At 41.3% G+C, this 72,089-nt stretch overlaps 2 protein-coding genes across 2 annotated transcripts in view; one reads left to right on the top strand and one right to left on the bottom strand.

Moving 5' to 3' along the window:
• Window positions 1-23,833, top strand: part of LOC146383277 (NACHT, LRR and PYD domains-containing protein 3-like) — a 25,734-nt gene extending 1,901 nt beyond the window's left edge. Inside the window, exons 2-6 of the mRNA XM_084932439.1 lie at window positions 14,135-15,673; window positions 16,761-16,767; window positions 16,843-17,016; window positions 20,657-22,374; window positions 22,640-23,833. Of these exons, the coding sequence (XP_084788565.1) occupies window positions 14,135-15,673; window positions 16,761-16,767; window positions 16,843-17,016; window positions 20,657-21,908 (2,972 nt within the window). The 3' untranslated portion in view covers window positions 21,909-22,374; window positions 22,640-23,833. The remainder of the gene's footprint in view (window positions 1-14,134; window positions 15,674-16,760; window positions 16,768-16,842; window positions 17,017-20,656; window positions 22,375-22,639) is intronic.
• A 2,759-nt stretch (window positions 23,834-26,592) lies between these two features.
• On the bottom strand, window positions 26,593-71,861 carry LOC146383276 (scavenger receptor cysteine-rich type 1 protein M130-like). The gene is made up of 15 exons (XM_084936786.1): window positions 71,805-71,861; window positions 58,906-58,935; window positions 58,517-58,807; window positions 57,577-57,882; window positions 57,212-57,499; window positions 56,030-56,335; window positions 55,662-55,952; window positions 40,882-41,157; window positions 40,403-40,729; window positions 39,514-39,798; window positions 33,890-34,195; window positions 33,527-33,814; window positions 32,984-33,310; window positions 26,893-26,993; window positions 26,593-26,813 (listed from the first exon to the last, which is right to left on the bottom strand). Exons 1-15 carry the CDS (start codon window positions 71,842-71,844, stop codon window positions 26,667-26,669), a joined length of 3,609 nt encoding a protein of 1,202 aa, XP_084792912.1. The 5' UTR covers window positions 71,845-71,861; the 3' UTR covers window positions 26,593-26,666.
• Between the last annotated feature and the right edge of the window lie 228 nt (window positions 71,862-72,089).

Here is a 72,089-nt window from a genome sequence, read left to right as displayed (position 1 = left end):
TTTGTCAAAATTGTGTAGGCGCTAAAGCTGCCAGGCCTGACAGTGATTGTAAATATAAGACGTCTTTGTAATGTAAAATAATAGAGCTGTGTGAGAGACTGTGAGTGAGACTGTGTGTGACGACAGCGCGCTGCAGCGCTGCGAGCTATTTTTAGACGGTGTGTGAACATGCAAATGAGGTGGCTGCTGTGAAGCGCACAGAGGACTTTTGCTTCCTGTTTAGCGTGTTTTTGAGTTTTATAATTAGGATTTGCAAACAATGATACATGACTGTAATTGAAATGCTGATTTTGCTGATTATAATATTACAAATAAGGTTTTGAATGACTAGGGTGAATGTTTAATGTTTGGCTGGGTTTTGATATAGAAGAGACAAATCGTGCATGATGTAGACCGGCACTTCAGTCGGCAGAGTGAGATTGAGTGATAAATACAGCTGTGATTTGTTTCAGTTTTGTGGTGTGAAGCAGGATTTATAAGATTTTTAAGTGACTCTTGGTTCAGTTCAATAATATAAGCGGTTACATCTGATTTACTGTTGGTTTGATCATAATATAGGGTGTGATCAAGCACGAATTTCAGCTGTGTGTGTGTGACAGGAACTTTGCATGCCCATAGAAGGCAACTGCCTGACTGTGTGAAGTATGCACCAAGAGAGAGAGAGAGTAAAATCTAGGCAGATGAAGCGAGTGGATGTTTTCAGAAAAGAAATACTAAGTGAATATTTTAGTGTGTTAATACAGGTGGATTTCTCTCAACCTGACAGACAGGCCAAGCTTTGGCTCAAAAGTTTACAGCTTGACCCCAGCTTTGTCCCCACCCGGAAAAGAAGCTTAAAGGACATCTTCTCCTCCAGTTATCGGTTACCATCACTGGAAATTTTCAGGCAAGTTTTTGGCTGAATTGTTATTGGCACCATGTGTCCCTGAATCTCACAAGCAAGCTCTAACTCCTGGCTGAAGACATGGAATGCTGTTATTTAAGGTGGGAAATCAAAATTTGGGAAACAAAATAAAAACACACACACAACCAAAGAAATATATGAGAAAGGCACGTGTTAGAGGAATGCCTCGTTTGAGAAAAAAGTTAAATTAACCCACCTACAAATGCACACACACGCAATGAAAAAACAGCTTTGGGTGCCTTGAAAAGCGCTATATAAATCCAATCCATTATTATTATTATTATAATTATTACATTCATGAACACGTGAAGATTTTCCAGCAAGGTTAAAGCAGCAAAACTTAACATACACCTGTTGTTGAATGATAAAGTTTATCCACTACTAACAAATAAACTCTCTGGGTTGCAGGACAACAACTTAACTTCAAAAAAAAAAGACACTGGTCTGACCAACCAGTGACGACACGACAAATTTAGTGGTTAAAAGATTCAAATTGTGACATGTTTTCTGCTGATTGATTAATACAAGTGATTACTGAATGAAAGAAAATTCCTTTTATGGGCTTTTAAACATGATCTTAACAATTTTAACATGTACCTGTGTTGTCCTGTCAGCTTGGTGGGTTATGAGTTGATTATATAGTGAGAAAAAACAAAAAAAAGGGGGAGAGAAGGCTGACACAGGGCCTGGCCCGGTGTTTCTCCCCTCTCTGAATAACACAGCCAAAACAACATCATTTTCCTGTTCGTCTGTTTTTGTTTTGTTTTGTTTTTGTTTTTTCTCTTTATGCTTGATTACAGGCTGCTTTGCCGAGGCTGACCTGGACTCCTGCTCTCCCCTCTACCATCTTTGCTCTCTCCTCTACCATCTTTGATGTGACCCTGACCAAATGCTACAGCAGCTGGACCCACAACAACAACCTGCAAATGTCAACAGTGCTGCAGGAAAGCGATCTCATGCAGCGGAGACGGAGAGCATTAAATCCAAGGCCCGTTTCACTACACGGGGGAGATTTCCAGACAGCTTCAGCTGACAGAGCTGTGACGAGACGCCCATTAAGCCCGGATGAAAAGTGAGGCCGAGCAAAAGAATGCTGACCTTAACAACTCTGCATTAAAACTGTGCAGGACAGTGACAGACCAACACGGATGATCGGGCAGCAAAAAGGGCGTGGCAGAGACAGGAGGAGTAACTGAGGTCAGGAGGCACCTCAGAATGGACAAAAGCACAAGAAGAAAATAAGCTGAAGGCACAGGTGTCGGGGCTCGGCCAGGAGCTGACCTCTGAGAAGAGCCGAACAGCAGAGCTACAGAAGGCCGTGGAGCAAAGCAAGGAAAACATCAATAAACTTCAATCTGACGTGTACGGAAAAGACTCTGAGGTTTCTGCCCTCAGTAAGAGCTCAAGGCATCAGAGCAGAAACTGAGCATGGCTCAGGAGGAGCTGGCTGCTAATTGAACCCATCAGTCAGGCTTGGAGTCCCAGACACAGGACTTGAAATCAGGCCAGAGCTTGCTGGAGCAGGAGGTCACCAGACGGGACAAGAAGCTCCAACAGCAGGAGCAAGCCCTGAAGGAGCTACAGAAGCAAAAGGGTCAAGTTAAGGAGGAGCTGGACAAGGAGAAGATGCAGGACACTGGAGAAAAGGACTGCCTCAATTGGGGCCAGAACCAGTATGGACAGAACTTTGAGCAGCAGCACCAATGGATGCAAACAGACTGAAATGGAGGAGGGCAGGACCCCAGGGCACGCTTCAGGCCGTGGTTTACCCAGAACACCAGAACAGGAAAGTGATGAACACAAACACACACAAACACACACATCTACATACACTGACTCAGAATGAAGAGAAACACACATATGAACACATATGCACTCGTTGATTGAGTGAGAACTGACACACACACACATGCGCCAAGTCAATTCACTGAGAAATGACACACACACGCACACAAATCGAAATGCTAGTTCAATTCACTGAGAAGTGATCCACACACACACACATGCACACGCTTGTGCAATGAAGAATGCTTTACTAACAAATGCTTATGCTGACACGCAAAATGCTGCACACAAACATCCAAATTCAGAATCTGTTACAACAACAAGAAGCCATTGATTGTTTATTGGTTAAATGCATTTCATGTCACCCAGAGGGCATTTGTGTAGATTTAGGGGACAAGGTCTAAAGCAGTTTGGTGATGAAAACAATGTCTGTGCGTGATGTCTGTTTATGGCTCAAGGCCTCAACTGAATTGTTTACTGTGCTTCACACAGCCTGATAAGGAGCAGTGGTACAGAGTGAAAATGATGAATTAATGGTGTGAGCCTTATTTCGGAGCGCCACATTTTTGTGATTGAGATTTAATTGAAGGAGGAACACACTGAAAAAAAAAGAAAAAAAAGGGGGCCAGCCCTTGGATTTACGTAAGCATCTCGCGTGTATTTAACACAATTGCCTCAGGCTTTAAAGATCTGTACGAAATTCAACAACTCAATTTGTTCTCATTGAGATGATACGATACAATCTAATAAGAGTGGTTAGTTGCTGAACTCACGGAATTCACAACAACGCATAAGATTTCAAACTACAGGAAAATCACTGGAGTTATAAGAGGCAGACAGCGACACACACACCACATGCATGCTATTGCTATTTATTGTGGATTAACCTGTCAAGGGCAAGAACAAAAGAATTCTACATCAAATACAGGAAATCATAGCTTTCCTGTATTTCCCACATTGTTGGCATGCTGGTTAGTGCTGTTGCTTGACAGTAAGAAGGTCCTGGGTGCAAATCCACAGTCTGGCTAGTTTGCAGTGGTTTCTCTCTGGGTATTCTGGTTTCCTGCCACAGTGAAAAGTCATGCAGTTATTAGAGCTAGGTTAATTGATGATTCCAAATTATCCATGAATGTAAGTGTAAATGGTTGTTTGTTTCTATCTGATAGACTGGTCAGCTGTCCGGGGTGTACCCTGCCTGGCAACCTATTACTTCAGGGTTATTTCTCAGCCCTGTTGCAACCAGGATAAAGATAGGAGGATGGTAGTTGTTGTAGACCCATTCAATTTTTATGGTAACCAGGATCTAGACTTTGTTGAACCGTATGTTATATGAAGACAACATGTAGTATTTCAGTGACCAAGTAGTATTTGGATAAAAGTTATTGAATAGTGTTGAAATAAAATGACAGAATGGTGAAGGATTAAAATATTCCAGGAGCTCAACTTACTCCATCCGAACATGTTTCAATCGTGTTTTATGAACACGAAATGCACAGGTTTACTGAATATGAAAAGGTTGTGTTGATTTAACTCAGTTGTTTAAGTTTCTGCCAAAGCAAAACATTTGTGTGCAACCAGTGTCCACTATTGAAGCAAGTAAATCCAACATTTTTTCAGGGCAAAAAGGAGTTACGGTCCCTGTATTCCTACACAATAATTGTCCCAGGAGGGAGAAAAACTTTCTGGTGAAGTTTTGGTTGATTTTTGGGTTTTGCTTAACACTAGGTTGATTTCATCAGTGAGGTTTGGATTGTTTTCTTTCTCTAAGAGAGAGAAAGATGGTTTTATGCTTGGACATGTTTGCAATGGGCCCCAGTATTTGTTATTATATGAGTATTTTATTGGTTACGTTTGTTTTTGCTTTTGTTACAGTGCACTGAAATAAGAACATCTGAGAGGTGTGATCCACCGGTGGTGATATTTTGGTATTTTGTGAGTTCCTGATTTAACAAATCAGCTCTTTAATCCAGGCCTGAGAGATTGAACTTTAAAGCGCTATAAAATATTCTTACTGGAAACAGTCGCAAAGTGTTTTTCTCCATGATTATAATGGGCTTGGGAGAAATTCACTTATATGGGACACTGATCACATGAGAAGTCCTGAGCCTAAAAGGATTGCAGCGAGTCAATCCAGTCAAAAAACAAGGAACGGTTTTCCTTTAAAATGATGACGTCATCTTGCTGGTGATGGAGGCTCGAATAGGTTGCGCGTGAGACTCCATTATCAGCAACTTATGGTATGAATGTGTGTGGATGTATGCATGTGACTGGACGGTGATGGACTGACGACTAAAAGTTTTAACTGACTTGATACTGAGACAAAAACGGTGCCGACTTTAGGATTAGTAAATGTCCACAAACAATTCACCCAGCCTATAAAAGAAGGGGTGGATGTTTTGTCTTGCTTTGTTTTGTTTTTGCAAGAACAGAAGGATGACAGAGACTAAAGGGGGAGGCTGTAGCTTCACATGAGTGTGAACTGCAGACTGAACCCTTTGGTTGCTAATTTTGAGTTACTGATGTTTGCATTAAGAAAATTGTGTTTTAGTAGCTCTGTTTCGATTAATGTATCACATTATATTGTTGGGAATGTTAAATGCTAAAGTGAAGAAAAGGTTTGATTTCACTCATGACTGAACATGTTATTATTAACCATAGCAGGCCACTGTAAAGAGTCAATTAACTTTTATAGAGGAAAACAGCCAAAAAAACCTCTATTAATGTCTATGGATAACAGGGAAATGGTAGACTTGTCACATTCAAAATGGAGATATGTAACAATAAACACTGGTCCCCGTCATTTAGGTCCTTTCATTGAAATAGTCAATAATATAGAAAAGTAGAGATATAACCGACAGGGGCATGTGCTGAGGGGTGGTGCTGCGCAAGAACAAGAGCAAAATAAAGAAAAATTGTGTTTAGCTTTGAGAAATTCAAATTAAAATGCACCATTACACTCAGAGGATCAATATGAAATTCATTATATGCTAATTTTGTGGGTAAGTACATGACTGATAACTGTTCTGTCCTGAGCTTTTGTTTTTACAGCACCCACTTGACCACACCAACAGTTTCTCGCCACCAAAAGGGGGTACTTGCAAAGAATAGGGAGGAATATCATCAAAACTGGGAAAGGTAAGCCCCGAAGGGGGTGATAACACCATAAATTTCACTTATGGTCAAATTCTTAAAATTTGACCCCAAACATGAAAAATTCTTCAAACATTTAGAGACAGAGTGGATAAACATAATATCGCAAACCACATAAGGATGGAGCATTGGAATCGATAAGATGGTGAAATAACATGCAGGAAAATATTGACCATGTTGATTATGTTTATTCCAGTGTGCAGAGATTGGCTAATCGGACCAGGGGATGTTATAAAATGGATTGTCGGAACAGTCAGCGTTAAAGTCACCTTTGACAGTCCAGACCAAGGTTATTATCGTTAACGAAAACGAAATAATGAAAACTAGAGGTGAAAAAACATTTTTGTTAATGGAAATAAAAATAAAGAAAAAACAAAAAAAGGAAAACTAACTAAAACTGTAATGAGCGTTCACAAAACTAACTAAAATTAACTGAATTGATAGCAAAAATGTGTTTAGTTTTCATTGATGTGTGCGTGTCCTATAATAGTCAAGGGTGAAAATGAAGTTTAGTTTCCAGATTTTTTCTTGCCGGCAGGTGGCAGTACGTTAGTCGAGTCGTCTGTGTTGCTGCTCCGTCCACGCGCAGAATCATGTCAGGAAAAGTCGGGAGAAAGCGCCAGAGTCCAATTTGGGATTACTTTGAATATGACTGTGTTTTGGATAAAGCAAGTGTCTTGTAGTGGAAAGAGACAAATTATGAGGGACAGTTCTAAAGGGAAAAATCCCACAAACCTTAAAGTGCACTTGAAAAGCTCACACAAGAAGGCTAACCTAGCTTACCTTGAAAAGGTAAGGGAGCACACTCCCCCCCCCACTCAACCCTCATCCCCAGAAAACAGAAGCTAACCCCAGGCAAGGCAGCGTGATGCATCCCGAGACAACAGGACGGGGATATCTACATAACTGTGTGAGTCAATTGCCTTCAAAAAGTTTATCCATCCAATTGAACGAAAATTACGAACACCTGTCACTGCAAGAGTTAATAGTCTCAATACCCAAGGATAAGCATAAGAGCATGACTGATATGATGAAACTGGGATTTTGTTACACTTAATTTTTGCAAACACAACTGAAGCTAATCAAAACTAAACTGAAACTAAGGATTTTCAAAAATAAATAAATAAAATAAGATCTAAACTAAACTAGCAAACAATTGGTAAAAACTAATTACAACTGATATAAAATTGAGAATCTGAAGTCAAAACTAAATCAAAATAAAAACTAATGAAAATTGCAAAACTATTAAAACCCTGGTCCAGACTAAGATGGCGTTGGACATCTTCAGGGCAGAAAAGGGTTGGTGTGACCAAGGTGTGGTTTGGCTGGTTGTATGTATATTTCAAGATGATATGGCTCTGGATGGACCAGTTACCAGAGCATGGAAGGAGGACGGACTCATTAAATGAGGAGAAGGAATTTTCTGGGATTGGAGATCCTCTGGGTGAGTGGTTGACTAAAAGCATGCATAAAATATAAGCTATTTTTGTTGTTGATTGGTAATAGATTGATAATTGGCCACATTTACAGCTGTATTGACTTGTTGTGGACGTAGTGTACTTCATGTTTGAGCACTCTAATTAACAGATTGAAAATAGTGACATTAAAGGAAGAATATGCAGCGCCACCCTGTCAGATGCCAGTGACGGTGGGGCTCAGTGATGAATCAGGTGAGCTGCATTCATGGCTGAATCAAAACAAAGTTTCCCCTGCTGTGGTCAGTGAGGGAAAAAAGGGGGAAATAAAATTTAAAAGAGGCATTTATAAACGTTTATGTGGGAAGTGTATAAACGGGATACAAGGGGGTGTTTTACTGTTATTTTAGCATCAGCATTATTGTTACATCAGAATCATATAACAAGCATTGTGTTAATCATTTATTGAAGCTATTGACATTACATTAACATTTGTATTACAGTGATTGTTATAATCTCAGGTTAATCTTTTATTTACAGGTGCCAGAATAATTGTATGATCTTTCATTGCAGGTGTAACCATGATCATATTTATACATATTGCAGTTTGTTGCTCATTATAGTGTTGTGCTCAAGTTAATAAGGGTTAAAAGCTACAGTCAACGCGATGTTTGGCTGATCTATGGACTGGAGTGACTTTGGGCATTGAAGGCCGCATGCGCTTACATAACACTGATATCATGCTATTCTTTGTGATCTTTTATTCAGTTATATCTTTTGCTAAGTTTTAAGTAGTGGCAGTTGATTAAACAACATCCATTTAATATTACATACCTGATTCAGAGCAATACACACAGATCAACTTAACAATCTGCAGAACCTTGTAGCTGCAATGTTGTGTCTCCATCAGGGACAGTTGGCTCCAGGAGATAAGTGGGAGTCAGTGCCTGTCCTTGAGAAGGAGAGAATCTTGCTTTGCTATGTCAAAAGTAGTCAACAAGTTCATATTCAAGTGAAGTTCATATTATTACAGGTTTTGTTTCTTGGCAATTCTGCGGACGCAGGCTCTGGGCGGAGCCAGGAGTTGAACAGATCTAACATGCCAATTAAATTGATTTCATTCCCTGGCACAGGATGACAAGACTGGAGCAACGACACTGGATAGGAGAAAGTCTGATACTTTCTGAGATATGAGGTCACTAACCTTTTCTTTTAATTTTCTAGCGCCGTTGATTTGACACATTGGAATGTGTCAAAAAAGGGGGGAAGTTGAGTTTTAACATCAAACAAGGGTTATATGAACATTTTTATGACTTCATTTGTGTTTTAATAACTTAGGTATGGTAAAGCTTAAGCTAATAGTGACCCAAGAGGTCTCCGGACTTTTTTAGAGAATCAGTGAGAAGCATAAATCAGTATTTGTTTTTAATTTGTTTTTGATGTCTTTTGTTAGAATGGGTGGTTTTAATAATTTTCAGACACACCTTGCAAATGTGCTTATAATGAGTTGGCACTTGGTCTTTTGAAGGTCATAAGCTTCGTTCGGCGTGATGGTCCGGACTGATATATTGCAGGTATTGACTTTGAGTGCAGAGGGCTAAATGCAAACACGCTTACACACACATAGGATATGATTAGAATAAGTCCCTGGGACATTCTGAATATTCTAAACCAATTCTGCATCACCAGAAGATCAGTAGATAACAACATTAGATTATTAGGGCTAGGCAGAGAGGTGTTTTGGTTTTCTGTCCCTTACAGAGAAAGGAACAGACACCAGACGAGGTCACAGATATACGAGGATCCTTCGCAGCAGAGACAGACACAGTGACTGCCAAGACACCAACTGGGTTCAAGTGTCATGGCGTTTGGGCTCCGATTAGTCACCTCAAAAGGATGGATCCCATAAACACAGCAATAACCACGAAGGGGTTGGCGGAAATCCAGGAACACCAGACCAACAAGGTTCGAAAGGCTCTTGGTCAAAAGGGGGACACGTTCCTGTTCCTTCTTCTGGAGGATACACAGGATACACAGGACCCGAGGATACACAGATCGTTGTTTGAAATCGGGGCAGAATAATCCCCTGATCTGTGCAACGACTGAAGGGTTGTCTAACCCCTGAGGTTGAAGAAAGAAGAGCACAGGATCACCCGACTGGAAGACACTGGTAGCTGCAGCAATAAAATAAAGGCTAAAAGCTCCTTGGACAGAGGTTCTAGTCTGAGTATGTCTGAAGGGTATAAGGTAGCACCAAATAAAGCTGTGGGAGACCTGGGGAGAACTGGGGAGTGTCATCTGTACCTGCTACTGTTGTAATAATAGTTTCTCTTGCATCTGGACTGCGCAAACTCAGAGGTCATATAACATATGGTTCGCCCAACAGGGGGACAAAGGGCCTGAGGGGTAAGGAGAAGTGAACCCGGCCACACTGGATTACAGGGTGTAGGTGAACTCTTTATTCTAAAGAGCACAACAGGGGGACTGTGAGATTATAATATTATTTTATGCCATGTTAGACCCTTAATTAAAGATTGTGAATTATTATGTAGTTTTAGTTTGCATTATTCTCCTGAATTAGAAGAAGGTGATAACTCTTGCATTTGTTAAACTGATTTGCATTACATTAGACTGCTGATTGATTGTGAATGAATGATATTGTTTTATGATGCATTATACTGCTGAGTTATAAGAAATAGTGTTCGCAGAAAGTCATCGCCTTATTTGTCTGATTAGAAGAGAACAGAACATACTGGAGAGGTTTTCTGCCCCATCTCAGCAGGAGCAGATAAACAGGGAGCCAAGGTTGTAGCTTAGGCGCCGTGTGAGAGAAAGAATGTGAATGTTTAGGCTTTTATGATTAGGTGGGGGCCACTAGAGGCTATAAGAGTTTGATCAATGCTCCACCATTTTGAGATCTGATGCTGTCTGCGTACGGTGTCCATCTCCCACGCGTGTGATCATTAAAATCATCGTTTGACTCAACCCGGCCGGACCAGTGTTGTTATTGTGGTTTTTCCTCTTGTATCCATCCCCAATATTTGAATCCGTAACAGTGTATATGTTAACTTTTTAATCGCCTTAAGACACTGTAGACCCTCAGTTTTTTAAAATGTTTTTTTATCTTTTGGTAGGCACATTGATTTACACATAATGAAATATGCTATGTTACTGAAACTGGCACTGACAGATTTATTTAAATAAAACACAACGATTTTTACTTATTAAGTCTGCGTGGAATGGAAGTTTAAAACTTTGTTCTTTACATGTTCATGTCATACTGATAAGAGATTTTTTAGTTTTGTGATTATTGTTTAGTTGTAGCTTCATTTAAGATAGGAGAGCTTGTGAGTTGGAACCACCACAGGAAAGGAAAGTGGAACCAGATGTGTAGAGGAATGCGGTGACATACATACTACATCCTGAGTTAACGGTCACCCCCCTCTCTCACTCTCCTTTTAAGGAAATGTTTAAGTTTCTATACATACCAAGCTATCTCCTATTTCAACAGACAAGCTAAAGGTTTCTCCTATTATGGAAACGTTTTTGTATACTGAACATACCACTCCCACTTCCTTGAAAGCTCACTTGGAGTATAAATAAAGAATGCGCTGAGAGCCCTGGGCGGTTTTTCTGTCACATCTGTTGTGCGCACTTTGACAGCAGAGCAGATCGGACTGACCGCCCATGCGCATGTAAAAATTAGATATCTGAGTGTGACTTCATTTGCCTTTCTAATAACTTTTCTCTTCACATTTTCTTGGTCCTCCGAGCCGGAGAGGAAGCATCGGCCGCTGTGTCCTGCCGTCGTGGAAAGCTGCACTGAAATCTGTCCTCTAGGTAGGAGTGAAAAAGTCCAGGGACGCTAAAATTCGATTCCTGGCCAGTGTTTTATCAAGTGGTCCACGACGCTGGGATCCAGTGGCTGACTTTCAACATAGCCAGAGAATCTTGGGAAGGTAAAGGAAGTCACTCATTTACACTCACGTAAAACGAACTTTGGTCTCACCCGCCGAAAGGGTGTAATTAGGCTAATCCACTGCACGGATTTGTAAAAGCGCTGGGGTGATCCACCGAACGGATTTTCAAAATAAACGCGTTGGGGTGATCCACCGAACGGATTTTCAAAATAAACGCGTTGGGGTGATCCACCGAACGGATTTTCAAAATAAAAGCGTTGGGGTAATCCACCGAACGGATTTTCAAAATAAAAGCGTTGGACTGATCCGCCGAAAGGATTTTCAAAATAAAAGCTTTAGGACTGGCCTTCCGAAAAGGTCTGCGCGATTGTGTGAAATGTCTGTTTAAATGTTTGTGTTTTCTGTGTGTTGAGAGTGAATTGATTTAAACAGCACAAATACGCTGCTGAATCACTCTCATTGTTATTGTCATTTTATTTCCTGTCAGTAGCTGAAGTACTGGTGACAAAAGAGAACGGTTGAGTTCCGCCTGATAAAACTGACACCGCTCCACTAATTAGAGTGGAGTAGAAGGGCGTAGTCAGTAACCACTCTTTAAGTCTAATACCAGAGAAGGCTCTGCAGTTCTGTTTTAATGGGTAATCAGCCCACTAAGTTTACTGTTGACGAACAGTGGTTAGGAAAAAAGTGTCCAGGCGCCGGACAAATTAGTGTGCAAAGATGGAGAAATTCTAAAAAGACTAAATGAGAATGTAGCCCATCTGCATTAATACAACTTAAAGAAGCATTACTGAAAGAAATAGGAGAGACAAAATAAAGAAAGAAGGAAAACGCACGTAAGAATTAGAATATTTCCAAGCATGGAAGAGAGAGGCAGATAGACGATGTGAGAATAAACAAAAGAAACAAGAAAAGAAGAAAGAAAAGGCAGAGGTATTAGACCCCCCACCATATGCTCCACTCGCTGCTGCGAGGCCGACCCCCACTTCTGCTGCTGTGAAACCAGCCCCCACTTCCGCTGCTGCGACCCCCCTTAAACAATCCTGTGATCCGTTCAGACCTCAACCTGGTCCTTATGCAGAGGCACAAAACATGTTAGATAAAATAGCACTAGGTGAAAATCCACAAAAAAAAAAAAAAAAAAAAAAAAAAAAAAAAATAATAATAATAATAATAGGAAAAGATCGCTACGGAGGAGATATGGGAGGTGATGTTGATCCACCTGGTCCTCCCGGCATTTTTCCCATGATAGCAGTACTAAACCCCAGATACGGCCATCCCGCAGGGGAAGGTGGAGAAGGTGGAGAGGTAACAGACAGGGACAGAGGAGGATTTAGAGGAAAGGGCCAGAGATATGTAAGACAGACAGACTTACGCGAAAGAAGTGAAGAAAGAGATAATACGTGCTGGAATTGTGGCAAGGAAGGGCATTTCGCCAGAGATTGCAGACATAAAACAGACAAACGGCAATATTCAAATGAATGACTAAATGAGAAAAAGCCAAATGAAAATGATAAAAGTGACGCAGAAGTATTTACTGTCTATCAATTAGTGTCTGAAGTAAAAGGCAAACCTACACTGACAGTATATGTTAATAGCAAACCAGTGCAGATGTTATGTGATACAGGAGTATGTAAAACCGTTTTGAACAGAAGACCACAGGAAGTACAATTCTCAGAAGATACATATATAATCGCAAAGAAGACAAAGATTGTTATATATGCTCACACATGCCTGCTACAACACAGCATGCTACATTATATGGCAGACTTATGAACATGATTCAAGTGACATGAGCAGCAAGCTTTGCCAGTTTAGGTTATCAATATTCAGGAATTGTCCTAAACCACAGCAACCTCCTGACTATTGGACTATAGTTTTGGACTGTTTTTAAATGCATCGACCAGCATCAACAAAGAGCAAAATCAGGAAATTGATGCCATAAGAATAACTGTTATGCAACACCGAGTTGCCCTGGACATGATCTTGGCAGAAAAGCGCGGACTGTGTTTTGTTTAATATAACTTGTTGTACATATATTCCAGACAATGTGCATTCTGATAATATGACAAATGCTCTACAATTACTTAGAAACGTTAAACAGGCACAGGTAACCGATTGGGCAAATTTACAAAGTAATTGGTGGAATTGGTTTATGAGCGGCTCATGGAGAACACTGATGTTTAAGGTTTTAATGTTTATTGGCCTAATACTTATTATGTTTTGTATCTTTACTACATGCATTATCCCCTGTGTAAGAGGAATGGTATCAAGAATGATATCTCAATCTCTTGTTGCATATGTTACTGTGCCAGACGAGGAAGAAGGAGAAGACGATGAGTATGAAACTAATGTGATGAATGATTATGTTTGAATGATACACATTTTATGACGACCAGACCGAAAGCACTCACAATGTAGGGTCTGTGTCTGAAACACATTGATGTATTTTCTTAAAATCGCTACAAACAGGAGGGAATGATAAGAGATTTTTTAGTTTTGTGATTATTGTTTAGTTGTAGCTTCATTTAAGATAGGAGAGCTTGTGAGTTGGAACCACCACAGGAAAGGAAAGTGGAACCAGATGTGTAGAGGAATGCGGTGACATACATACTACATCCTGAGTTAACGGTCACCCCCCTCTCTCACTCTCCTTTTAAGGAAATGTTTAAGTTTCTATACATACCAAGCTATCTCCTATTTCAACAGACAAGCTAAAGGTTTCTCCTATTATGGAAACGTTTTTGTATACTGAACATACCACTCCTACTTCCTTGAAAGCTCACTTGGAGTATAAATAAAGAATGCGCTGAGAGCCCTGGGCGGTTTTTCTGTCACATCTGTTGTGCACACTTTGACAGCAGAGCAGATCGGACTGACCGCCCATGCGCATGTAAAAATTAGATATCTGAGCGTGACTTCATTTGCCTTTCTAATAACTTTTCTCTTCACACATACAGATGTGAAGTCTCCACGGCCCATAACACGTTACAAAGAACAGCTTCAGTCAAACCTTCAGGTCAGGTTTATGTGCAAACAAGAAGGATGGACATCAAAGAAAGATGAAAAGAACCTGGATGACATCTACACTGATCTGTACATCACAGCTGGAGGAGAAACACACACCACCAGTCACTTCAGGCAGATTGAAATGGCCTCTGGAAGGCCTGCAGGAACTGAAATTAGCAACATCTTCACACACCCTTCTGGCATTAAAAAGAATATAAGAACTGTGCTGACTGCTGGGGAAGCAGGAAGTGGTAAAACCTTCCTGGTGCACAAGTTTGTTTTGGATTGGGCTGAAAAAAGAACCAATCAGGATGTAGATCTGTTATTTCCCTTCATGTTTAATGAGTTGAATTTGCAAAAGGACAAAGAGTACAGCTTTGCCAAACTCATCCACATGTGTATCCCTGAAAGTGTGCACATCAAAGAGGAGGAGCTTAACAGCATCTTCACAACACTGCAGACATCAGGAAACTCAGACTTTGAAAAGAGTGAATACAAACTTCTGTTTGTGTTGGATGGACTGAATGAGAGTTGCCTTCAGCTGAACTTCACTGCCACAGAAAAAATACCTGTCGATGTGACCAAGTCCACCTCAGTGGATGTGCTGCTGACAAACCTCATCACAGGTTGCCTGCTTCCCTCCGCTCGTATCTGGATGACCACATGGCCTGGAGAAGCAATCTCTGCTGATTTTATTGATATGGTAACTGAGGTCAGAGGGTTTACGGAGCTACAGAGGGAGGAGTACTTCAGGAAGAGATTCAGAGATGAGGAGAAGGTCAGCAGGATCATCTCCCACATCAAGTCATCACCAAGCCTCCACTTCATGTGCCACATCCCGGTCTACTGCTGGAGCACTGCTACAGTTTTGCAGGAGGTATTGAAGAGCAAAGAGAGAGGAGATCTGCTGGAGACCCTGACTGAGGTTTACACAGAGTTCCTGAATGTTCAGATCAGAAATTTGAAGCAAAAATATGGCCCAGAAAAAAGCCTTGAGTGCATTAAAATGATTGGAAAACTGGCTTTTAACCAGCTGGAGAAAAGCTGCCTGATCTTCAGTGAAGAACTAACAGAGGATGCAAGCACTTTCACAGAACCCTTAAAGCTTTCAAATGCATTCTTCTGGTTCTTTAAAGAGGATCATCAGCTGAAGAAGGGCAGGAAAAAAGTGTTCAGCTTTGTCCATCAGAGTGTAGTGGAGTTTTTGGCTGCTCTGTTTGTGGTCTCAGACATTATCACTGAAGACAATTTGGCTCCATCACAGACTTGTTTGAAGATACCTGGAAATGTTTTCAGCCAAACACATATACCAGAAATCTACAGTAAAACTGTTGACAAAGCCATAAAGAGTCTGGATGGACATCTGGACTTGTTCCTTCGCTTCCTCCTGGGCCTTTCACAGCAGACCAACAAACCTCTATTACAAGACCTGCTGCAAACAAGAAGTAGCTCACAGACCATTAAGCTAATAGTAGAACTTGGAACTCAATAATCCACACTGTAAACTGCAAACTGTCAGGTTTGTCAGACCAAGTTATATGGTACTAATGCTCTCTCAACTAAGAGAAGCAGCAAGCATGAGATGAATAATTTTCTTAGCAGCACATTTACTCTTGGCACACTTCAATAGAACAACTTCCAAACCAATCAGGAATCAGAAAGTCCTGACAAATGTCAGAAAAACAACAAGGCAGATTGAACACATTATTACTTGTATGCAAATACATGCAAATTCCAAAACATATAGGCACTAAATGGGAATGGAAATATATAAAAATCATCAACACAGTAGCTCCTATACAGAGGGGTTTTGAACTAACTGGTTCATTTATCTTATTACTGCCTCTTGACATATGCGTTTGCCAGGTAAACCATAAGCAGAGTAAGCACAATTACTATAATGTTACATATATAGCTATGATATCATAATATCTAACATAGCTATGATATTAGCTATTTTTGACAACTAATGAAAGAAATGTAAACACATACTTGCATAAATCATCAACAGTCTATTGTAGTCTGTTCATTTCAGTCTACTTTGCATCAGCAAAATCAACATTAGCAGCTGACCAAAGTCACTCTTTAAATTATAGGGTACTACCACCACATGGTGATACTCATCCACTGAAAGTGGTATGCAGGTTGAAAGCATGATCCTGTGAGGCTGAGCTCAGGGTTAAATAATTTTTATAGCTCTACACATCTCCAGATCACAGCACTTTCAAATCTGACTACAGTTTTTTTTTTTTTAACATACTGACAAATCTGATTAATCACACATTCCAAATACACTTTGGAGGATTCAGGAGGAGGCCAACAGTTACTGACAGAAGGTTCAGCAAAGAAATTTTAAATGTTTAAGTACACATGCTTCATAACTGGAACACAATACCTGACTTCAAAAAATAATAACATGTCCTGGATCCAATATTTGATATGTTGTCTTACTATTTTTTAATTTAATTTAATCAGTAAATGATTTGGAAAATATTGCTTTCTGCTTTTACTCATATTACATTTACATTCCATCTGTATCGAGTGTATCATTAACATCTGTGTGAAATTTTTGTTTAGTTCCTCAGTTGGCTACATGAGTGTGTGTGTGTGTGATGAGTTGTGTTTTTTTTTTTACATTCCTTCTGTTTCTGTTTTAAAGGCTGAATTGCTGTAATCTGTCAGAGAGAAGCTGTGAACCTCTATGTTCCCTTCTCAGCTCCAAGTCCTGCAATCTAAGAGAGTTGGACCTGAGTAACAATAAGCTCCAGGATTCAGGCATGAAGCTTCTCTCAGCTGGATTGAAGAGTCCACACTGTAAACTGGAAACTCTGAGGTCAGGATTCAGCTGTTTAATCAGAAGATTAACACTGCTGCATTAGATTATTAGCATTAGAACATATGGCACTATGGCAACATGTACGGCAAGTAAATGTTACTGATTGTTTACCACAAATATTTCATAAATGGATTGTAATGTGTTGTTATATCTGCTGCTCTGTTTAAGGCTGAGTAACCGGTCCGTGAGTCGTTTGGTACCGGGCCGCGAGAGTTGAGGCTCAGGTGTGAAATGTATGGTTTTCAGGGTTTTTATCGGTTTTCAGCGTTATTTTGTTATCGTTTTTATCGTTAACTTTTTTTCCTGGGCTTTTCACGTGTGTTATGAATAAATCTTTTTTTTTTCGGTACCGGTACTAGTTTTATTTTGTTGTATTTATCCGCGACACCTTAAAGGCCGGTCCGTGAAAATATTGTCGGGCATAAACCGGTCCGTGGCGCAAAAAAGGTTGGGGACCGCTGCTTTACACTGGGAAGAGGGCGGGGGGGGGGGGGGGGGGGGGACAGTTGTTACACTCGCAGTAGCACAGAAACAGAGCTGGAGGGAAAGAGAGAGAAAGAGAGCCAGGGACAACAACGTCACATTAGAAAGGTATAGTAATCATCCACAACTATTTTCAGTTGCGCATGATAAAGGATTCAGAAAGGTTATTCATGCAGGCCCTTATAACAGAGAATATGCATGTTCTTTTTGTTTTCATATTTTAATTTATATTTAATTGTGTTGTGGTTTGCAGTGTTTTGTGTTGTTTCACTTTAAATTTCTTTAAAAGGAAAAAGATGAAAATTTAAATAGTTAAAACTTGAAATGTGAATAGTTGTTTTTTGTATTATATGATTTATTTATTACATTTTATGTGGAGTGAATAAATAAAGTACATTTACAGTGGCCCCTAGAGACAAAGGATGTACAAACTCCAAAACACATACGAACTCCAAAACACGTACAAACTCCAAAACACGTAAAAACTCCAAAACACGTAAAAACTCCATAGCACGTACAAACTCCGAAGCACATACAAGCCCCGAAGGACGTACAAACTCCAAAATATGTACAAAAGATAACAGAAGTGCTCCAGGATGCTAGGGGCAGTGTTGAGCTTTTGTTACCTATGGGCTACACAAGCCAGAAAGTACCAATGACCAGATTTGGTGTGTGGTAGCAACAGGTAAATGAACATCCATCCATCCATCTTCATCCGCTTTTTCCGGGGCCGGGTCGCAGGGGCAGCAGCCTAAGCAGAGAAGCCCAGACCTCCCTCTCCCCAGCCACCTCCTCCAGCTTATCCGGGGGAACACCAAGGCGTTCCCGGGCCAGCCGAGAGATATAATCTCTCCAGCGTGTCCTGGGTCTGCCCCAGGGCCTCCTCCCGGTGGAACATGCCCGGAACACCTCACCCAGGAGGCGCCCAGGAGGCATCCTTGTCAGATGCCCGAACCACCTGGCTCCTTTCGATGTGGAGGAGCAGCGGCTCTACTCTGAGCCCCTCCCGGATGGCTGAACTTCTCACCCTATCTCTAAGGGAAAGGCCAGTCACCCTTCGGAGGAAGCTCATTTCCGCCGCTTGTATCCGCGATCTTGTTCTTTCGGTCACTACCAACACATCCGCGAAAAGCAGAGATGAGATTCTGAGGCCACCGAAGCGAAAGCCCTCCGCCCCTTGGCTGCGCCTAGAAATCCTGTCCATAAAAATTATGAACAGAATCGGTGACAAAGGGCAGCCCTGGCGGAGCCCATCACCCACCGGGAACGAGTCCGACTTATTGCTGGCAATGCAAACCAAGCTCTTGCAATGGTTGTATAGGGATCGAATGGCCCGTAGTAATGGGCCAGACACCTCATACTCCCGCAGCACCTCCGACAGGACACCCCGAGGGACACGGTCGAATGCCTTCTCCAAGTTCACAAAACACATGTAGACTGGTTGGGCAAACTCCTATGCACCCTCAAGTATCCTTGAGAGGATAAAGAGCTGGTCCAGTGTTCCGCGACCAGGACAAAAACCGCATTGTTCATCCTGTATCCGAGGTTCGACTAGCGGACAAACTCTCCTTTCCAGCACCCTGGCATAGACTTTCCCAGGGAGGCTGAGGAGTGTGATCCCCCTGTAGTTGGAACACACCCTCCGGTCCCCCTTCTTCTGCCCCTGATCTCCACGCAACATTGTAGAGGCATGTCAACCAGGACAGCCCTACAACGTCCAGAGCCTTCAGGAACTCGGGGCGGACCTCATCAACACCAGGGGCTCTGCCACCAAGGAGTTGTTTAACTGCCTCAGTGACCTCGCCTCCGGAAATTGGCGGGTCATTCCCCTCATCCCCAGACTCTGCTTCGTCAGTGGTATTAAGGAGGTCCTCGAAGTATTCCTTCCACCGCCTGACAATTTTCTCAGTCGAAGTCAGCAGCGCTCCGCCAGCACTATACACAGTGCAGGTAGAGCACCCCTTTCCCCTCCTGAGACGCCTGACGGTTTGCCAGAATCTCTTTGAGGCAGTCTGAAAGTCTTTTTCCATGGCCTCTCCGAACTCCTCCCACACCCAAGTTTTTGCTTCAGCCACTGCCCGAGCCGCATTCCGCTTGGCCTGTCGATACCTTGTCAGCTGCCTCCGTAGTTCCACAGGCTAACCAAGCCCGATAGGACTCCTTCTAAATGAACATTTTTCTTTTAATTATTTGAATATATATGAGTGCTTGTGTATAAATACACAAACAATACACATATGCTTTCAATTGTGTAATTTAAGTGATCTAGGTAGCTCTGTTTTGGAAGTTCAGTTAACGCTAGAAATGTGTTTTGGAGTTTGTACGTGCTTTGTCTCTAGGGGCCACCGCCTATATTTATATATAAACATATATAAATAAAACCACTTTTTTATTTACATTAGTAATTCCTTTTGTGCATAATTTTATATTATTGTTAATAATAAATTAATTAAAGCAACAAAACAACCTGAAGAGTCGGTTGGGAGCCAAAAGAGCTGGTTCTCTAAAAAGAGCCGGAAATCCCATCAGTACTGTTAGTAGAGCAAGTGAAAATTTCCTTTTCAAATCTGATGTTAGAAGCAGGAAAAAATGAGCAAGTGTTAGGGTTTGAGCGGGCTTAACAAAAAGGCAAATTGTGATGGCTAGATGACTGCATTACCGCAGTCACTAAAGGAGTCTGAAAAATATAGCGACAAAGTCGCTAAGTTGGCAACACTGTTACCATACCTTTCTAATGTGACGATTTGTCCCTTGTTGTTGTCCCTGGCTCTTTTTCTCTCTCTTTCCCTGCCGCTCTGTTCCTGTGCTACTGCGAGTTTAACTACCGCCCCTCCCCCCTCTGCTCAGCGCAAGCACAAGGCTCGCGTGCGGAGTGAAGTGAAAAAAGAGCGAGAGAGAGTGTGAGAGAAAGAAAAAAAACACGGCTCCCAATAAGGAGCTGGTTCGCGTCGTTCACTTCAAAGAGCCGACTCTAAGAGCCGTTTCGTTCGTGACCGACACATCACTAACAGCAGCTGTAATTTCACACAGTACTGAAATACAGGTGCCTTAAAATCCTGCAAGTAATACAGATAATATGAGAGGCACAGACATGACTACTCAAAAACATTGTACTTCGATTGTAGCTTCTGATTGAAACTCTCTTTTTATGCAGGACAAATAACATCTCAAAGTACAAGGACATCATCTCCAACAGTGATCTGACCCGTTCAGGACCTCCTGCTGTTTACCAGCTGAGAACAAAAAAACAGAAGTTTGGAACTCTGACAAGAATGACTGTTGGTGAAAAAAATCCAAACAAGCCAAATAAAACTATTTTACTTGTAGGTGAAACAGAAGCAGGAAAATCTACTCTGATCAACTCTCTGTTTAACTACAGCATGGGAGTGAAGTGGGAGGATGAAGTCTGGTTTCAGATCGTAGAGGAGGAGAAGAAAAGTCAGGCAGAAAGTCAGACATTAGATGTGATCGTGTACGAGATCTTTGGTTTTGAAGATAAAACTCTTCCCTACTCTCTGACCATCATCGATACTCCTGGATATGGAGACACCAGAGGGATTAAACATGACATCATCAGTCAGCGATTATTGGACTTGTTCGGATCAGATAATGGAGTTCATGAAGTTCATGCACTGGGATTGGTGATGAAAATGTCAGATTATCGACTGAGTGACCGAGCGATAAATGTCTTTGATTCAGTGATGTCTCTGTTTGGAGAAAACATGGAGAAAAATGTTGTAGCTCTGATCACACACTCAGATGGAAGACGTCCTAAAAATGCTTTTCGAGCTCTTGAAGCAGCAAACATTAAATGTGCCAAAAATGAGAAGAATCAGCCTGTTCACTTCCTGTTTAATAGCTGCCAGCATGAAGAGCGAACAGAGGAAAATGAAATTAGTTTGGAATTTGCATGGACAGTAACAGAGAGAGGAATGAGAGAGTTCACAGCCTTTCTGGAAAAAGCTACAGCTCAAAGACTGATGATAACTGTGGAAGTTCTGAATGAACGAATCAGACTGACGACCTGCATCCAAAATCTGAAAGATAGATGTGGCCTGACTGAACTGAAACAGTTTCCAGAAGGTTTGAAGAAAAAGAAAAATTATAGGAAAAGAACAGAGAATCTTTTGGAAAACCCTGAAAAGGAAATTATCCAACAGACAGCAGAGGAGTCACAGTTATTAAATGAGTCCTACAAACTTGTTGTCAAACTGGATGAGCAAGCTCTGAAAGCTGATTCAGCGTCTTCCATTGTCCACTTGGACTTCCTGATTGAGAAGATGAAGGAGAAAGGAAACACAGAGAAGGTCCAGAAACTGGAGGAGATGAGAAGCAGAGTGGATGAAGGAACCAGAGCAGCTCTGCGGTTCAAACAGCAGCTGGGAAAATATTTAAAAATGGACTGAAGAAGGTTCACATTCATTTGTTTTTTAACAGTGTGATATTTTTTAATACCTTAACACAGAGGTTCCCAAAGTGTGGGGCCCGCCCCCTAGGGGTGAGTGCAGAGCCATTGCAGGGGCGGGTGGGGCGGTATGAAAAAAAAAAAAAAAGAACGCTTGGACAATGCTAGCGTAATTGACAGGTTTTTGACAGGGCTCACACACAAACGCAAAGCAATAGATGAAGCATTGCCAAGTATGTTTCCAAACTTTTATTTGCTTACTCTGTATGCTCAAATGTGACCCGTTATAGCCAACAGAAAAAAAGCGGAGGCCCGAAAAACAGGTGGGGGTCCTCCACCACCACCACTCACAGAGGCTGAGCAGTTGGCCCTCAGCCAAAACAGTGGGCGCCCAGTGGCTGAAGGCATCTCTGCGGGGACATCCTCTGAGTCAATAACCCCGCAAGACACAAGTGCCTACATAAGAGGTAAATTCAAAATAATACATGATGTGCATACATCCTTTCTTCACAGTCACCTTTGCAGTGCTACTCATTCATTTGATAAACTCTTTACCATAATGAATTATTTTGTAGTGAAGTTATTTTCCTACTGATTTTGCCTTCCCTCAGTCTTGGTTGTCTTTGAGAGCATAATGACAATGAAGTGTAAGGTGATTGGTATATGTTTGTTAATTGCCATTTGGTCCCTTGTAAGTTATAAGTGACCTGTATAAACCTCATATTCTATCAGTTGATGGTGATGGTGTACTGCATCTGGTGCAGCCTCCTGTTGAGCCAGACCAACATGCAGTTGTGAGTACTCTTAATACTCCACAGATTATATGAGTTTACAGTAGAACAGCAATGTTGTTAATTTCTTTACTACAGGAAAATAATGAAGAAACATTGACAGCTGTTACAGAGGAGGAAGCAACAGAGACACTTTATGAGGTTTACATCTTACAATGGAAAATATAACAATTGAATAAAATGTGGTACTATAATAAAACCATGGACTTTCTATGTCTCTAACAGAGTGATGATGGAAATGAAGAGGAAGAGGGTCCAGCCACTTCTCCAACAAACCTTTCCTCAGTAAGATGTTCAGCACTGATTTACAACCAACCTAAGTAGGCATGTACTATGAATGTCAATGCTATTTTCTGTGTTTCAATAGCTCCCTGTAAAGCAGCTGTACAAGACCTATTTGATCAAGAAAATAAAAAAATGCGACTTGGAAATGGAACACTTCAAGCAGCAGATCCAAAAGACCAAGATTGAGATTTTACTGCTGGAACATCAGTTAAGGGTGGGTGAAGTGGTCAGAGATGGACGAATTATTTCAGTGTTTGAACAACATAATAATATACTTATTAATACTTTGTGTACAGGAAATACAGGCGACCAATAAAGCCAGTTGAACAAAAAATCTGTTTATTCTTCTTTCAACATGTTGAGGTGATGGGTCAAAGGAAATGATTGTGACATATGGTGTCTCTGACTGCTCTTCCATCTTGTATGTCCGTGGGAGGGTCAGGATGTTCATGGTTTGGATCACTGCTGATGTTTGGTTCAGAAGGACAGTGTTCTCCTCTAATTGTGGCAATGTTGTGAAGAATCACACATGCCACAATAATGTCACATGCCCTTTCTGGGGTGACCCTGAGTCTTTGAAGGCACTGGAACCGGGCCTTAAGCATTCCGATAGTCATTTCAACTCTGGCTCTTGTCCTGCAATGAGCCAGATTATATCGCTGCTGTGGGCCCGGTTCAGGGTCAGGGTAAGGGGTAAGCAAATAGGGTAAACATGGATACCCCCTATCACCAAGCAAGTAGCCAGTGAACTCTCCTAAGACAGAAGGATACACTTCAGTTCAAATGTCCCTGTAGCAATTGGTCTTTATATATTTTAAAGTATTTTCAACTCACCATGTCCAAATTTTGTGCTCAGTGTACATTCACGAAAAATTTGTGAGTCATGACCAGAGCCTGGCCACTTGGCTTCCACATTTGTGATAATGTTGGCAGCATCACATATGATCTTCACAGTGCAGAGAACACAAATGAGCATCCATTACTATACTGAAATAATTTGTTAGTTTGAAATGCTACAGGGAACTATGTACCTGTACATTAATGCTGTGGAAAGACTTCCTGTTCACATAGTCTCCTTCATTTACTGAAGGAGCAATGATTGGAATGTGAGTGCCATCTATACAGCCAATCATGCCTGGGAACCCTGAAAATAAATGTAAAATTTAAGTAGTAGTTCAAGTATCACCACATCATGAATTAAGTTTTGTTCATCCTGATACCTGCAATTTTGTGGAATCCCTCTTTGATAAATCTTGTGGGTCTGTGACCGGGGAACACCACTAACGAGTACAGGAGACGTTTCAGTGCAACTGTAACACTCCTGACTGCCCGACAGACGGTAGCCTTGGAAACGTGCTCAGCGTCACCAATATTATACAGAAAGCTCCCGTTTGCAAAAAAACGAAGTGCAATACAAATAATATGTACAGAACTGAGAGAATGTCCGCGATGTGTCACATGAGCAATATTAGGCCTGAGGATGTTATTCAAATGAATTATAGATTGTGCTGAAAAACGGTAACGTTCACACAGAAAATCATCAGGAAATGATAAAATGTCCAAACGCGCTCTAATCACTCTCTCCCGGCGGAGAGCTCTGCGGAGAATTTGGGCTTCAACATCTACTGGCTCTTCAAGGAAGGGGCACGCCATGTCTGACACTTCCTACAGTCAGGTTTCCGACAAAGAGGCGGAGAAAGTCAGGGTAAGTTGCAGTAAACCTGCTAGGGGGCAGGTTAGCTTCACGGAGTGTGTCGTCATGGTGACTCACTCAGGCTTCATCTGAACTCGCTTTGTGAAACCGAAGACCCAGAGTTTTCGTTCACTCAGGGTGTACTTACTCAGAGTTTGCACTAAACCGGCTTCCTGAAATAGGGCCCAGGTAACCAGCAGTGTTGAAAACTTTTCGGTTGATGTTTGCTACTCTACAATCCGTCCTGCTCTGTAGTAAAATCAGCGACATTTGACCATCCTGTTGCTCCCATTAAAAGTTATACAGCCTATTTAAAATCTAAAACTTAAAATTGTCTGTAGCCTGCTGTTGTTACCACTGTCCTGTTTGAAATGGATACTAACTAGCTAACTGACTGAATGCCCATTAACCTTATAACTCCTGTTGTGTGTGTGTGTGTGTGTGTGTGTGTTTGTGTGTGTGCGCGCGTGTGTTTGTGTACAGAGAGACAGCCAGGTTCATAATGGATATAAGGAGGTTTTTTTTTTTTTTTTAAAAAAAAGGAACCACATTCAGGTAAAAGTGTAAAATCAAATGATCCATCAATCAAGAATAATGTTGGATCAGTGTTTCAATATTTATATCTTTTATTAGATGTTCATGTGGTTTGGTTATTTGCCTTTTGGTTGAAAGTACACTGAGAGAGGACTTTTTGTTAGTGATCTTAATAGTATTCTTTTCATATTAATGTAATTTTTCATCTAATTGAATACAATTAGAGCGAGGAAAGAGGGGAACGTGAGGAGAAAGTACAAGGTCAGGAAGAACCAGGTAAGAAAACAGACAGGAAAAGTGACAGGCAAAAAGAGAAAAAAAAAAAACTGATTTTACTCATACAGTCTGGAAGTTGTGTCCTCCCTATATTAAAGCTGCTATACAGAATCTGCAAAACAAACTGGGTTGAAACATTTTTGACCCTCTTTAACAACATTCCAACATAACATTATAATTGATTGGGGAGATTACAATTAATGATATATTTTTATGTGGTTCAGCAACAACTCTACTAAAACCTCAGCCAGTAATAGGTAGGCCAACTTTTGGACCGTCCAGTTGTCTGTATGACTGCCGCAGTACGTACATCACATTTGCACACTATCAGAAAGTGCCAAACAGCCCTGGTGGAGTGAGGAGCTGTAAAGAGAAGTGCTCTGTTTATATTCTAAAAAATTTTTAAGCTTGTTTCAAAGATTCTGTACAGCAGCTTTAAATGTTTTCCAAAAGCACACATACACTTATCAGTTTTTCTCAAACTTCTTACAGTGTCAAGCTCTCCTAAGTACCACTATGAAAGAATGAAACCCATAAATCTTACAACACAAAATTAGTATTATTAAATTAGTAAAATTAGTGTCTGCAGTAAAGATTTTTATTTGTAATAATTTATTCTGTTTTGGGAGTGTTTTTTATGTATCTGTATTATATTATACATACACATTAAAAGTGAATCTCTGTCCAAAAAATGCACTGTTTACTTTTTACTCACTATGAGCATCACTCATTATTTTCCCCCAGTAATTAAGGTTAGGATATGTATTTTTTTTTTATTCCAATCCATTCTTCTTTTGCAGCATTTAAATAACCTTGATCAGATTTGATGGTTTTGTTACAGACTTTTCAAAAAAGTGTTTTGCTTTTCTTTCACAAATGTGGGGATTAAGTTGTGTTAAAATGTACAAAACAGTGATGTCATGTTTTGAGATGAGGACCCAGGGACAGAGAGACTTGATGAATTTAAGAATCTTATGATTTATCTTGCCTGGCTGGGCAGCTCTCTGGGTGCTCAGCACCCCCAAAGCTCTAATCCTAGAATCGCCCCTGGTTTGTTGGATGACATTGTGTTTTCCCCTCTAGTTTTAAATGAAGCGATACATCAGTGAAGTGAGTACACAAGTTTATATTCAATAGAAAACTGTTGTGTTAACTGTTATGATAGTCATTTTTCAGAAATTCAATTGGATTTGAGATGAGCTTCTTTGAGGTCCTCCTCTCCTCCCTGGCGACTTTCATCTTCAGCTGATCCTCCTTCTCCGTGATCACTGTAGTTGTAGTAAACCACGTCAGTGTCCTTTCTGCTCAGCTTCTGCTCCCTGCTGGCCTGCAGAGACATCACAGATCAGACTGACTGCATTGATCCTCTTGTCAGTTCATTCTCAGCAACAAAGATGTTTCAGTACCTTCCAGCAGAAATAAAGGGCAGTAATCACAATCAGGAGAATCAGCAGCAGGACAACTCCTGTGATGGTATGAACTGTTGGAGCTGCTGGAGCTGTTGGAGCTGTTGGATGGAACAAAGTTTAATGAGTTCAGTAGTTTAAATTATTACACTGAACCTGAATAAAATATTTGATTGATCTCTGAGAAGAAACTGAGTCATTTTTACAGCTGTTCAGATATAAGAATAGTAATATAAGAATATGTGAAATGAAAGAAATATGTTAATCAGACTAAAAATAGTGATACATCTCTAATTATTTGTTGAAAGTGCAAATATATCTTCACTGAAATATTACAAATATAATTTTAATTACATATTTGAGACACTGTACTGTAGTATAGAAAAAGTATTTGGACAGTTTTGTTTCAGTACACCATCACAGGGGATGTTTAAATGAAATCATCAAGTTTAGCTAAACAGTAAACTAAAGTATTAACCAAGTATTCAATTACAAACACTTTAATCCATATTTTCAGAATGCTCACGAATTGGTCAAATATACGGATTGTTTTTTTATACTCATAATAATCCTTTGCAGTCACTGGCTGCCTGAAGTTGAGGACCTATGAACATCACTCACTAAATCCTGGATCCCCTCCCTGAGATGCTCTGCTTGTGGGTTATTCTGAAAAGTTCCTCTGTTGTGTTGACATTAGGTGGCTGTTTTGGTTGTTAAAGAATCACCCATCTTTTTTCCTTTAGAAACTCTTGGGTTACTTTTTCAGTTTCCTTTGGCTCATTATCCATTTTCACCGTGAAGCACTTTTTGGTTTGTAGGGATTAAGTGAACCTAAACATCAGTCCTGTCATGTTTTTAATAAAACATCAGTAGTAGTGAGCAAGCTTCTTTATTTTAACGTGGCTCACATCCATGCATGTAAACATAACCTGCCGCTGCTTCTACGACACAGTATATATATAATCACAATTTGGTTAGACAGCCCCCTAGTGGTGAAGCCGAACTACCCACATAACTCCTATCAACACATCCCCTTTTCTTTAGATGTTAACTGCTGAACAACACTGTGGAAACATACCTAACATTGCATAGCTTGAATTACATCACAAACATTTGTGACAGTGTAAACTACTGAACACACAATAATGCAGAAAGTTCCTTTTTGATATATGTATATATAGCTATATATGTATACACCAACATATACATATATATATATGCTTAAAGGTTTAGTCTATCAGGTGGCTTGATAGAGCGTGCTGATCTTCTGACAATGGGTGACTGGTCTCTTTGCTCCACACTGTCCTTCACAGGTGTTGTTGGTTCAGGTGGTGTGTCGTTGTCATCACACTGTCCTTCCGATGGTCCCATTGTCTTTTGAGTGTACAGTAAACTCCTCCGATTTCTCCTTAATATCAGTCCATCTTCAGTTTTCACATTGTATGATCTTGGGTTTACCTCCTCCAGTACAGTTGCTCTCTTTGCCCAGATGTTTGCATCTTCCACTCTGACTGCTTCATTGGGTGCGAGTGGTTTTAGACTTTTTGAGGACTTGTCAAAGTTGACCTTTTGTCTCTTCTGCAACTGTTCCATTTTGTCTCTCACTTGTTTGTGTTTCCTGGTTGTTGTGTAAGGAAGAGTGGTCCGTAGTTTTCTTCCCATTAATATTTCTGCTGGTGACTTGCCATGCTCCAGTGGTGATGCTCTGTAGCTCAGTAGTGCCAAATAAGGATCTGCCTTACTATCTTGTGCTTTCTTTAGTAACTGTTTCACAATGTGCACACCTTTCTCTGCTTTCCCATTGGACTGTGGATGCAGGGGGCTTGAGGTCACATGTTTAAAGTCATATTCCTGAGCAAATAGTTGGAATTCTCTACAACTATAGCAAGGTCCATTGTCACTATGAACAATCTGTGGTATCCCATGTCTAGCAAATATTGATTTCATGTGCATTATGACACAAGTAGCTGACATGTTGGACAATAATGCCATCTCTGGATAGTTTGACAAGTAATCAATAACCAGCAGGTAGTTTTTTCCTCCCAGGTGGAAAATGTCTGTTCCGACTTTCTGCCATGGTTCCTCTGGTATGTCTGTTATGGTCAGAGGCTCTTTTGGTTGTTTGGCCTGGTGTTTGATACACGTATCACAAGTTGAAACCATTTTCTCAATGTCTGCATTTATACCTGGCCAATAGACTGCTGTTCTGGCTCTCCGTTTGCATTTCTCTATGCCTAGATGTCCCTCATGCAGTCTTTTCAGGATGTCTCCTCTCAGTGAGTGTGGAATTACTACTCTGTTTTGTCTTAGCAGAAGTCCATTCACAACACTTAGTTCTGCTCTTATGTTGTAGTATGTTTTGCATTCACCTCTTGGCCATTTCCCATTCAACAGTGTTATAACTCTTTGCAGACTAGAGTCCTTTTGTGTTTCAGCCTTGATCTGATGTGATTTTCTGTCTGACATAGGAAGTGACTCTGCTACCAGGTTTACATGTATATTTACATCCATCTCTGTGGAGCTTTGATCTTTGTTTGGGGTTGTGGCCCTAGAGAGCGCATCTGCTAACACAATGTGTTTACCTGGTGTGTAGATCAAGTTGAAATCATAGCGCTGTAGCTTCATTATCAATCTTTGAATGCGTGGAGACATTTCACTTAAGTTTTTCTTGATTATGGCTATCAATGGCTTGTGGTCAGTCTCTGCCACAAATGTTGGCAAACCATAGACATAGGTGTGGAACTTTTCAAATCCAAAAACAAGCCCCAATGTCTCTTTTTCTATTTGGGCGTAGCGAGATTCTGTCTCTGTCATTGCTCTTGAGGCATATGCCACTGGCCTCCAGTGGTCTCCATAAGCCTGCAACAACACTGCGCCGATCCCGGCCTTCGATGCATCTGTTGACACTTTTGTTTTTCTTTTTGGATCAAAATACGCCAAAACTGGCTCTGTAGTAAGTGTCTTTTTCAGTTGTTGCCACTCGTTTTCCAGTTCTTTATTCCATCTGAACTCGCAGCTATTGTGTAGAAGCTGTCTCAGGTGCACTGTTTTGGCCGCCAGGCTTGGGATGAATTTTCCAATAAAGTTAACCATTCCTAGGATTCTCAACACACCTTTTTTATCTTCAGGACGTGGCATTTCCAGTATAGCTCGTAGTTTTTCCTTGTCCGGCTCGATGCCTTCGGCTGTCAGCTTGTCACCGAGAAAGTTAATGTCACCCACGCCAAACTGACATTTTGCTCTGTTCAGTTTAAGTCCATAACGTTTCACTCTTTCCAAAACCTTTACTAGTCTCTCATTGTGCTGCTGTAGTGTGGATCCCCACAAAATGATGTCGTCCATATAAACTCTGACTCCCTCGATTCCTTCGATCATATGCTCCATGGTCCTGTGGAATATCTCAGGAGCTGAAGAAATTCCAAAAGGCATTCTCAAGAAGCAGTAACGCCCAAATGGCGTGTTGAACGTGCAGTATTTTGTACTGTCCTCATGAAGCTTGAGTTGCCAAAATCCTTGGGACGCATCTAGTTTGCTAAAAAATTTTGCACCAGCCATTTCACTTGTTATTTCTTCTCTTGTAGGTATCTGGTAATGCTCTCTTTGTATGTTAGCATTTAAGTCTTTCGGATCCATGCAGACTCTAAGAGCGCCGGTTGGTTTTTTAATGCACACCATGGAGTTAACCCATTCAGTACGTTCTTCAACTTTTCTTATAACTTCCAGTGCCTCCATCCGCTCTAGTTCCTCTTTAAGCTTGTCTTTAAGAGCAGCTGGAACACGTCGAGGTGCATGAACCACAGGCTGAGCTCCTTCTTTCAGCTTTATCTTGTAGGTGAAGGGTAAGACTCCAAACCCCTTGAATATGTCTGGGTACAGATCCACTATTTCTTTCACTCTTTTGGGCTCAGAGCTGTTTATACTGTATACCCGTCTGACTAGGCCGAGTCTCTCACATGCTTTATCTCCCAACAGACATTCATGTCCCTCCGGCACAATGATAAACATCAGACTGTGATATTTTCCTTTTACTTGTACCCTGAGCCTGCATTTACCTTTGGTTTTGATTGGTTCTCCATTATATGCTTGGAGTAAACTGTTATTGTGGAATATGTGTGGTTTCGTTTTCATTGCTTTCACATCCAGCTCATTCACCAGATTAGCCTTGGCTCCTGTGTCCAGTTTGAAGGTTACCAGGGCTCCATTCACTGGTAACATCTCTGTCCATTTGTCCTGCTTCACTGTACTGACTGCAGGTTGGTCCATGGGTGTATCGTGCTGCATTACCATTCCCACAAAAAACGTGTCACTGAGAGCAGTTTCTTCTACTGTGTGTACTCTTTCTTTTTGCTTATTCTTTGAAAAACATTGCTTGGCAAAATGGTTTTGTCCATTGCATTTTTTGCATATTTTACCATAAGCTGGGCATTGTTTCCTTCCATGTTTTGTGCCACATCTTTTGCACAAGAAAGTGTCTTTTGATTCTTTCTGTTCTTTTTTGTACGTGCGCCCTGCCTGCCGTGTATTAACTGCAGCTACAGCTGTGCTTTCCGTGTCTGTTTCCCTCAGCGACCCGCTGAAGGTTTTTGCATGTTGTATTGCGAGCTCGCTGGCATGACATACTTTCACAGCACTTGCTAGAGTCAGATCCGCCTCTCTCAGAAGCCTCTCTCTTATCTTTATATCTTTTATTCCAAATACGATCTGATCTCTTATCATAGATTCTTGCAGCTGTCCAAAATTGCATGTTCTTGCCTTTAACTTGAGGTCAGTCAGAAACGTATCAAAACTCTCTGAAGGTTGTTGTATACGTGACCGAAAGACGTACCTCTCAAATGTTTCATTCTTTTTGGGCGAACAGTGTTCATCAAACTTTCTCACTACTTCGTCAAACTTTTCTTTGTCTTCTGCAGTTGCGAACACAAACATGTTATATACTTCCACCGCTTGTGGACCTGCTACGGTAAGAAGCAGTGCAATCTTCCGTGTATCAGGCTTACTATCTAGGCCGACAGCTTGCAGGTATAGCATAAACCGCTGTTTAAAAGTTCGCCACTCACAGTCCACATTTCCGTTCCAGTTGACGGCATCTGGCGGCTTAACACTGTCCATGATGACCTGCTTTACTGGTTCACTCCTGGTACCATGTCGTGTTTTTAATAAAACATCAGTAGTAGTGAGCAAGCTTCTTTATTTTAACGTGGCTCACATCCATGCATGTAAACATAACCTGCCGCTGCTTCTACGACACAGTATATATATATCATAATTTGGTTAGACAGCCCCCTAGTGGTGAAGCCGAACTACCCACATAACTCCTATCAACACAAGTCCTGAGACCACTGCGGTTTTGACAAATGAAAACTCTGGAACGCAACATCAGGTGTGGATCTTCATGCACGCCAGGATGGCCCTATGTATCATAGTAACAAAGTGAGTTATTAGCAGATTAACCCTGGTTCTGGGTCCTGAATGAAGTATCTGAGTCTTAGCTAGGTGTAGGAAGTACACCTGAAAATGGCTGAGGGGTGCATGATAGATGAGATGAAGCTTGTATCTTTCTCACAGTTGACCGCACTCAGAACCAGACTTATCCAGGTGATGAAACATGATCTTTGCTCTAATTATAAGGCTCATACACAAAAATGAGATGCTATAATTTTTCCTGTATGTGAACTTGCCATATAACCTACACACACACTGAGCACGTTAAGTTTTTACAAAAAAAAAAAAGTATCCTCAGAAAGCCCACTGTGCGGAAAAAATGGAGAGAACATCAAGCGACGATGAGCTAGTCCTGATCCTGGGTGCATGCCATTCTCAGGAGAAAGCGGCAACAAGGAGAATTTTCTGGTCTGATCCAGGAGTTGAAGCTTTCATCCATATTTCAGGATTTCAGTGGGGTAGCAGATTTGGGACAACACATGAGAAGGAAGAGAAATAATTTCAAAGACCTGATTGTGAGCTATTCTGTGACACAACAAACAAGTGTTCTGCCATGTTGAACGCTTTGACTGTTTCACCCTCTTCAGTGCCGTGATTGGTCAAATGTGTTTATATGCATCCAAAAAAAAATCAGAAAAATTCAGCTTACGTGAAACAGCAACAGACAGCTGCCGGCTCTCGGAGGAGAAGTTATGAGAGAAAACGTAGATGTGATAAACACAGCTGTAGTTTCCTTGGTGGGCGGGCACTGCAGCAGGAAACAGGAAGTGGGCAGAGTGATTGACAGCTGGCTGGGTGTAGCTGTATGCCGTGTTGGAGGAGGTGAAGGTGAGCTGGAAGGAACCTCCTGGGTACTGTGGCTGGATAGAGCAGCTGATGGTGAAGTTGGAGTGGCTGGACACCTGAAGCCCCTGCTGCTGGGCCTCAAAGACCCCATCCATGGAGGATGCATGGATGTTTGGCTGAACCAGCAGGTCTGTAAACACACAGATTCTACAAGGTCACCTTACATCAACCTTTCATTCAAACAATGAGCACCAAACACAGAGCATAATGCTTCCTGCAAGTGTGTCCTGGAGGGTCTGAAGCTTTCTTAATCTTTACAATCAAGACCACTAAGCAAACATTATATTCATGACAGAAAGCATGTGACAGGTATAACTGTCATGAATGATGTCAGTGGTGAGCCTACCTGAGCAGGTGAAATTCATAATCAGTAAAGAGTATTCTGATGTTACACACTCCCTCAGAGCACATCCAGATTGAACACAGTCAGGTTTGAGTCTCCAAACAGATCTGAGCAAGGACTCATTTCTAGCCTCCACATAATCAAGAGAACCACAGTGCAAAAGTTCACAGATAACGGCTGCTTTGCCCAGGATCCACTCAGAAGCTTCCACTGGTCTCCAATCTCCCAGTTTCAGCTCCAGTGATCCTGCACAACGACTGGCTCCTCCCACCAACCTGAGATCATGAGGCTCTAACAGAAAGCAGAGAGTCATCAGTAAAAGAATAAACGAGTTTGACCACATCAAAGCTGCAGCTCCTCTTCTACCTGAGCAGGTGAGTCCAACAGCTTTGCCAGGTGAGCAGCTGTTTCTAGCTGAGCCTGAGCTTCTACAGTCCAGGAGAGCAGACTCATGGCCTCCACACTGGAACTCTTTGTTCCACACTGGAGCCTCCACTTCTCCATAGAGCGCCCCCTGGAGGACCGAAGGAGGCCCACAGCCGAGCTCCCTACAGACCACCTCTGCATCCTGCTGGTCAAAGTCAGCTTCACACACTGAGGACCAGCTCTGGTTAGACTTCACCTCCAGTCTGCCTGAACACAGACTGGAACCATTCAGCAGCCTGACAGAGTCTGGAGACATCAGAGAAGATCAAACAGAGAGATCAGAGACAGCAGACACACAAGAAAAAGATTTTTTTCTGAGACTAACTTGGAGGTTTTGTGACTGTGGGAGGAAGGCAGAGTAGCCACAGAGATACAGAGAGAAGGAACAGACAACCTCTGCATGGAAGTAGATCAACCTGGATTTGACTGGTGGTACTTTCACAGTTATAACTGTGAAAGCACCAATAGAAAAAGGAGAACACTTAAAAAGATACTTCTTATGGGGGAATAACCTCAGCTAAGATGAACACTTCTGCTAACATTAGCCAAGTCTGATATCAATGTCACTAATCAACTTTTTATGGTAAATAAAAAGTTAACTATTGACCACTCCTACTGCAGCGCTCAATATGTACAATGCTTGAATATTTGCAATGCAATGATCTATTTACAAACTATTTACAAAAAAAAAATGGTGATATGAAGTTTAGGCACCCTTGATAATTTTCATGATTTTTCTTCATAAACCATTGGTTGTTTGGATCAGCAATTTCATTTAAATATATCTTATAGCAGATGAACACAATGATATTTGAGAAGTGAAATGAATATAGGATTTACAGAAAGTGTGCCATAGTTACTTAAATGAAATTAGGCAGGTGTATTGGCACCCCAACAGAAAAATTAGATCAATATTTAGTAGATCCTCCTTTTGAAAAAATTACAGCCTCTAAATGTTTCCTACAGCTTCCAATGAGAGTTTGGATTCTGGTTGAAGGTATTTTGGACCACTCTTCCTTACAAAACATAACCAGTTCAGTCAGGTTTGATGGTTTCCAAGCAAGGAAAACCAGGGGGTTGGGAAGCGCATCTGTAACCAGAAGGTCGCCGGTTTGATTCCCGGGCTCTCTGTCCTGGTTGTTGTGTCCTTGGGCAAGACACTTTACCCTACCGCCTGCTGGTGTTGGCCAGAGGGGCTGATGGTGCGATATGGCAACCTCGCTTCTGTCAGTCTGCCCCAGGGCAGCTGTGGCTACAACCGTAGCTTGCCTCCACCAGTGTGTGAATGTGAGAGTGAATGAATAGTGGTATTGTAAAGCACTTTGGGTGCCTTGAAAAGTGCTATATAAATCCAATCCATTATTATTATTATTATTACTTTAAGTCACACCATAGATTTTCAATGATATTCAGGTCTGGGGACTGAGATCCCAGAACGTTGTACTTGTTTCACTGCATGAATGCCTTAGTGGATTTTGAGCAGTATATGGGGGCCGTTGTCTTGTTGAAATATCCAGCCCTGGCGCAACTTCAACTTTGTGATTGATTCTTGAACATTGTTCTCAAGAATCTGCTGTTATTGACTGGAATCCATGCGACCCTCAACTTTAACAAGATTCCCAGTACCTGCACTGACCACACAGCCCCACAGCATGATGGAAGCACCACCAAATATTTTCTTGGGATGCTGTGTTGTTTCCACCATGCATAGCACCTCTTGTTATGTCCAAATAACTAAATTTTAGTTTCATCAGTCCACAGCACCTTATTCCAAAATGAAGCTGGCTTGTCCAAATGTGCTTTAGCATACCTCAAGAGACACAGTTTGTGACATGTGCGCAGAAAGGGCTTCTTCTGCATCACTCTCCCATACAGCATCTCCTTGTGCAAAGTGCGCTAAATATTTGAACGATGCACAGTGACTCCATCTGCAGCAAGTTGATGTTGTAGGTCTTTGGAGCTGGTCTGTAGGTTGACTGTGACTATTCTCACCATCCTCCGCCTCTGCTTATCTAAGATTTTCCTTGACCTGCCTCTTTGGGCCTTACACAGAACTGTTCCTGTGGTCTTCCATTTCCTCACTATGTTCCTTATAGTGGAAACTGACTGCTGAAATCTCTGAAATAGCTTTTTGTATCCTTCCCCTAAACCATGATGTTAAAGAATGTTGGTTTTTAGGTCATTTGAGAGTTGTTTTGAGGCTCCCATGTAGTCACTCTTCAGAGAAGATGTAGAGGAGAAAAACCTGCAATTGGCTACCTTAAATACCCTTTCTCATGATTGGATTCACCTGTGTATGTAGGTCAAGGGTTAGTGAGCTTACCAAACAAATTTTGTCTTCCAATAATTAGTGCTAAAGATATTTAAGTCAATAAAATGACAAGGCAGGGCTCTAGACTAACTTTTTGACATGGGCGCACCGGTACGCCTAACTTTAAAAATTTAGGCATACCGGCACAAAAGTTAGGCGCACTCAAATTTTTCAACCGCATCGCTTAACACCACAGTTTTACATGTGCACTTTCTTTGGGGTGGAAGTCCATACAGACAATATTCATTTCTAAATTATTAACTAACAAACTTGTGCTTAAAGTGCTTTGTCAAGATTGTAGAAAATGTTAAACTTAATCATCATCTCGGCTCCTCTGACGACCTGTTTGCTGTTGCATGCTGCTGAAAGGCAGTGGGGAGAGGGGACACTTGGGCAGTGCATTTATTGCAGCATATAATGTGTTTCCTGGATACACTGTGCTTTTTCAGCGTTCAAAGATTGATGGCACTGTGTCAGAGCACTGGCTATGAATTTAGGACAGATCAGGCCTTAACTTAACAAAAAAGTTATCAATAGTTCTTTTCATCTTTTCTTATTACCCACAGCTACATCCACTTCTCTCAGGCCTAGGCTACTCACTAGGGCTGGGTATCATCACTGATTTCTATAATCCATTCGATTCCGGTTCTCAAAGTCCTGATTTGATTCAATTTAGCCTCAGACAGTCAGAAATATTATAATTCTGATCATTTATCAGTACTGATACATGTGAGACTTCATCAGAATTGTGAACATCACAGCAGATGCCTTTGTGTGAAAGTAACTGAGAATAAAACACAGAAAAACATGAAGGAGATTTTCCTGGTCATTTAAGTGAAAAAAGAAAAAGACAGCGCTGTAAACAACGGTAGACTGGTGGGTAATAAGCAAATGAATAATGCAGAAAACAGATTTGACACTGTTCTTGAAGTACACACAGAGAGAGAGCTGTGCAGGAAGTGTGATTTTTATCGTGGTGGAAGCAAAACAGCAAAAGTCAGAGGGAATTCATGACGACATTGATCAAATGTGAAGCGTAGTTTGCTGCTTCTGTTGCTGCTGGCTCGGTGAATTTTGGTTGGAGAGAGACAAAACCCGCAGCTCAGAATTAGCGCAAAAAAGACGTAAACACAGAGCGGACCCAACGCATCAGAATCGCTAAGCTCCGACAGCGTGTCCGTCTACGGGCCGTCGGGTGAGAAAAGCCGAGAAAGACAAAGCTGATTCTGATGTGTCGGGTCCGCTCTGTGTTTACGTGTTTGTGTGGAATCCGTTAATGAATTGATATTGCTTTATTCAAGCTACTCACCTTTCTCTTCCACCTGCACTTTCAACTGGACCGTGGCCAATCAGAGAGGTCCCGCCCCTGACTATCTCTGATTGGTTTAGTCCACGATAGGGGCATAATATGTGTCTGTTGTTGACCACACAGAGAGTTGCAGAGATTTTTTTTTTTGTTACCGGAACAGCTGGTCGCACAGGTGCGACCAAATATTTCTTTTTAGTCGCACCACTGAAAAATTTGGTCGCATTTGCGACCAAATTGGTCGCACTCTAGAGCCCTGCAAGGGTACCCAAATTTACGCACCTGCCTAATTTAGTTTAAGTAACTATTGCACACTTTCTGTAAATCCTATAAACTTAATTTCACTTCTCAAATATCATTGTGTTCATCTGCTACATGATATATTTAAATGAAATTGCTGATCCAAACAACCAATGATTTATGAAGAAAAATCATGAAAATTATCAAGGGTGCCTAAACTTTTGCATACCACTGTATATCTTACATTGAGAAGGCTATTTGTTTTTTTTTGGCAATTCAGATCAGCCAGATGACCAGACAGACAGTTGATGCAGAGTAACTTATAAATATTTGTATTTTTATTACGTTTATGGATATTCCCTTTGAGGTCTGGAATAATATCGTCTGTTGTGAAAATTCTCAGCCTTAAACATGCACAACGGGAACCATAGAGAGAACATTATGGGGATGGAATGTATGTGCAAATGTGTCTGCATAATGAGAATATATATCGTTTATTTTTCCTTGTAAAAAGTCTCATTAACATTAAGGGTCTCTTAAATGGAGACCTGGCTAAACAGGAAAAGTCATGGTCAACTTTATTTATATAGCACATTCCAAACGCCCCATGCTGCACAAAGTGCTTTTCAAACTGAAATGTAACTAAAATAAGTAAAATGAACAACAATGATGCAATAAAATATAAAACAGAAGGAATAATACAATAGGACAATAAAATAAACTAAAACAACAATAACTAGGGCTGGTAAAAGAAAACATGTTTCAGTCAACCTGCGCTAAAAGCCAGACCATAAAAATGTGTCTTCAATAAAGATGTAAAATGTTCCAGCATTTATACAAATCTAACAGTTAGAGGCAGACTATTCCAGAATCTGGGACCTGCCACAGAGAAGGCTCCATTGCCACAAGATCTAAGTGTAGACTGTGGAATGAATAGCATTGGATTTTAACCGGACCTCCTGGTTCTTTTTGGAGCAAAAATAAATAGACACTCAGAAAGGTAAGAGAGGGCTCAGCCATTTAGTGATTTAAAAACAAAGAGTAATATTTCAAATTGGATCCTGAGAGAAACAGGAAGCCAGTGTAGAGAAGCCAACACTGGGGTTATATGCGCCTTTCATTTTGTACCAGTCAGCAGACGAGCAGCTGCACTTTGGATCAACTGCAGATGATAAATAGAAGCCTGGTCTAAACCAAAGTACAGAGAATTAAAGTTGTCTAGTCTGCAAGTAATGAACAGATGACTAACACGTTCAAAGACACAAGCTGGCAGGTATGGCTTTACTTGGCTAGCGGTCTCAGATGAAAAAAGCTAGATTCGACTACTGCGCTCACCTGTCTACACAGTCTAAAGGAACCCTCAAGGCACACACCGAGGTTTTTAACATTTGTCTAGAAACTAGCATTAGCATTCAAATACATTGACAAGTTCAAATGAGGAGTATTTGGAGGTGCTCTGGAAAACAAAGGCTGTGTCAGGGTGAAGGTAATGATGAACCCTGGCTAAGCTGAGCTGTTAACACTTGTGGCCAGTCAGTCACTGGGGGATGTGACAGTGGCAACCAAAGAAGCTGCTGCTGGTTGTTCCACTGGACTCCTGAAGCTCTGCTTTGCCAGGCTGTTGAAGATTGTCTGCCAGTCTAGGTGATTTATGCGTCTACCTGACACATTACTATCAGTGTAATGTGATAATATTGATACGCTTACCTGAGCACGTGAGATACAGAGAGAAGGAAGACAACCAAAGTTGTAAGCATTCTTTTATAGCTGATCCAGACTCAATGCAGCCGTTTTGGATCTTCCACACAGATTTCTCTGTGGAATCCTCTCGCCATTCTACTGAAATAGCAGAGCCACAATCCAGATGTTCACAGATAACAGATGCTGCCTTTATGGTCCAGTCAGAGCTATCCATTGGTCTCCACACACCCAAATGTTTCAATTCCAGTGTTCCTGCACAGCGACTGGGTCCTCCTACCAGGCTGACAAACTCTGAGCAGAAAGCAGAGTGTCATAAGGAAAGAAGTAAAAATATTTTTGAAAAGATTTTAATACTTGACTGCTGATGGCACTTCTGTAAATCATCACTCCTCTCTGAATACTTCTTGTAGCTGTAGTACTGAAGTATAGTTTAGGATTTTGAATAAAGCTCAGCTGAGGACTGAACTCTCTCTCTCTGCTTAGTTAGTAAGAAATTTTTATTTCAGCCTTGAAACATCTCAGTAACCTGACTCTGGCCTTTTTTAAATTGTTTTTTAGTGGTCAGTGAGATGCATATGAGAAACACGAGTCCGCAGACTGCATACACAGAGTTAGCGGAACGGGAAGCAGGACAACCAGTAAACTTAAAGGCAACGGTTACAGGAGTGCAAAAATCATAATCTGTCATTTTCATGTGTAAAACAAAACTACTATATATGCTATTTGTTTCCAATGAGTGTTAAGTTAATTACTAATGCATGTGATACAACAGTGTTTTCTATTGACATTTATACACTTTCTATAATCTTAGTCACATGGGCTGTTTCCAGATCATTTTCAGTAAGTTTAGATTGATATTTTTTCCAGACTGATATTTCATCATCTCTTAGCTTACCTGAGACAGTGACAGGCAGCAGACGGCTCTCAGCAGTGAAATTATGAGAGAAAACGTAGATGTGATAAACACAGCTGTAGTTTCCTTGGTGGGCGGGCACTGCAGAGGGAAACAGGAAGTGGGCAGTGTGATTGACAGCTGGCTGGGTGTAGCTGTACGCTGTGTTGGTGGAGGTGAAGGTGAGCTGGAAGGAGCCTCCTGAGTATTGTGGCTGGATGGAGCAGCTGATGGTGAAGTTGGAGTGCCTGGATACTGTAAGCCCCTGTTCCTGGGCCTCAGAGACCCCATCCATGGAGGATGCCTGGATGATGGGCTGAACCAGCAAGTCTGTAAAGACAGTTCATTATTTAAGGTGAAGTTACAGTCACACTCAGTTGGAGCAGGTGATTTCTGTCATTTCTTCGGAGAACTTAAAACTTAAAGAGGGAGGATTACCCTGAAATTCTGGCTGTCATATATGATGTCACACATGGTCTTACCTGAGCAAATGAGATCCAGGGTGTAGTTGGAGGCATTTGGTGCTGCACACTCGCTTCGAGTAGATCCAGACTGAAAACAGTCAGAGCTGATCCCCAGCACATCTGCAGGTGAGGACTTCGGTCTGATTACAGCAGAAACAGCAGATCCACAGTCCAGATGTTTACAGAGAACAGCTGCTTTCCTGAGGTCATAGTCAATTGCTGGTCTCCATTCTCCTTGATGTTTCAGCTCCACTGTTCCTACACAGCGACTGGCTCCCCCCAACCTGACAGACTCTGAAGAGAAACAGATCTGACACATTTGAACTGATATTTTCCTCTTTATATAACAAGGTTACTGTGAGAAAAAAAAGATTACCATCAGACTTAGAGGAGAGAACTAATTTGTAATAACCCTCATTAACCCCAAAAAGTTCACTCTGTTCATCTGGACTTAGCATTTTCAGTGGGAGAAACATTTCAACACTCATCCAATTGACTTCTTTAGTCTCAGCTGATTACAGGTTCCTCCAATCTTATAAACATTACATTTGCACAATGACAGAAACTAGCCAATTAAATGAACAATGGGCTGTCAGTTTACAATCATTATCCTCCTAAGACCCGAACTCTTTCATGCATGCATTTTTAATTTTTCTTTGCTTTTTGGGTTGATTGGGACCTGATCAATGTAAAAATAAAGAATTACCAGATTTTTTTTCCTAATTTTTGTTTCTGAGAAAAATAAGATCCACATATGAGGACATTCGTTTTAAATTTTGATAGAACAGTGGCAGTATAATGTCCTCATCAGGTGATATCAGGCCCTGGTAGAGACAAATTGAGTATTTTGGTCTAGACATCCCAAAATGTGATGTCCACAAATGTGGACGCCAGGTCCTAGGAGGTTAATATGCAAATTGTCCTGACCATTGATCAACAACCACTGATCAAAAAACATTGATCAATGACAATTGCTTAATGATTAGGAGTATCATTCACAGAGAGTTTGGGAATTGCTGCAAAGTGTTGAAAAGGCTGCCGACTGTGAGTGAGAGAGCCCTTGTGGTGAGAGAGCACAGTTGCGCTATTAGGCACATGGTAGAGCACGGGGGTTAAGCTAACATGTAGGAAGAGACAACTTGCAAACTGATTCGACAGTGGATTGCTATGCAGATTGTGGTTTGTTTGCGTGGCTAAAGAACTGTGAGTCGACACTGATTCCTGGCCTCTTTGACTCCCAGCTCATCATCATTGAGTGCTCATCATTGAAAGAGTGTCTACTGGTATGTAGGTAGGTGTAAATAGACTGTGCAGCAAGAATCAAGACAAGCCTCATAAAATTCTTATTAAGTTTTATTATTTTCATTTTAAGTGCTTATTTTTATTAGGTGTTGATGAAGTAGAAAATCTCTTCTGGAATGTGATTTTGGGGGTTATTAGGAGGAAGGAAGCTAAGCCATATTTTTTAAAAATGGGAGGTGGAACTCTCCTTATCAGACCAAGTATTTCCAGAAAAAGCAACTTCCCTTCAACCTTGATCAAGAACACTAAGCATAACACTGACGCAAATATACAAGTGTGGAAATAAATAAAGCCTTCATTAAAAAAATTGCAATTCATGAGAAAAAAACACACAAAAAGGATATTTGAAAAAATGTGATGACAATGGGAAATTTTTATATCAGTAATGCACCCATTGATGTTTAAAGTGTTTCCTTATTCAATTTATCTAGAATTAGCCCCTATTGCAAACTGCGATGCTCCTCTCACGTGATTTGAATCTTTACTGTGAGGAAGAGTCTGAAAAGTAAGATTAACTATATTTAAATTTTGTTTATAGGACATTGTCAATAATCTGACATTTGAGAAAGGAATTGAAGCTAGTTTGTTTCTTTTAGATGTTTCAAGAAGTTCCCTTATTTTTTTCATACCAACAGACAACAGTACAATCCACGCAGAACCTTCTCAAAAGGCACAGTCCATTCACACATACTGCCCAATAACTATAAATGAACTACTTATATTTTAATATTTTGGAGAAACGAAAAAGGTAGAAACTTTTCTTCTAGTAGTTAGCAGCAGACCAGACCTTCCTCTACTCAGCTATCTCCTCTTGCTCAATTAGAGGGGCAACAAGGTATTGCTAAGCCTCCTCAGAAAAATGAGTAGGCTTAGCAATATCTTAGCATATAGCATATCCAGGTCTGCCCAGGGCCTCCTCTCGAGGGTACATGCCTACACCTCACTTACGGGACACCTGGGACGGTTCTGACATAAACGGTAGTAACCAGACCGAAAAGCAGCGCACATTTCGGTGCTTTATTTCGGTGCTTTTTTTTTCCTGAGATGTCACACACTTTGGATTCCAGCCAATCATTTTACCTTTCCGAGGATAGTAGGCGGGCCCAGGTATGTACGTTCTTTTAGAGCAGAGCTACAGATTAAAAATGCCCAAGGCGAAGCGGTCAAAGTCTGGCTTTACTTCACAGCAAAAGATGCAAACTCAGCAGCCTGCAACAAGTGCTTTAAGGTGATACTGTGCAAAGGAGGTAACTCCTCGAATCTGATGAAACACCTGGCGACGTATAGCATTTTTTTAAAAGCCGAGAAATGCGCCGTATTTGATAGCTTGCTGCGAGACCTCACACCGTGCACATCTACTGCAGGTGTGGTGCCTGTTATCGGACCCAGAGTTAGCAACATCCCCCAAAAACCCGAAGAGTAGAGTCCTGGCCCCTAGCCCTGCCAGTGTAGCAGAAATGATGACGGATGATGATGGCAGCAGCAGCCGTTCTTCTCTGCATGAGTAGCTTAATGTTGTTCGTGTGTAAACTAACCACGTTATTAAATTAATGCATGTAAGGTGAACTAGCAAACACCGTTGTAGATACATGCGGCTGTCTTCTTGTTTGATGGCAGATACTCCCTTCACCTTGGCCAAAAAGGCTAAAATGACCAAAGAAAAAGTGGAAAACAGTTAAACATGAGAGGTTTTTGGACAAAGTTTGTGTTTTTTCCATTGATTAACCACTGCTTGCAGCCAAGATTGATACCATAAATCCCCTATAGCTACAGAAAAGGCTAGCATTGTAATCTTTTTACAAAAAAACAGCTGAACATGAGAGGTTTTTGGACCAATTTTGTGTTCTTCATTCTTTAAGCACCGGTTCGAGCACCGTTTAAGCACCGGCACCGTTTCAAAAGTACCGGTTTGGTACTGGTATCGGAAAAAACCTAAACGATACCCATCCCTACTCACTATACATTTAGCCAGTCCAGGCATGTCCAGTACGCACCTTTGCCGAACTCCTCTCTTTACCTGAGTGTACAGAACATACAGCGGCAGATCTGATGATACCATTACAAAACTGATCATTGACCTGTGGCATAGCGTGTGCTGGTGCCCTAGTGCACCTACAGACATCCTTATGTTCCTAACATTGTGTTTGTTATAGACAAATTAATTTGCGCAGAAGTTCAGTAACTGAATAACACTTGGGTTCAAATCCGACAGGTCGCTTTTCTCAGTCAACCCCCCCCCCCCAGGTCTCTATGTTACTGCCCATGTGAGTGGTGAAGTCCTCCAATAGGACCACCAGAAGAAGCAACCTCCAGCACCACAACCAGGGACTCCAAGAAGGCTGGGTACTCTGAACTGTCATTCAGCACATACAATAAAATAAAAAAGCAAATGAAAGTCAGTATCCAACCCTTTTGAGCACCGGAAAAACCACCTATGTGCAGGCAGTGAGCCAACACGATACAAAGAAAAAAAACCCTCCCCTAACTGCTGCCTCTCACCAAGTGCAACTCCAGACTTGACCAGCCCTTCTCCAGGAGGCTACTTCCCCACCAGAGAAGTAACATTCCGTGTCCCAATCACCAGCCTCGATAAGCAGGCCTCAAATTGCCACTGACTCTGCCCTTGACTGCCACTCAACACACATTGCACCTGGACAGAGACCAAATCTGCAGTGATGCAGACACTGTATGACTGGAAACCCCTTCTTTGTTCCGGGTGAGCTGGATGAAAAGTAGGTCTGGGTTTCTATGCTTAGGCTGCTGCCCCTATGACCCAGTTCCAGAGAAGGAAAAGAAAATCATTCATCAAAAACAGGTCAGACACCCTTGGTGCAAACCCAGGTGAAAGCAAAACTTCGTTGCATTTTGCTGAAGCTGCACAGGAAGGAAACGAAGTGAAGCTACCGCCATATTTAAGGGACTATTTCAGCTTGAAGTTTAAGAAATGCAGCAGCTTTATTAGGCAGTATAATCTGTTTTTTCCAAGGGGGACTGAACTAGCACCTTATAGAACTTCTGACTTCAAACCTGTGCCAGCATATAAAGGTAAGGTAAATGATACTTGTGTCCTAGGCGTTAAAAAAGAATGTTCATAGTATAGTTTCTAGTTTAAATTAGCAAAAAAGACACTGGCGATGACGTTGCTAATACAGGGAGTGCAGAATTATTAGGCAAATGAGTATTTTGTCCACATCATCCTCTTCATGCATGTTGTCTTACTCCAAGCTGTATAGGCTCGAAAGCCTACTACCAATTAAGCATATTAGGTGATGTGCATCTCTGTAATGAGAAGGGGTGTGGTCTAATGACATCAACACCCTATATCAGGTGTGCATAATTATTAGGCAACTTCCTTTCCTTTGGCAAAATGGGTCAAAAGAAGGACTTGACAGGCTCAGAAAAGTCAAAAATAGTGAGATATCTTGCAGAGGGATGCAGCAATCTTAAAATTGCAAAGCTTCTGAAGCGTGATCATCGAACAATCAAGCGTTTCATTCAAAATAGTCAACAGGGTCGCAAGAAGCGTGTGGAAAAACCAAGGCGCAAAATAACTGCCCATGAACTGAGAAAAGTCAAGCGTGCAGCTGCCAAGATGCCACTTGCCACCAGTTTGTCCATATTTCAGAGCTGCAACATCACTGGAGTGCCCAAAAGCACAAGGTGTGCAATACTGAGAGACATGGCCAAGGTAAGAAAGGCTGAAAGACGACCACCACTGAACAAGACACACAAGCTGAAACGTCAAGACTGGGCCAAGAAATATGTCAAGACTGAGTTTTCTAAGGTTTTATGGACTGATGAAATGAGAGTGAGTCTTGATGGGCCAGATGGATGGGCCCGTGGCTGGATTGGTAAAGGGCAGAGAGCTCCAGTCCGACTCAGACGCCAGCAAGGTGGAGGTGGAGTACTGGTTTGGGCTGGTATCATCAAAGATGAGCTTGTGGGGCCTTTTCGGGTTGAGGATGGAGTCAAGCTCAACTCCCAGTCCTACTGCCAGTTTCTGGAAGACACCTTCGTCAAGCAGTGGTACAGGAAGAAGTCTGCATCCTTCAAGAAAAACATGATTTTCATGCAGGACAATGCTCCATCACACGCGTCCAAGTACTCCACAGCGTGGCTGGCAAGAAAGGGTATAAAAGAAGAAAAACTAATGACATGGCCACCTTGTTCACTTGATCTGAACCCCATTGAGAACCTGTGGTCCATCATCAAATGTGAGATTTACAAGGAGGGAAAACAGTACACCTCTCTGAACAGTGTCTGGGAGGCTGTGGTTGCTGCTGCACGCAATGTTGATGGTGAACAGATCAAAACACTGACAGAATCCATGGATGGCAGGCTTTTGAGTGTCCTTGCAAAGAAAGGTGGCTATATTGGTCGCTGATTTGTTTTTGTTTTGTTTTTGAATGTCAGAAATGTATATTTGTGAATGTGGAGATGTTATATTGGTTTCACTGGTAAAAATAAATAATTGAAATGGGTATATATTTGTTTTTTGTTAAGTTGCCTAATAATTATGCACAGTAATAGTCATCTGCACACACAGATATCCCCCTAAAATAGCTAAAACTAAAAACAAACTAAAAGCTACTTCCACAAACATTCAGCTTTGATATTAATGAGTATTTAGGGTTCAATGAGAACATGGTTGTTGTTCAATAATAAAATTATTCCTCAAAAATACAACTTGCCTAATAATTCTGCACTCCCTGTAGTGCTGGGCTGGGGCGGTCCTAGCCTGTTTGGCGCCCTGGGCGAACACTCCCCAGCACCTGATGGCTTTGAACTTTTCTTGTCCTCCTTCCATTGGTTTTAATTTTGCACTCCAGTATGAACACCCATCCCCCAACTCAAGGATCACAACAAAACCTAATAGACCTCCACCTTAGTTCACAGATTTACTTTGTCTAGGGTTTATTTCTGGGGTTTCGCACAACCCATGATTCAAAACATGAATACATAATGGGCTTGGATTTACAACATTATGAAGGAAATGTGCTCTATTTGGAAGCAGCCGGCCCCCCTCCCCTTTCGACGGGTTGTGTGTGAGACTTTAAATCATCAAACTATAAATTATAAATTTGAAATTGTTATTGATCCCTTTACCCCGAGTCCTAAAGTGTATATTTATTTTCTTACTCTTCTTATATATTTTGTTTACTTGCACTTCTGTAACTGGAGCCTCGTCGCTTCTTCTCTCTATATACTGTACTGTATGTAGCAGAGATGACAATAAAGTTTACTTTGACTTCAGCAGCAAGCAGGCGCACCGAGGGCTCTCGCGCTCACTTTTCGCGTATAGAATTTTGAAAAAACATCGGTGCAAATTATAAGTCTGTATCATAATGTCTGGTGTTTTCGTGTTTGTTGGTTTGTTTTTATTTTGTTTTATTTTGCGAGTTGGTTATTAGCTGCTGCTCCAGCCAGCCAGAGAATCCCCCACCGCCCCGCCCTCTCCTCCCTGTGCCGCAAGCAGCAGGCGCATCTCGCAAACGGAGGGTGCCCTTACGGTGTGTTCACACCAAACGCAATAGACGCGACCAGAGCGTCAGGTTTACATGTAAAGTCAATGGAGAAGCGTGATGACGCTCGACTGCGGGTCCCGCGAAAATTCAGAAGCAGATTTGCGTCGTGAAAACGCAAAAACGTGTCAAACACGCGTCAAAGCAGCGCGTCTGGCGCGTTTGACTCGCGAATAAAACCACGCGCATCAGTTTTTGTGTTGCATTTTGTGAATTTGCGCTTATCGCGTCTACTGCTCGAGAAAATCTGAACTTCAGCGTCAATTCGCACCGCGACAACCAATCAGGAGCCTGGTGACGTGGCTCTGACCTAGGTCAAAGGGGCAGATCCAGCCAAAGCCCTTCTCATTCAATATGGAGGAGAGGCTAATCAACGCCGTAGCAAACAACCCGGAGCTGTACGACACCAGCTGCTTTCTGTACCGAGACAGGAATATAAAGGACTGAGCTTGGAGGAAGATATGTGAAGAGATCGGGCAACCTGGTAAGTTCATTCATTTCTCTTTTGAAAGTTTTCACTGACCTGGGGAAGCTGCACAAAAGCTAGCAAGCCACCGCTATTTTCCCACTGATGTACAAATACCATTCTGCTTTTATGCATGTTGTCATATAGGAATATATGTTATTGTTTATTAATAAACAGCACACAGTGGTCCCGGTCTTCATCCGTCACTGCTACTTTTACGTTTTGCAATCTACAAAGGTTTGCACTTTGAGAATCAACTTGTGAGAACTGTGACTAATGTTCATGTTTGTGGGGAAAAAAAGTGTATAAAGTCCGTGGCGAGGGGCTAGTTATTCTGAGAACCCTTGCTGCAGTAAATGAGGGACCACTGTATATACTTTCTCTTTGATTATTGTATTCAATCTGTTAACATTTAATATTTACTTGATAGAACCAACTGATTCTGCAGCAGAGCTTCCCCTGTTGCTTCTCCTGGCTCCCCAGTCCCTGAGCTCCTGCTGCTGCTGCATCCACAGGTATGTAATTGTAGCATCAGATGTACAGCAAGCACTGATAACTTTTTACTCGGTGGGATTCCCTTATGATTACCTTTATATATCTACAACCAATCTGTTTATATACTGATTTTTCAATGTTGAAATTAAAATCTAGTAGCAGCCTTCTCATTTCTTTGTGTTTTGTGCTGTTTTACAGGCCCACAGAGGAGGACGGCTCCGAGGCAGATGAGGGACGGGTCCCAGGACGGTCCATCGGCGGTGGAGCTGGCCATGCTGGTGTCCCTGAAGAGGCCACACCAGTCTCCAATGGAGCATTTCCTCCTCAGCCTTGTTCCTGCTCTGGAGAGCAGCTGAGTCCTTTTTATTCCTGTCTCTCTGTAAATACTTATATTTTATATATTTATGTTTAATGTTTTTCTGTTTGAGAATTTTAATATTATTTCAAATAAATTTTTATAATGACTAATGTCTCAGTTCTACTACACAGCAAATGTTGGCACACGACTTGACACATGTAGAATTTATCAATCAAATCAAAATTTATTAAGAGGAACTACTAAAAACATAACTATAAAATCAGGAAGGCACCTGGGTAGCAGGGTTGAGACGGCAAAATAGTTAATTAAAACACTTTATTAACAAACAATGATTAAAACGACCAGACTCCCTACCACGATGCTACCCTAAAACAATCACAGCATGATAAAAGAATAACCAAACAAAATAGTGGAGACCGGCCACTTGAGGAGGCAACCTACAGGAGGAGTGCCCAAGGGTGCCACCAATTACTCACCCGTGTAACTTCACTGCAGACCTCACTGTCACTCACACTAAACTCTAAATGGTGCAATCTACCTATGCCTGGTGTGTACACTCGCATGCATCGGGAAGGGGATTCCACCTCACGTGCCTAGCCCCTCAGCAAGCGGCCGCACCTCCATTAAAGCAATAAAACAAAGCAAAACGTTACACACATTAATAAAAGATTACAATTACACCCCAAAGTACTGTTCGTTATAAAAGCATCACATAACAAACAAAACAGCATATGACAAGACAGCAGCAGTATAGTGCAAACCACTCTCTAAAGGGCAATACTAAACTGAGTAGCTTTCCTGGAGAGATCTGCAGCGCTTAACTGCCTAATGCTCTCAGCCACCTTGGATGGACAAGACTGCCAAATGCCTCCTTCTGGTAGTGAAGCGCAGCTGTTTCTTATAAGCCTGCTGATTATTGGCTGGGAAGGTGTGGATGTCAGTGGTGCGTTTGTGGACATCATGTAAAATCCTACCCCACAATCTACTTCACTACACTAATGACAAAATATACTAATACAGTGGGATGCAAAGGTTTAGGCAACATTGTTAATCGCCATTATTTTCCTGTATAAATTGTTGGTTGTTACAATAAAAAATGTCAGTTAAATACATCATACAGGAGACACACACAGTGATATTTGAGAAGTGAAAAGAAGTTCACTGGATTTACAAAAAGTGTGCAATAATTGTTTAAACAAAATCAAGCAGGTGCATAAATTTGGGCACCACAAAAAAAGAAATGGAATAAATATTTAGTGTATATCAATGTGTGTGTCTCCTATATGATATATGGGGTGCCTTTGTCTGGACGTGCTTCCCATCCAGAGCTCCACAGCAGAGAGGGAAGTTCCAGCGCTCCTGGAATCCCTCTGTGATGGACCGCCAGTCTCCAGGTGAAGGCACAGCCATGAAGTCGTCCACTAGACAGTCCCAGATGGCCATCGCTACCTGGGGGGTGATCTGGCACACTGTGGACACACCGACTCTGAAACTGAACGCGATGGTCCTGAAGGAGTCCCGGGTGACAAGGAACCTGGACAAAATTGTTCAAAATTAGTATTATGTGTGCTGCAGTTACAAAATACATTGTTCAAATTCCAAAATACTTTTGTGATGTCAGATTTAAATCACAAAACATAAATCTTACATAAAACATTTTGTAATTATTAAGGATAATTACATAATGTATATTAGATAATATCTAAAACAGTCAGTTGTGTTTTGTTTTAACTTTAACATATCATAATTTGATTGGTAGCAACTTTTACCCCTACAGTGAGCCAATCACTCATAATTCCTAGACATGTTAATCAGGTAGGAATGAAGTAAGACATTAATAGAAATAAAGAGTTTCTTAAATCATTGTTAATATTTTTGAAAAATTAACCTGTGATAAGACATAGCTTATCAAGATAGATGCTAGATAGAACCATATAACTAAAAACTGTTCACAATTTTATCTGCCTCTCAGTTTTAACAAAGGCTGGTGACCCCTGTTATAGAGTCTGACAGCTGCGGGGATTATATACAAATATTCAACTATCCCAGAATTAAACCAGGTCTAAATTAAAAAAAAGGAGTGAGTATCACTACAAAGATTAACCCACAGTGGTCCTCATACCACAGTTTGATATCAGCAAACACCGAGAACATACATTGATATGACACCACAGCCATGCTATCATTGCAAACACTGGTAACAGCATAAATCACTAGAAATATTATAAACAGTCGTCTCCATACCACAGTTTGCTATCAGTAAACACCGACAGCATTCACTGATAGCATACCACATCCATGTTAGCAGTGTATAAACGATAGTTTAGCACAGGTATCAATAAAGGACTACCGTATTAAACACTTTTACTAACCGCAGGCAGATGGACAGGCGCTCTGCCTGTAGTTGGTGTCTTGGCGGGCGATACTGGGACCGACGTGGGACAGCAGGTCCTCAAACTGAGCGAGGGAAAGACGGTGGTATCTCTGAAAGCGGCTGTCATCCAGGCGCAGCTCCTGGAGCAAGTGGTGAAACTCACCAAACTGCTCACGCCTCTGCAGGATCTGATGGACCCAGGTACGGCGAGGATGTCTTTTACGCCACTGCTCTGCTCTCCACAGTAAACATAGAAGGGAGACTCTCTCTTCACGTGCTAGCTCGACAGCTGCCATCTTGCAAAGATACCGTCTGGCACAACTTCCTCCCACATCCCTCCCACATTTCCGGTTTGACACGCGATGAATTCGCGTTGGACACGCGTCGAGGTGCGAATTTGCTTTGATTGCGTCTATCGCGTTCGGTGTGAACACACCGTTACTCCCAGCAAATGGGCGATAGAAAACCGATTGGTGCCTATGCCATCTCCAAAATGCGCTGGCTGATGTTGGGGCAGCATGAGTGCGAGCAACTTTTTTTTTTTGCCGATGTCTGTGATGCCGCCCCCCACCACGATGCCGCCCCGGGCAACCGCCCGTGTCGGCCGTATCAAAAACCACTACTGGGGCTGGGCCTTATCATACCGTTCATGGTAATACTGGTATAATGTTGGGCAACGATAAGAAAATGAAATATTGTGATAGAATATGGGTAAAACGCGCATGTGCAGTGCCTTTGTTTTCATACGCACATGGCGGAAAAAGCATGTCGGCGACAGAGAATGAGAAGGGCGAAAGCAGATTGTTGAATGAAACAGATGAACCAGAATTGGTTTGTAAAAATGCTGCAACTTCAGTGGTGTGGAACTGGTTTAGCTTTCGTCCGTCAGATACACAACAAAGCACTATTTTTGGTAGAGCATGCAAGCGGGCCGTCGTTATTACCGTGTTTTTTGGAAAATACGGCACACTTAAAATCAATCCTTTGATTTTTCTGAAAATCGACAGTGCCCCTTATAATCCCGTGTGCCTTATGTATGAATTCTGGTTGTGTTTACTGACCTAAAAATGATTTTATGTTGTACACAGCGCTCGAAAATCTGTCAAATGTTTTAGTACGACTTTGCTAAGCTACAAAGCCGCACCGCTTGATGGATTGTCGGAGCATTACGGCTATCGTACTGTGCTTCAACATAATATTACCGTATTGTGTGTGTATAACCTCTTTTTAAGTTTTGGTTAAACTGTCAGCAAGGCATTTGCATTTGCACTTTTAAATTTTTATATAACTTTAATCCACATAAAAAACAGCTGCTTGTTTAAGTGAAAATACATTGATGGGTTTTTTGAACTAATAAAGTTGAGGAGTTGTAAAGTATTTTGTCTAGTGTCAATTATATCGTCAGTTATATCGTTATCGCAAATTTTCAGATGTATATCGTGATAAATGTTTTTGGTCATATCGCCCTGCTCTAATTGCTAATGTTGGTTGGCCCTGGCTATCTCCTGGTAAGTAGTTATAAGCATGCCTTTGCTCAGTACCTGATATAATCAAAATGTATCTGGTACATTCTAGAATATTCTAAGGGCTATAAAATAATGTTAAACAGTAATTTATTGAGGACAAACTGAAATAATTTCAGTTGGAATTGATAACTGCAGTTGCGGTCTATTTAGGCTATTAGACTATTCATCTGAAGAATGGCTAAATTCAGCCGATTATTTGCTCCATGAGTCAGCTCCATATTAGCTCTGTTGACTAAGTTACTGATCTATGAAGATTAAGTTATTGAAATTATCACCTGTTTGAAAGTAAGGGGGGGAGAGGATTTCATATACGCTCAAATTTCAAACATGGTTACATCAAAATTGATAAGTGTGTAAATGTGAGACTGGTAGTTCAGTTGTCTTTAAGTGTGGTTGTGTGAGGTACTTGTGCCTAGTCAGTGTATTACCCATAGCAGACAGCCCTGTCGGGGTGGCTCTATCTCAGGTGGTACTCCATTACTAATTGGAAGGTTGGTGGTTTGATCCCAGTCTGCACACTAAATTTCCTTGGGCAAGATACTAACCCCAAATTGCTATCGGATGCATCCATCAGAGTATGAACATGTGTGAATGTTAGATAGAAAAAAGTGCTGGTGTGAATGAGGCAAGTAAAGTAAAGTGCTCTGAGTGCTCAGATAGAGTTGAAAAGCGCTATACATGAACTAGTCCATTTACCATCATCAAGTTTACAGGTGCAACAACACAGCAAGAAGTAAGACTTGGTCTTTTTCACTACCTGGTCCTACACCCTCATTTTAGATTTCACACAATCTTCCCCATGAACTAATGATAAGTGAATGAATCAAAAATAGGGGAGGGAAGGTGGGGCACCAAAAGGAGAATGAACAGCTTATAGAGCCGGTGGGGAGGGTAATAGGGAACCAGATGGGACATGTTTGGAGGTGTAGTCCAACAGATAATTTATCTCCAATTCAATAGCTGGGGCCACATCCTCATTTAAGGTTTGACAGCATTTTAAGTGGATAACGCCAGATGGCTTGAACATGAATTGAGGCTGTAGTTAAGGAAATGCCTGACAGGAGGATGGGAGCAGCTTTTGGCCGGGGCAGATACCCAAAAAAGGCATCCAGAAGTAGTGATGACTGTACGTAACAAAGATCAAAAATGGTTGCCTGGCTAGTTTATTTATTCTGAGTAAGGTAGCAGTTGACACTTGGAAGGGTTTGGAAACCAGTGGATTGGGAGCATCATCATCATCATCATCACTATGAAGTGCTGCCATGAGCACAGGAAGCAACAGGTGGTGATAAAACACAAATAAGGAAAAAAATATTAGCCATTCAAAAGCCCCCAGTCATGGTGTATGGTGCAGTGTCTGGCATGACAAAATGGAGATACAGGTGCACGCCTCTGACTTTGTGAGAAAAAAATCTCTGTTGTTGTCTGCCACACAGCAACACAAATACTACGTTTCTGAAAATCTTCACCCAGGTTATGAAAATCTTTTTTGTTGATCCAAAATACTGTTTCGTCCAAAATACTTTCATCCAAAATACTGGACGAAAGGCCAAAACACAAAGAAAGGAATATGTTTAAAAGAAAAATACCTGTGTACATGTGAATGTAACCTTAGTTTTGTCCTCTTTGCATCATTTAGGGAAAGTGATAAAACTTGTGACTCATACCCATGTTGATTTATTGATCATGACTGTTTTTGGTGTTGGTGAAAAAAAAAGTGGATTTCTCTGCTCAATCCACAGTTTATGCCAATTTTAAGATTTATAACCCTTTGTCCTTCTTTCACTAAAAAGAAGAGACAAAAACTAGATAATTAAGGAAACAACTTAGGGAGGGGAATTGTTAACTGAATTCAGTTTTGTTCAAAGAAGGGTTCAGCGTTATGTAACAGTGGCTGTAGCTGTACTTTTTGTTTGTTGTTGTATTTAGTAATGGTAGTCATTTAAAGATTTCTAGCTCTGATCTTTTTTTATTGTGCTTTGCCTCAACGCTCCTACAAACCTACAATTGGTCCAGTATTTTTTGCATTGCTGTAAAATAATGACATAAATGCTACAGGTAGAGCAGGAGGAACAGTGTGATCTGTGGGTAGGATTAGGGCAGGGGTAGGCAACTCCAGACCTCAAGGGTAGGGTTAGGGTTAGGGTTTCCTGCAGGTTTTAGATGTGTCCTTGGTCCAACATAGCTGATTCAAATTGCTGAATTACCTCCTCAACATGTCGCGTAGTTCTCCAGATGCCTGCTAATAAACTAATCCTTTTATTCAGGTGTGATGACCCAGGGGGATGTCTAAAACCTTCAGGACACCGGCTCTTGAGGCTTGGAGTTGCCTACACCTGGATTAGAGACACCTGCCACTATTATGTTAACAAGAACAAATTTCTATTGAGTAGTTCCAGCCAACTGTACCATCACTGATGCCTCATCTCAAATGATGTCTCATCATTTGTTCCTGTATCTCCCACCTCGTCTTACTGTCTGTTCAGTTTCTTGGTCAAGTTCACAAATCTCCACTTCCATATTAGCCCATGCCCTAAGTTCACCTTCCTAGACCTAGCTGTGATTTGTGTTAGCATAGTTGCTGTTCAGGCACATTACTTCATAAACAGCTGCTGTAATCAGCAACTAAAAAACTGTTAGGCTGAAAGAGTCCTTTCAGACTGGTCAGAGGTTCCTTCAGAGTACTTCTAAATGTCAGCCTTCATGATGGCTGGAGACAGTCTGCTGCTATTCCTGCTACTGTGTATGTTAACCTGCTACATTACCGTCTTAAATTATGTCATACATATTTTACCTGAGCAGGTGATGTTCAGGATGAAGGAATGGTAACTTGATGCTGTACAGTCCTTCAGTGCAGATCTGACGTGAACACAATCATATTTGATCCACCATGCAGGTCTCTTTAAAGACTCATGTCTTGAGTCAACAGAAACAGCAGAGCCACAGTCCAGATGTTTACACACAAAAGCTGCATCTTTCAGGGTCCAGCTAAAGGCACTCACTGTTCTCCACTCTCCCAGATGTCTCAGCTCCATCATGCCCTCACAGTAATTGGCTCCTCCCACCAACCTGACATCATCAAGCTCTGAACAGAAAGCAGAGAGTCATCAGTAAAGTATAAAGTGAGTTTGAACCACATCAAAGCTGCAGCTCCTCTTCTACCTAAGCAGGTGAGTCCAACAGCTTTGCCAGCTGAGCAGCTGTTTCTAGGTGAGCCTGAACTTCTACAGTCCAGGAGAGCAGACTCATGGCCTCCACACTGGAACTCTTTAGTCCACACTGGAGCCTCCACTTCTTCATAGAGCACCCCTTGGAGGACCAATGGAGGCCCACAGCCGAGCTCCCTACAGACCACCTCTGCATCCTGCTGGTCAAAGTCAGCTTCACACACTGAGGACCAGCTCTGGTTAGACTTCACCTCCAGTCTGCCTGAACACAGACTGGAACCATTCAGCAGCCTGACAGAGTCTGGAGACATCAGAGAAGATCAAAGAAAGAGATCAGAGACAGCAGACACACAAGAAAAAGATGTCACCAAACAACTATTCACTGATTCAAACTCAGCACAACTCAACATGCCTTCATCATTAACAACAGAACTCATCTTTAAAATTACATTCAGCTCATTTTATTTCTTCATAAGCAGGTCAAAACACTTTTAACTGTAATGTGAAAATATGCAATTTTTAAATTCTTTGAATTTTTTTGGTAACTTGTAACTGTAAAAAAAGGCATGATTAGTGGTGTGATTATTTAGAACTTAAAAAAAAAGACCAATCTCTCCATTTTCTTCCATCCATTCAGTTCAGATTTCTGAGAGGGCGGCGCGTATACCAACAGTCATGGTCAAAGGAAGCTAAATCTTGAACAGGATACAGTGTTAAAAGAGGCATCCCTGTGCATAATAACACCTATGGCTACTTTCAAATCACCAATCAATCTAACACATGTTAAATTTTATTTATACAGTGCCAAATCATGATGTCAGTCACCTCAAGGATGTTTATATTGTAAGCTACACCCTACAATAATATAGAGAAAACAGCAAGCAAGCACTATGGTTACATTGGGAAGGAAAAACTCCCTTTTCAGAGGAAAAAATCTCCTACAGAGAGGTGTGCAAACACATAATGAGGGAAGAAAAAACACCTGTTAAAAGGGAGTTTTTTCCTTCCCACTGTCACCAAAGTGCTTGCTTATAAGGGTCATATGATTGCTGAGCTTTTCTCTGCATTATTGTAGGGTCATTACCTTACAATATAAAGCATAGCTCCTGTTGTGACTTGGCTGTATGTAAATAAAATTGAATTGATCTGACTTGAATAACAACAAAAATATTTTTACCTGCGCAGGTAAGATTCAGGATGGGGTTGTAGTAATCCGATGTTGTGCACTCTCTCAGAGTAGATCTGGACTGAACACAGTCAGGTTTGATCCTCCAGCTAAATTCTAATGATGACTTGGTTTGTTGTAAAGAAACAGCAGAACCACAGTCCAGATGTTCACAAATAGGAGCTGCATCTTTCAGCGTCCAGCCAAACTCATACATTGGTCTCCACTCTCCCAGATGTTTCAGCTCCATTGTACCTGCACAGGGATTAGCTCCTCCCACCAACCTGACATCATCAGGCTCTAACAGAAAGCAGAGAGTCATCAGTAAAAGAATAAAGTAAGTTTGAACCACATCAAAGCTGCAGCTCCTCTTCTACCTGAGCAGGTGAGTCCAACAGCTTTGCCAGGTGAGCAGCTGTTTCTAGCTGAGGCTGAGCTTCTACAGTCCAGGAGAGCAGACTCATGGCCTCCACACTGGAACTCTTTGCTCCACACTGGAGCCTCCACTTCTCCATAGAGCGCCCCCTGGAGGACCGAAGGAGGCCCACAGCCGAGCTCCCTACAGACCACCTCTGCATCCTGCTGGTCAAAGTCAGCTTCACACACTGAGGACCAGCTCTGGTTAGACTTCACCTCCAGTCTGCCTGAACACAGACTGGAACCATTCAGCAGCCTGACAGAGTCTGGAGACATCAGAGAAGATCAAACAGAGAGATCAGAGACAGCAGACACACAAGAAAAAGATGTCAGCAAACAACTATTCACTGACTCAAACTCAGCACAATTCTGATTAGACTTCATCATTAAGAGCATCATTAACATGCATTACATTTTGACAATTTTCAAAACTTGCTTCTTTTTATTAGTAATGATATTAGCCTCTTATGACTTTACGTATTCCATTTTTTTATACTCAAATCTGCCTTGTAGCTCCTTTTTTACTTGGATGTGTTCATTTATACTTTGGACTGGAAACATAGCCTCTATCTTTGATTTTAGTGTGTTTTCAAACACACATGGAGCAGACCTCCACAGTAGACAGGTCACAACAATCAGATGCTGCTTGTCAGGAAAGACTTTCTACAGTCTGGGTATGTACAATGGGATTTGTTGTAATTAGTGGATAGCATGTTTTTGTTGTTTGTCATGAGGGCAGATAAGAAGGAACTGATGGGACACGGTGGTTCAGAAAACTGAAAGAGACCTTTGAGAGAGGTGGTTGGTCCAGATGAATCCTAAAGTTTTCTCTGTTGTGACTCCTGAGAAGCTGATGTGAACGTGTTGCACTTATGACACGCTTTATACTTATAGGCTCACCTGCACAGGTGACATTGGTGATGACAGGAGATGAATCTGATGTTACACAATCTCTCACTGCAGATCCAGACTGAATACATTCAGTTTTCATTTCCCACACAGGTGTGTTTGGGGTCTCAATTCTCCATTCTACAGAAACAGCAGAGCCACAGTCCAGCAGTTGGCAGACAACATCTGCATGTTTCAGGGTCCAAGCATAACCATCTACTATTCTCCACTCTCCCAGATGTTTCAGCTCCAGTGTTCCTGCACAGTGACTGGCTCCTCCCACCAACCTGACATCATCAGACTCTGAACAGAAAGCACAGAGTCATCAGTAAAGAAGTTAATTGACTTCTGAAAAGTAAAGTTATCTGCTGCTTCTGTGAGTATTGGATTTCTGCATTTACCTGAGTTATGTTTTTCTTCAGCCTGGACTCCTGAAAAGAACATTAGAGAAAAAAGTTGCCATTTTAAAGCAGGACTCTGGACTCGTTTTACCAGTCTGACTTGTAAAACAAGAAGTCACAAATCAACATTGCAGTTTTTAAAGACTTCATGGAGCAGTCCATTCGGGTCCTCACTGCTTAAAGTAATCTTGTTTTGTCAAAACTATCGGTGTCATGGTCCCTGTGCCTCCCCGGCCAGCCCAGTGTGGCCACAAGTGTTTGTTGTTTTTCCCTCGCTCTCTCTCTCCTACCTGTCTGCCTCGGCGGAGCTCTGATTGGGCTCCTGCCCTTGGCCCACGCACCTGCAGCTGATCTTGAGCGATTTGCAGTTCTCTGGCTCTCCTTAAGGCTGGGGCTCTGAGCTATTCGTCGCTGGAATATTGAGTACTCTCGTTAGTATTGCCTGGCTTCTTTGCGATTCTACTGTTCCCGTGTTTGCTTTCGACTTACCCTCGTCTGTGTAAATAGGTTTACCTGGATCAGCCCTTTTGTGACCCCTGGACCCCGTGAGTGAGTGTGAGCTGGTTGTGTGGAGACTGTTTGGACGAGGAGCAGAGCGAGTGCGAAGAAGTGTGTCTCCCCAGCCTGTTGATCCCCGGGACCCTGGTGTTTCCCCCCACCCCTTCATGTGTATATAGCGCACCAGTGTGATAAATAAAGTGTCGTTAAACCGTGCTATCTCAGTCTGCGCCTGAGTCCGTTCCACTCCCGTGACAATCGGTGTGTCAAAAGCATAATATGATGATGATATACCAGGAGAAGATGTTCCATTTTTCAGCATGAAGGGTTACTATTGCAAAAAGTGAGCCTGTGATAAAATGGGTGAAGTGAAACAGAATCAAATATAAAAACGGAGTAAATAAAATAAAAAATCAATCAATCAATAAACTTTATTGATCCCAAAGGTTGGCCACGAAGGAAATTGAGTTAGGGCTGCTGGCCTTATGCTGCCGCCATCTCAAACCAGTGCAAAAACACAAAGATCCAAATAAATCAGCAGCTTATGGCATCATATTAGAATTTGCAGAAGGACCCTAACCTTCAATCTAACCCTTATTAGCAGCCAGTATAACTGTCATTACTGATTGCACATGTATCCACAGCTGAAGAGTAATGATTGTGCGGTTTTCTTGAGCAATGCAGCTGGCAAACCACACTGGGATATAGTATGTCTGCACTCTTATCCTTATGAAACAGAGAGTAGACGTATTTGAATTAAGTCTGCACGCTTAAAGAAGTCCAGAGGCTTTTCTTTCCAAGCTCCTTAGACCACCAATAAAATATATAATTATGAGTTAAGAGCACAAAATGTTAACTGAAAATGTGTAGACTTTAACCTTTTCATGGAATATTCTCTGGTATCTAAACAAACATTTAATTCAATTCAATTTTATTTATATAGCTCCCATTCTACTTCTAAATATTCTAGGAACACCAAGTAAGCCTGCAATGTGAGAGCGAAGTGCTCTAATGGGGTGATATGGTACTACAAGGTCATTAAGATAAGATGGGGCCTGATTATTTAAGACCTTGTATGTGAGGAGCAGGATTTTGAATTCAATTCTGGATTTAACAGGAAGCCAATGAAGGGAAGCCAAAACAGGAGAAATATGCTCTCTCTTTCTAGTCCCTGTCAGTACTCTTGCTGCAGCATTTTGGATTAACTGAAGTGTTTTCAGAGAATTCTTAGGACATCCTGATAATAATGAATTACAGTAGTCCAGTCTAGAAGTAATAAATGCATGAACATCCGTCACTCTGAGACAGGATGTTTCTAATTTTAGAGATGTTGTGCAAATGGAAGAACGCAGTCTTACATATTTGTTTAAAATGTGGGTTGAAGGACATGTCCTGGTCAAAAATGACTCCAAGGTTCCTCACAGTGTTACTGGAGGCCAAGGTAATGCCATCCAGAGTAAGAATCTGGTTAGATACCATATTTCTAAGATTTTCAGGGCCGAGTACAAAAACCTCAGTTTTATCTGAATTAAGAAGCAGAAAGTTAGCAGCCATCCAGGTCTTTATGTCTTTAAGACATTCCTGCAGTTTAACTAATTGGTGTGTGTTATCTGGCTTCATGAATAGATAAAGTTGTGTGTCATCTGCATAGAAGTAAAATTTTATGCTATGCCTTCTGATGATGCTGCCTAGGGGAAGCATGTATAATGTAAACAGAATTGGTCCTAGCACTAAACCCTGTGGAACTCCATAATTAACCTCAGTGTGTGAAGAGGACTCTCCATTTACATGAACAAATTTGAGTCTATTAGATAGATATGATAGAAACCACTGCAGCGCACTACCTGTAATACTTACAGCATATTCTAATCTCTCTAATAGGATATTATGGTCAACGGTATCGAATGCTGCACTGAGGTCTAGCAGGACAAGCACAGAGATGAGTCCACTGTCTGAGGCCATAAGAAGATCATTTGTAACCTTCACTAAAGCTGTTTCTGTGCTGTGATGAGCTCTGAAACCTGACTGAAACTCTTCAAATAAACCATTCCTCTGCAGATGATCTGTTAGCTGTTTGACAGCTACTCTTTCAATAACTTTTGAGATGAAAGGAAGTTTGGAGATTGGCCTATAATTAGCTAAGACTGCTGGGTCTAGAGATTGCTTTTTAAGTAACGGTTTACCTACTGCCAGCTTGAAGACCTGTGGTACATTCTAGGACAGTATATATGACAAATGACATCCTCTTACTGGATGAAATTGCTAAGTTTAATTTCTGGGCACTATCCCAGAATGCTGGATGATGTTTCTTTGTAAGTGAGTTACTTTTCTTGGGTTCAATGATTACATGTCAGCCCTTTTTCTTCTTTTTCTTACAGTGGGCTGGTTCTTTTTTTTTCAACATCAAATTTATTTTTAAATAATTTCTTTCACTGAGCCAGGCTAATTGTCCCATTAGAAACAATATTCATCACCCCTGTTATTTCAGCCCAAGCCTCATCTTTAAAAGGTGTTTAACATCCGTCACTTAAGTGGAGACACTTAAGGGAGCTGTCCTTTTTCCATTTATACACTCTTATTTAAATTCATTAAGTTGCACTTTCTCCTTTTTTCTTCTGTTAGGGGTGAAGTCTCTTCAATTGGTAAACTTGTTTTCTTATCCAGAGAAATGGGGGCATGGTTTTATGCTGACTGCAGGCATCTGATCTGATTCACTGATTTCATTATCCTGAATGTAATTTTGTATATTTGCTGATTTTTTTCTTCCTGCAAGTTAGGAACTTATATATATATATATATATATATATATAATCTCGATATTGAACCGTTCGATACAGTGCTTTCGGTTCGGTACACATATGTATCGAACAATACAAAATTTTTAATTTATTTTATTCAATTCAATTTTTCAATTCAATTTTATTTATATAGCGCCAAATCACAACAAAAGTCGCCTCAAGGCGCTTCATAGATACAGAGAAAAACCCAACAATCATATGACCCCCTATGAGCAAGCACTTTGGCGACAGTGGGAAGGAAAAACTCCCTTTTAACAGGAAGAAACCTCCGGCAGAACCAGGCTCAGGGAGGGGCGGCCATCTGCTGCGACCGGTTGGGGTGAGAGAAGGAAGACAGGATAAAAGACATGCTATGGAAGAGAGACAGAGGTTAATAACAGATATGATTCAATGCAGAGAGGTCTATTAATACATAGTGAGTGAGAAAGGTGACTGGAAAGGAAAAACTCAATGCATCTTGGGAATCCCCCGGCAGCCTACGTCTATTGCAGCATAACTAAGGGAGGATTCAGGGTCACCTGGTCCAGCCCTAACTATATGCTTTAGCAAAAAGGAAAGTTTTAAGCCTAATCTTAAAAGTAGAGATAGTTTCTGTCTCCCGAATCCAAACTGGAAGCTGGTTCCACAGAAGAGGGGCCTGAAAACTGAAGGCTCTGCCTCCCATTCTACTTTTAAATACTCTAGGAACAACAAGTAGGCCTGCAGAGCGAGAGCGAAGTGCTCTAATAGGGTGATATGGTACTACAAGGTCATTAAGATAAGATGGGGCCTGATTATTTAAGACCTTGTATGTGAGGAGCAGGATTTTGAATTCAATTCTGGATTTAACAGGAAGCCAATGAAGGGAAGCCAAAACAGGAGAAATATGCTCTCTCCTTCTAGTCCCTGTCAGTACTCTTGCTGCAGCATTTTGGATTAGCTGAAGGCTTTTCAGTGAGTTTTTTGGACATCCTGATAATAATGAATTACAGTAGTCCAGCCTGGAAGTAATAAATGCATGAACTAGTTTTTCAGCGTCACTCTGAGACAGGATATTTCTAATTTTAGAGATGTTGTGCAAATGGAAGAAAGCAGTCTTACATATTTGTTTAATATGTGCGTTGAAGGACATGTCCTGGTCAAAAATGACTCCAAGGTTCCTCACAGCGTTACTGGAGGCCAAGGTAATGCCATCCAGAGTATGAATCTGGTTAGATACCATATTTCTAAGATTTTCAGGGCCGAGTACAATAACCTCAGTTTTATCTGAATTAAGAAGCAGAAAGTTAGCAGCCATCCAGGTCTTTATGTCTTTAAGACATTCCTGCAGTTTAACTAATTGGTGTGTGTTATCTGGCTTCATGGACAGATAGAGCTGGGTGTCATCTGCATAGCAGTGAAAATGTATGCTATGTCTTCTAATGATGCTGCCTAAGGGAAGCATGTATAATGTAAACAGAATTGGTCCTAGCACTGAACCCTGTGGAACTCCATAATTAACCTCAGTGTGTGAAGAGGACTCTCCATTTACATGCACAAATTGGAGTCTATTAGATAGATATGATACAAACCACTGCAGTGCAGTACCTGTAATACCTACAGCATGTTCTAATCGCTCTAATAGGATATTATGGTCGACAGTATCGAACGCTGCACTGAGGTCTAGCAGGACAAGCACAGAGATGAGTCCACTGTCAGAGGCCATAAGAAGATCATTTGTAACCTTCACTAAAGCTGTTTCTGTGCTGTGATGAGCTCTGAAACCTGACTGAAACTCTTCAAATAAACCATTCCTCTGCAGATGATCTGTTAGCTGTTTGACAACTACTCTTTCAAGGATTTTTGATATGAAAGGAAGGTTGGAGATTGGCTTATAATTAGCTAAGACTGCTGGGTCTAGAGATGGCTTTTTGAGTAAAGGTTTAACCACAGCCAGCTTGAAGGCCTGTGGTACATAGCCGACCATTAGAGATAGGTTGATCATATTTAAGATCGAAGAATTAATCAATGGCAGGACTTCTTTGAGCAGTTTTGTAGGAATGGGGTCTAAAAGACACGTTGATGGTTTGGAGGAAGTAATTATTGAAGTTAACTCAGAAAGATCAATTGGAGAAAAAGACTCTAACTTAACATCAATGGTACTAAGAGTAGCTGTAGATAATATTACATCTGTGGGATGATTACTGGTAATTTTTTCTCTAATGATAAAAATTTTATTTGTGAAGAAGTTCATGAAGTCATTACTAGTTAATGTTAAAGGGATGGTTGGCTCAACAGAGCTCTGACTCTTTGTCAGCCTGGCTACAGTGCTGAAGAGAAACCTGGGGTTGTTCTTATTTTCTTCAATCAGTGATGAATAGTAAGATGTTCTGGCTTTGCGGAGGGCTTTCTTATAAAGCAGCAAACTATTTCTCCAGGCTAAATGATGATCCTCTAAATTTGTGACACGCCATTTCCTCTCCAGATTACGAGTCATCTGCTTTAGGGTACGTGTTTGAGAATTATACCACGGAGTCAGGTACTTCTGATTAGAGACCTTAGTTTTCACTGGAGCTACAGTATCCAGAGTCGTACGTAGTGAGGAGGTGAAATTATTAACAAGATAATCGACCTCTGTTGGGGTAGCGTTCAGATAGCTGCTCTGTGTTGGTACAGGGCATTGAAGATGATAACAGTGGGTGGATTATATTCTTAAACTTAGTTACAGCGCTTTCAGAAAGACATCTACTTTGATAAAATCTACTCTCCACCGCTGTGTAATCAATTATTGTAAATGTAAATGTTATCAGGAAATGATCAGACAGGAGAGGGTTTTCAGGAAACACTGTTAAATGTTCAGTTTCTATGCCATATGTTAAAACAAGATCTAGAGTGTGATTAAAGTGGTGGGTGGGTTCTTTTACATTTTGAGAGAAGCCGATTGAGTCTAATAACAGACTAAATGCCATGTTGAGGCTGTCATTTTTAGCATCTACATGGATGTTAAAATCACCCACAATAATTATTTTATTTGAGCTCAGAACTAAATTAGATATAAAGTCTGAGAAATCAGACAGAAACTCTGTGTAAGGCCCAGGTGGACGATAGATGATAACAAGTAAGACTGGTTTCTGAGTTTCACAGCTGGGGTGGACAATGTTAAGCATCAGGCTTTCAAATGAATTAAAAGTCTGTCTTGGTCTTTCATTAATTAATAGGCTGGTGTGAAAAATTGCTGCCACACCGCCCCCTCGGCCTGTGCTTCGAGGTTTCTGGTAGTTAGAATGACTCGGGGGTGTTGATTCATTTAAACTAACATAATCATCCTGCTGCAACCAGGTTTCTGTAAGGCAGAGTAAATCAATTTGTTGATCAATTATTAAGTCATGTACTAACAGAGACTTGGAGGAGAGAGACCTAATATTTAATAATCCACATTTCACTGTTTTACTCTTTGGTTCAGATGTGGATACTGTATTGTTCTTTCTTTTTGATTGTTTATGTTTAAGTTGTTTGTTGCTGGTTTTTAGTTTGTTTTTTGTCTTTTTGGAAGCTGACACAGTCTCTATGGAGATGGGTTTTTGGGGGGGTAGCAGGAGGAGAGAAGCTGCAGAGAGGCGTGTAAGACTGCAACTCTGCTTCCTGGTCCCAACTCTGGATAGTCATATTTTGGGGGGTTTAATAAATTTGTCCACATTTCTAGAAATGAGAGCTGCTCCATCCAAAGTGGGATGGATGCCGTCTCTCCTAACAAGACCAGGTTTCCTCCAGAAGGTTTGCCAATTATCTATGAAGCCCACATCGTTTCTGGGACACCACTCAGACAGCCAGCAATTTAAGGGGAACATGCGGCTAAACATGTCACTCCTGGTCTGATTATCAACTTTTCTTCTGACGATGCTGTCTGTGTTGAGAGCTCAGTGGATCTGCGTTCGACTACTCTGCCTAGGCTGCACTGTCGAGCGCAGATCCACTGAGCGCAGCGCAAGCTAGCAAGACAGAAGCTAAGCTCGTTGCAACATGGCAAATTGAACCTCCCCCACCCTCATTCAGATCTGGCGTTTGGAACTATTTTGGTCTTCATGTGAAGCATGACCCTGAAGGTAAGCGCGTCATGGAGAAAAGTAAAACATTATGTCGGATGTGCCACGCAATGCTCAATTACATGGGTGGGAACTACTGCGTTAGCGCAGTTTGCTGTTAACGTGTTGACGCCGTCCAGCCCCACGCACGGGGCGATCCGCGGTAGCTCATTAACGGAGATTTCATCTCATTTCAGATTAACGCTAACAGCACTAGTGGGAACACAATGAATATGACTGCACATTTACACCGACATCAGTGCAAAGACAAGTGGAAGCAGACAAAAACAACAAGCACGCCTGCTACAAACTTTACCCGAGTCATTTAGACAGCCGTTAGCACATGATTCTCCTTATGGGGACCTGATATGTTTAATATACTGCTGAGAATATAGCCCAGAAGAAGCGTATAGTATAGCTTTTATTTTGGAAAGAGCCATTTCTCTGTAATAAACTCTCTTTTCCAAAGATGAGTGATTTCTCGATCAGATAGATTTATTATTTTATCCCTTTGTTGTTTCAGCAACATTAAATTTAAAAACTGTACTTTTGAGTTGAAATATATATTTATAATTTTAATAAATGACAAATTAAAAAGGCATGAACATTTTTTTTGTATCGAAAAAATATCGAACCGTGACACCAAAGTCACAGTATATATATATATATATACATATCTAATGTTGCTGAAACAAAAAAGTAATAAAATAAATAAATATATCTCAGGGCTCGCAAAATTTCAAAATCCCTGGTAGCCCTTCGGGCAGGAACTCTTCAGTTTTTGGTAGCCCAAAATAAATTTAAGTAGCCCGAATAAAAAAGAGAGCAATTTTTTGATTGATGTTTTGTTTCCTGTTTTGTTTCCTTTACAATATTATACTTTAATGTATAATATTGTAAAGGAAACAAAACATTAATCAAAAAATTGTTGAAAAACAAATTACAACATTGTATAAAAATTACAATCATCATCTCAAATACTTGGTTCTAATTGAACAGAAATTTCTATGAACTTGTAAGAATGTGTAGGACATGAATCAGTCTGTGTCAGATCCTGAATTTGAAATTTCCACTGAAGTCATGGGTAAGAGGCAAGTGGAACCAAGATCGAGGCCATTTACTTTTTGAAGTTTGCAAAGACTGCTAAATTTTGCCAGTGGTAGTTCATTCTTTGCAACATAGTACGCTGTTTTAAACTGATTTTCAGGTTTATTTTTAGTATGTTATTTGCAATTGGTGTTTGTTCTGGGAAAGATATTGCAGACTGAGCAATAATGCATTTCTTGCATTTCTCATGGGTTCTAATGGGGGCCTTTCTTAAAATGACTGGTCCCAGTAACAAAGGCGCTTGTCGACTCAGAAATCGAGGGAAAACCAACGACACACCCGGCAGAAAATTATGTTATTTACACGGGTGCACATAAGTGGTCCGCATGTGCGCATTCGCTGTCAAAAGAAAAGACGCGCACCAGATAAGAAGTTGCAACGCGCGTTTGCGTCCATATAAAAGGCACTGTTTTTGTCCGCTAGAGCAGCGGTCTCCAACCTTTTTTGCGCCACGGACCGGTTTATGCCCGACAATATTGTCATGGACCGGCCTTTAAGGTGTTGCGGATAAATACAACAAAATAAAACTAGTACCGGTACCGAAAAAAAGAAAATTTATTCATAACACACGTGAAAAGACCAAGGAAAACAGAGTAAACGATAAAAACGATAACAAAATAACGCTGAAAACCGATAAAAACCCTGAAAACTATACATTTCAAACCTGAGCCTCAACTCTCGCGGCCCGGTACCAAACGACTCACGGACCGATACCGGTCCGAGGCCCGGGGGTTGGGGACCGCTGCGCTAGAGTGGGATTTTCACGGCATATTCTGCACCACATCTCTGTGCGTTCATCATTTGTTTGAAGCCAGCTCACCTCCTGCAACCACTTTTCCGAGAATACGTGCTTCTTTTGTGGTTCGGACTCCTTCTGACATTTCTTTGGAGGTGGAGGAACACCAAAGTAATTGCTTAAAGGAGTTTGCTTCTTCGACATCTTTAAGAGTTCTAAACAAATGTCTGTCCTCCTCCAGAAAATCTTATGTACGCAAACACGCGTTGCAACTTATCTTGTGCGCGTTTTTTATTTTGACAGCGAATGCGCACCTGCGGACCACTTATGTGCACCCCTGGTTATTTAGCTCGTCATATTGCAGCCACAGAAATTCTTTTGTCCATAAAACCATAAAGCTGCACTTTCTTTTTGCCTTATAGTCTGATTTGTCATAACTTTTCCGTTTTGTGGTAAGCTTTTCTTTGGCTGTCACTTCTTCACGCTTACCTGTCTTATTTGGCTCAGCAGAACTAAAATATATATCCTGCTGCTTTTACACACGCACTCACATAACGCTCAGCGATTCTCTGCGCGATCAACCTCTCACATGTTTAAGCTTGCTGCGGGAGATTTCACTTGTCATGTTTGCATAGTAAGCTAACGATTGATAAGACGATGTCAGAGGAAATGGTGCACAAATTATCGTCACTCACCAATCAGTACTGTCGCTCTCTATACACAGTTCGCGCGATTGCAAAGTGAAAGCAAAAAACAAGCGCAAATTCAAACGCCTTTCAATATGTCACATATTGACAGTGGCTCACCGATGCCAATGACATAATTACCCAGCTACATTTCCGAAAGAATGCAAAAGCATTGACATATATTTTTCCTTCCTATGATAGCCCGACAGGCAGGGCAGAGATAGATTTTGGTAGCCCGACTGGAAAAATCGGTAGCCCCGGGACGTCGGGCTAGCGATTTTGCGAGCCCTGTATCTGATTGAGGAATCACTCATCTTTGGAAAAGAGAGTTTATTACAGAGAAATGGCTCTTTCCAAAATAAAAGCTATACTATACGCTTCTTCTGGGCTATATTCTCAGCAGCATATTAAACATGTCAGGTCCCCATAAGGAGAATCATGTGCTAACGGCTGTCTAAATGACTCGGGTAAAGTTTGTAGCATGCGTGCTTGTTGTTTTTGTCTGCTTCCACTTGTCTTTGCACTAGGATGCTGTCGGAGTAAATGTGCAGTCATATTCGTTGTGTTTCTACTAGTGCTGTCAGCGTTAATCTCGTTGAAATGACGTTAACGCCACAAGACGGCAAATCTCCGTTAACGAGCTACCGCGGATCGCCCCGTGCATGGGGCTGGACGGCCAACACGTTAACAAGCTAACTGCGTTAATGTACTAGTTCCCACCCATGTAATTGAGCATTGCGTGGCACATCCAACATACTGTTTTACTTTAGTCCATGACGCGCTTACCTTCAGGGTCATACGTCACATGAAAACCAAAATAGGTCCAAACGCCACATCCGAATGAGGGTGGGGGAGGTTCAATCTGCCATGTTGCAACCAGAGCTTAACTTCTGTCTCGCTAGCTTGCCCTGCGCTTGGTGAATCTGCGTTCGACTACTCCGCCTAGGCTGCACTGTCGAGCGCAGATCCACTGAGCTCTCAACACAGACAGCATCGTCAGAAGGAAAGTTGATAAAATAAATTAAAATTTTTGTATTGTTCGATACATATGCGTACCAAACTGAAAGCACTGTATTGAACGGTTCAATATCGATATGAGTATCGTTGCACCCCTAATATATAATATATATATATATATATATATATATATAATGAGCCCTAATGATAGCATGTATAATGTTCTGCTTGTGAACAGAACAAAAACAAAAATATTGACAGCAAAATTATTAAAGTTATGCAATACTCTTAACAGTAAGCTGAAGAAATGTATGTCCCTCTGTTTCTCTCTATCTATCTTGTTTTCAGTTCACATTTCTGCTCTTCTATCTGTTAATCAGAGCACAATTATAATCATGTATGAGTACATCATGTAACTGACAGTTTATAACAGGATAATGCTGGAAAAAATGTATGAATGAAACTCGCAGGGCGCTCGACGTTCACCGTGTATGCTTTTACTTCCTTGAAAGTAAAACAAATGCTACTCTGTGTGTCTCACTTCACAAGGGAAGTTTTCTAAAACATGTGAAACAGCCACTGTCACAAAATGAGGAGCATGTTCTTGAAAATGTTTCACAATAAAAGCCTTATTGTGAAATGAGGAGTTTCTGACGAAAACAGGAAGTACATGTTATCACTGTAGTTTAATAACACACATATATATTCTATTTTATTTATGGTAAATAGACTGTTTCTTTTAAAGCACTTTCTACCCTAACTGAGCGCTCAAAGTGCTTTTGTACAACTTGCTTCATTCACCCAAGAACTTTTTTCTATGTAAATGCTTTCTATCTAACATTCATGATTTTACAGTGAGAGAAACAATCAGAGAGGAACCTGGGGTTAGTATCTTGGCCAAGGATATTTGGCATGCAGACCGCAGCAGACGTGGATCAAACCACCAGCCTTCCAATTAGTAGGCGACTTGTTCTAACACCTGAGCCACAGCCACAACAGGCCAATTCACAACAATAGTCTTCTCAAGGTTCTTTCTATTTAAAAAAAAAAAAAAAAATACAATTTGATTTAATAGGATAACGGCTATATTATTGTAGAAGGTCACAAACAACCTGATGATTTCCTCTGAGCAGCACACTGCAATGGTGGCAAGGAAGAGCTCTACTTTAACCTCTATTACAGTGAGTGTTGTTTTTTTTTAAATTCCATCATTTTCATATATATAAGAAGTCTAGACGTGATGGGGCTATGCTTCCCCCTTTGGGCTCTAAAATATAGTAGACGTAGTTTGTTCATTCATTCAAAGTGGAGTTGTTAGTGAGGAGGCGTTAAGTCTGCTGTGTAGTGGATAACACAGTACAGTTTAGAATAGAATAATCCTTTAATTGTCCCACAAGGGGAAATTTAGTTGTAACAGCAGCCAGAAAGACAGAAAGTTTGGGCTCCTCTCTGATTGTTAGAGGCTAGAATCAGCTCCAGCTGGTGGAAACAGTCTTTAGGTGTGTTCAGCTAGTTATTCAGAGTGAGCTTTACAGAGACATTAGAGTTTCTTGAGTTATTTTTTGTTCATGAGTAAAGGAACTGTGACTCATCATCATCAGTGAGGAAGTCCGACAGTGAGTGCTGCTGCACAGAGATCATCACTGAATATTGACCCGTCTGACAAAACAACTCACAAGTGACTGTCAATATATTAAAATATGGCTTTGATTTGACAAAGTCTGAAGGATTCTTTTGTTTTTTTTTGCCTGTCCCGTTTGGTTCTTTTGCCATCGGAATTATTGTCTAAAGGCGAAGAAAGATGCCCAACGGATTTACTTTACCAAGTGGACCATCCCAGCCTTGCCGTAATGGTAATTTTCACTTGCTAGATACGGGACAGACTTGACTGGGGAAAAGAAAGAGGGAATGAAAAACAGCGGGGATAAAGGGCAAAAAACAAAAACCAACAAAATAAGCAGACAAAAAATACATATATTAATCACCTGGATCACCTGTCCGAAGTCTGAAGGATTCTAACTAGAAGGTGTTTTTCAAAACTGAACTGTGTGTGTGTGTGTGTGTGCAGGTGTCCTACCTGAGCTCCACAGGAGAAGCAGCACTAATAGGTGATCCATGTCCAGCTGTACGTCTCTCTGCTCTGACCATCATGTGCTGTCCTCAGTATATTTCTGCTAACAGGAAGGGGCGGGATGGTAGGATGGATGGTTGGTTGGTTGTGTGAGCTCTGCTGGAGGTCACTCCACTGTGACCTTTCTTGAACTCTGTGTTCCATCACATCAGCCTTTTCCTCGGCTGAATTCTTCAGTGTCTTATTGAACATATTGTTTAGTAAAAGACCGAATATCCTGTATCCAGGTCC

Source organism: Perissodus microlepis, chromosome 7 (genome assembly GCF_051167445.1).
Source record: "Perissodus microlepis isolate ML-2025 ecotype Zambia chromosome 7, ASM5116744v1, whole genome shotgun sequence".
Lineage (NCBI taxonomy): Eukaryota > Metazoa > Chordata > Actinopteri > Cichliformes > Cichlidae > Perissodus > Perissodus microlepis.
The sequence above is the reverse complement of the archived record's forward strand: the minus strand, read 5'-3'. Positions and strand labels throughout refer to the sequence as shown.

Bases quoted from the DNA above. Each gene is read 5' to 3' on its own strand.
- LOC146383276 (XM_084936786.1), bottom strand. From the start codon at position 71,844: ATGGATCACCTATTAGTGCTGCTTCTCCTGTGGAGCTCAG. The intron at 58,936-71,804 runs GTAGGACACCTG...TGTTCTTTTCAG, and splicing joins GCTTCTCCTGTGGAGCTCAG to GAGTCCAGGCTGAAGAAAAA. The intron at 26,994-32,983 runs GTAAGCTGAATT...TCCATCCAACAG, and splicing joins GCTGTCTGTTGCTGTTTCAC to CTCCAACAGCTCCAGCAGCT.